The sequence below is a fragment of the Podarcis filfolensis genome, assembly GCF_964270895.1.
Source record: "Podarcis filfolensis genome assembly, chromosome: 8".
Taxonomy (NCBI): Eukaryota; Metazoa; Chordata; class Lepidosauria; order Squamata; family Lacertidae; genus Podarcis; species Podarcis filfolensis.
Genome location: NC_139611.1, coordinates 40,170,629 through 40,225,935, shown reverse-complemented (window position 1 = coordinate 40,225,935; position 55,307 = coordinate 40,170,629). Strand labels below are relative to the sequence as shown.

The 55,307-nt window shown below is 45.3% G+C and overlaps 2 protein-coding genes across 2 annotated transcripts; both read left to right on the top strand.

Annotated features, from left to right (window-relative positions):
- Positions 1-3,593: 3,593 nt before the first annotated feature.
- Positions 3,594-43,952, top strand: SPG7 (SPG7 matrix AAA peptidase subunit, paraplegin). Its single transcript, XM_083626247.1, has 17 exons — positions 3,594-4,518; positions 5,962-6,058; positions 7,552-7,641; positions 20,416-20,657; positions 22,752-22,891; positions 25,447-25,549; positions 26,960-27,085; positions 27,651-27,813; positions 29,104-29,277; positions 33,644-33,768; positions 36,245-36,347; positions 38,607-38,717; positions 39,455-39,570; positions 39,707-39,863; positions 40,085-40,248; positions 40,804-40,881; positions 41,888-43,952. The coding sequence occupies exons 1-17, from the start codon at positions 4,366-4,368 to the stop codon at positions 42,095-42,097; spliced, it is 2,352 nt and encodes a 783-aa protein (XP_083482373.1). The 5' UTR covers positions 3,594-4,365; the 3' UTR covers positions 42,098-43,952.
- A 3,593-nt stretch (positions 43,953-47,545) lies between these two features.
- Positions 47,546-54,262, top strand: RPL13 (ribosomal protein L13). Its single transcript, XM_083626385.1, has 6 exons — positions 47,546-47,665; positions 49,515-49,632; positions 50,627-50,768; positions 51,577-51,750; positions 52,623-52,679; positions 54,063-54,262. The coding sequence occupies exons 2-6, from the start codon at positions 49,529-49,531 to the stop codon at positions 54,219-54,221; spliced, it is 636 nt and encodes a 211-aa protein (XP_083482511.1). The 5' UTR covers positions 47,546-47,665; positions 49,515-49,528; the 3' UTR covers positions 54,222-54,262.
- The last annotated feature ends 1,045 nt before the right edge of the window (positions 54,263-55,307 follow it).

Here is a 55,307-nt window from a genome sequence, read left to right as displayed (position 1 = left end):
TTGTGACCCCATGGACCAGAGCACAGAGGAGTATTAATGTATGGGAATTAAGTTCTGCCAAACTGACTTTAGTTTATTTACTAACTAGTGTATATTGATAGTGAACCTGGCTGAGAGTTCGTGAATAGGATTCTGTGGGGAAGTGGGTTCCCCCTTCTGCTTTTAATTGTCCATCTGTTACACTGTAATAATATACAAGTCTCCTCAGTAGTAAGATCTGTTGAGTTCAATGGAACTTGCTCACAGGTAATTGTATAAGATTGCAACCTTTGTCACTTGTAGCTCTAGTTGCACAACGTAAAGCACAATGTAGTTGACTGTGTTATTGATAGAGGCAAACAGGCTCCTGTGGCTAGGTAAGCATCTTGGTGTCTATTTTCTAAGCAGGAGGCATTGATCGTGTGATGGTCTCCTATTTCAATCGCTATTCTTATGCCACCAAATTATGTACCTTGGTTGGTTTGGGTGCAGCAGACTTACAAGTGCTTATTCTGACTTGTCTGCTGTCTATAATCTCGGAGACCCTTACATTGCATGAGTGGCAGTGCCATGGAATTAAACATGAAGTTCAGGCACTGGCATGAGTAAGGGTTACATTTATTGTCAAACAGTAGCTTCCTTTTTGCCTGGTTGCATCTCATCCTATACAATGTGTACCTTTTACAAAGGGGGGAAAAAGCATAATTAGGGACAGCTGTAGAAACTGGCATCTGCCTCACTCTTAATGCCTCAGATTTGAAGCCCATTAACTGTCCATAGTGCCTCTGTCATAAAATATAAGTAGATTAAAGTGGCCCCATAAGAAGACAAGTCTTTAGAATTTAACTTTAATAATCAATCTGTATTCTCTTATATTTACAATATGGCTTATATTTATAGCTTCACCTGTTAAATGGTTCACACAACTGTTGCAGTTAAATTATTCTCATGACCAACTCCTTCCAGCAGCAGTAAAATCACTTTCAAAACAGTGCCCTTTCCCCACCAATATCTTCCAATGATGTCATAGCTGGAGAATATCCCAGTAATGCCAGCCTGGATCAGGCTATATCTGTGTTATCTGAATACTGGATATGTTCCCAAAAGAAACCTTATTACCATTCAAATGGCATTGAATTAAGTCACCTTTTTTCAAGGTTGCATTTCACATGTTCAAATAGTGGATGCTAATGCTTGTAATTATGTAATCCATGTAGTATATCTCCAGCTATATTAATTTGGAACCGTTGCTATTAAGCTTTGTTCTGGAGCCAAAACATAGAATCATAGAATCATAGAATCATAGAGTTGGAAGAGACCACAAGGGCCATCGAGTCCAACCCCCTGCCAAGCAGGAAACACCATCAGAGCACTCCTGACATATGGTTGTCAAGCCTCTAACAGATAGGCCTCTAACATCTCATGAGTACTAAGTCAGGACAAGGTAGAAGGCATTATGAGGAACCTGGGATAATTGTGCCCTGTTTTGCTTAGGGTTTTATCTCAATTGCTTTAGAATGCTTCACATATGCCAATGCTCAATGTTATTTGGGGCTATCTGGACATCCAAAACTTGATTTAAGCACCCCACACAAAAAGTGTTGTGATTGTGAATACTGCAGTTCATTAAAGGTAAAGGGCCCCTGACAATTAAGTCCAGTAGCAAATGACTCTGGGGTTGTGGCGTTCATCTTGTTTTACTGGCCAAGGGAGCCGACATTTGTCCGCAGACAGTTTTTCCGGGCCATGTGGCCAGCATGACTAAGCCGCTTCTGGCGAAACCAGAGCAGCGCACGGAAACGCTGTTTACCTTCCCACCAGAGCGATACCTATTTATCTACTTGCACTTTGACGTGCTTTTGAACTGCTAGGTTGGCAGGAGCTGGGACCGAGCAACGGGAGCTCACCCCATCGTGGGGGTTCAAACCGCCGACCTTCCAATCGGCAAGCCCAAGAGGCTCAGTGGTTTAGACCACTTGTTGACTAACAAAATCATTATTAAAAAAAAATCCTGTTTCTCTAGATAGATGTGTTGTGTATGCAAAAAAGTATTTGTCTGTTGAACTTCATACCTTCTAGTACTAGATATTTGTGGTGGAGGCAGAAGAGTCATATTTTTCAACTCACCTCCAGTCAAGTAACTTGCCATCCACCCCCATTGTTGGACCCCTAGCATTAGTCAATGAAAAGGCACTTCTGTCATACCAGTTATAACTAAAGCATAACATGGAAACTAAAATAATCCTGTAATATTAAGGATGCTCACTTGAAAATAACCTCCAGCAAAATCAGTAAAATTTACTTAGGAAAAAAAAGTGTGAATGCAAAATACACTATATTTTCCATAACTCTTAAAATGTGAGGCAACACTCACCTCCCCTTGTCCCCACCCAATGCACATCCATTCTGTTCCCCAACTTAATGGTTTTATTGTGCTCCCATATTTAATGTCTCACATTTCAGCAAATCACATCCCAATGTAGGGATGCAGATTTTGTCTGGCTACCAGAGTTTAATTGTAGCCACTTGAATTTCATGTCTATTAATGAAGCTGTTGGTCAGTTAAACCAGTAATACTGACTTCTAATATGATACAAAAAGGTTATTTAGTAACAGACTCCTAGTTTGAATTGAAAGTTTACCCAGACACATCCCAGAGGAAGCCAGTTAACATCCTGGGTGTGTCTGTGACAAATATGGTCACTGAGATACTTCAGTGGGAGAAGTGAGAGTTTTGCAACACTATTGTTGTTTGGGATTGTTGCTATGTTATCCCTACAGAAAACAACTTGTTTAGGGAAGAAGAGTCTGACAGCTTTCTGCCAGTGAAATTGTGAAAGCCTCACAGCACTGCAGACCTGTTCTTCAAGCAAATTTAATGGTTTTAAATTTGTACACGGAAGCATACCATTAACTTGAAGGTGACATCAGTGATCTTATAACTCTATCAACAGCCTTGTTCTGTTGCTCAACTCTTAAGAAATGTCTCCTGCTTACCCAGCTTTTTTTTTTTTAATAAAAAAATTGCAAATTTAATCCCTTGCTTTTTCCTCATTTGTTTTGGGGGCCCTGGAGGGATCGAAGGTGTGTGTGTGTGTTTTGTGTGCAGGTTCAATAGGAGCCTCTGAATGAAGCTAACACCCTTTTAATAGCCTACATGTGCCCTACATGCAAATTTAAAACATACTACGCCCAGTGTGGGAACCAGAATTAATATATGTGTTCTATGATGCCGAACCTTCCCACTTCCTGTATTTAAAAAACCACCAATGTACTCTCTTAGTGTTGTTTGTTTTTCTAAAACTATTATAATTTTTCATTTTCTTCATACTTTATGATCCATTATCTGTTGTGCACTTTTGAACTTCTGACAGTGTGTGCATAGAACTATACATGCATGTCAATGTAATTATGATGACAAAGTAAATATGATGCATCATTAAAGCAAAGCTTGTGAATAGCAGTTATTGTGTCCAAGAAAATAAAGCAAGGTTTTGAAATCTGGTTCTCTGCTTGGCCACACACTTTTGATCTGAATGTACAAACCATGGCCTCTAGAAAGCTAGCTTTCAACCTAGTTTCAGGATTAGAAAGCAGTGCCTGGCTGATGGAGTAGTTACTCGCCTTCACATAGCTATCTGTAATGTGTGCAGCAGCAAATTTCTAAAAGGCGGTGATATAGAAGGATATAGTGTGTAGTCAGAAATCTATTTAAATCCAAGTACAGCAGCTTAATCGGTTTGTGTATATTTCATCAGTGCGGTGTCAAGTTCAAGTCGCTGGGGAAATGCTGCTGCTATCCTAGTTCCACAAATAGGCAGCTGAAACCACCTTCCTTTCACAAATATAGCTGAAAAACAACTTCACGCTTATTGAGCTGAAAGCGTTACAGAGTCCTAAACTGTCAAAGATGCAGTAGGGGAACAGCTTGCAGAAATAATGTACGATTTTGTCCCTTCAGTTTTATTCCCATCCTCAGATGACTGGATTTTAATGTTAAGTCTTAAAAAACAGTAATAATGACGAGCGAAACAGCGATGTCCAGATATCTCCCTAGCTCCTCTTCCCCCCCCCCCCCCGGGTCAAAAAGAAGAAATGCAAGTTTTGAAAAGTGTGTCTGAGGGGAGGCGGCCGCACTTAAAGGAGTGCATATTTCTGGGCCGAGCGTGGGCGAGGTCTGGGCCCCGCGTTTCCCTGCAGCCGAATTTCCCATTAGGTGAGAACAGCCAGGCGCGGCCATCTTGAGAGCGGGCTACGCTGAGCGGCTGCCAGCTTTTAAGATGGCGGAAGCCACCTCCTTTCCAGCCTCCGCTCGGCTTTCTCGCCAGGCCCCCGCCTGGATCTCACCGTCCGCACTGGGGAGCTGAACAGCTCGGTGCCTGGACCATGACCGGGGCGGTCTCCTTGCTGTTGCTGCTCCGGAGGAGCTGCCGCCGCGCTCTACGACTGGCGCCGCGGGCTTTCCCGGCGGCCGAGCTCCGGGCTCTGCAGAGCGGCTGGCCCAGGATCTGCACAGAGAGCGGTGGCGACGGCCTTCAGGTAAGGCTGAGGCGGTGAGGCACCGAGGTCTCTTAAAACTGCCTCATCACCCGGGAGGAAAGCCCCCCCCCCGGCCTGAACCCGCCAAACCTGCCAGCTCCTGGTGGTGACAGTCATGAGGGTTTTTTCTATTAATCACCCCCAGTTTCCACAGAACTTTCTGCAGCTGCACAACCAGCAAATGAGAGTGCAATCCTTTGCACATCTGTCCAAGAGAAAGCCTTATCAAGCTCAGTGGGACTTATTCCCAAGTAAGCGTGTATAGGATTGTAACCCCTGCCTTGGTAAAAAGTAGGATGTGGGTTGTACAGTACCGAGAAAGCGGTGTGTGTGGGGGAATCAACGTGATATAGCGGAGAGTGTTCCTTTCGGACTTGGGTTCAAATGGTCTATCAGCCCTGAGTTGCAATGGGTGACGTTAGGCCATTCACTCTCTTGCAGCCTAACCTACTTCACAGGGTTATTGAGATGATAAAACGCTGGGTTTTGTGGGAAGGATGGGCTAGGAAATGATAAGGCTTTATTCATTTACATTTATATCCCACCTACCTTCCGTCATGGAACATAAGGCAGTGCATGTTCATGCACAAAATAAATAATAATACCAAAAAAGTCTCTGCACCCAGAAAATTGGCGTATCAGAGGGAATCATTCTTACGTAAGCTTTTCCCTGACGTGCCAGTTTTGTAGATTGAGGGATTGGCTTCTTGCATCTTTGTTTAGAGCGCTTGTCTCTGACTGTTCAGAAATTAATCTCCTCCAGAATCAATGTTTAACCATTTAAAAAATGCAATCATATAGCATGAAGCAAGAGTGTCAGGAGCAATTAAATAATAATAATAATAACAATAAATAATAATAATAAATAAATAAATAATGTATATGAAACATAATATCTCTACGGGCATGAGCAATTAAAAAGATTCCAAAAATCATTGACTCCAAAAAGACAGCAGAGTTGGTGGCAATCAATAGTTTGCAGGTCTCACAATGGAAAAAGCCCTATTGTGCTCACCATCCACCTTCTGGAGGTACATTTTAACTATGCAACTCCTTGCCTGCAGCCATAAGTGATAGCCCTCACTCTGGGTTGCCACCATGTCTACGAACTAGGCTTGAGAGGACAGAGCAAATTCACATGCATTTTGCCACTGATTCTTACAACATCTCTTGTAAATGTAATTAATTATTCCTATACAGGATTGTAAGGTAGCTATTTTGCATTTAGTCTGGTATTGGACATTCTAATATATACACCAGATATTCTCAGGAGGAGGAATTGATAAACCATGCTTTTGTGCTAATCACTCCTAGTGTGGCCTCCTGGCCTGTCAAAAAGTCCATCAAACTCCACCCTAGAAAGCCCCTGACTCCACCCATGACTTCATTCCCCGGTATCTATCCATGATTCCCTGTAACCCTTGCACTGTTCTGTTTCCTCAGAGCCTTCTGTCTCAAGTGCTTTCCCCCACACCTGGAAGACTTTTTCAGTCGGTAGCAAAAAGCCAGTTTATCCCCTTCCGACTCTGGAAATTTCTGGGTGAGTAAAGAAAGCTTGACAACAATAGTGCCTTTACTGGAACTTATTCCTGCCATGGCAGTGACCAACATGTTGGCCATTGTTCTATTTCTTCCCCACCCCCAATTTTCTTGCAGTCTTAAGTGTATCGCTTCCTGAATTACTCAAAGCTGGGTGCACAAACAGAAGCCAAGTCTGAAGCCATTGAAATGCAAATGTTGAGCTCTGAATATATTGGACAAATGAATCGCTTTTCCCAAAGTGTGAGGGTTACATGGGAAATCACACTAGGCAGCTAAGGGATGGGCTTTTCTTGGGTCCCACCCAGGTGTGACCAGACTCACCCCAAAGAGTTGTGCCTCAGGCTAGGCTCAGACATTGTTCCCCCCACCAGGCTTTCCTGATATTCCCTTTTAAAAAAAAAATATTTCCAAAATAAAAAAAAAACAAACATTTTGAAATTGCTAACAAGGCAATGTATATAACACATTTCCCCTCTTTATATGTAGGTGAACATAAATGTAAGATCTGTTTGCAACTTGGAGCTTTTTCTATGCTTCATCATAATATTACAGTTTATACTTTTCCATAATCTGAGGAAAAGCTTAGGATAAGTGTTGCTGAATTTGTATAGGAGATAAAATCATGCCACACTATATAAAAATAAAATATTTTGAGCTTTGCCTTAGCTAATTTAAGTTGCTAAATCAGTTTTTCTGCCATGGCTCTTTGCCACAGCTTAATGTGCCAAGTATTCGATGTCAACAGTACAGCAGTTTTCCAATTTTTGGTTGTTGCCCTGTGATCAGCAATCAATAAATTTTATTAGTTCCTTAGATATCACTTTCTTGTCCATGCTGCTGGTTTACGTTTTGAGAAGAACCGGCCTACAAGATGTACACTTTCCCTTGGTTGCTGTATCCTGCCATTACTTTCTTTTTCTCTTTTTCCCCCTAGCTGCTGCATGTCACAAGTTCAATCCCACCCATGAAAGATTTATTGTGCTATGTCCACAGAAGCCTTGATTATTTATTAGAAGTATTTCACCCCACACTTTAGCTGAAAAAGCTTCTAAACCAGCTTTATATAAGATCAATAAAAACAGGACAGTCTGTCTGAAAACTGATAATCTGAAAGACACAACATGAAAGGAAGAGGGGATGGGAGGGAAAGAGGAAAATAACCAAACAGGCAGAAAACACAGAATTACATGATAGTTCTAATAATGGTGAGCTGGAATGGAAACAGCTGAGGGAGAGAAAGAGCCTCAGGGAGAGACCCTTCTTCCCATCTCTCTTTGTGCTTCAGCCTGTCTGAAGGAATGTATGCTTCCAGGTGAAGCAGGGAGAAGTTCCGTGAAGCTGGGCTCTTAGCAGAGTTGACAATTAACAAATGACTTTGAGATCTAATTCAACAGACATTATCAACAAATTGTATAGGAAAGTTTGAGAAATTTAAACCTTGTTTATTACAAGCTGAGATGCTCAGAACTCTGACTGTAAATCTGTTGACAGGTGGCACTGACTATTTTTCTACCTCTGATTCTCATCGCAATGGCAGCGGTGGTGAAGGATCCAAAGGGAAATCTCCAGAAGAAGATGAGGGTAAGTACAAATAGCAGTTTTGCTCTGAAGCTTCCAGTCAGAAGTGACTACAACAGAGGTGGAACACTTTTTTGGCTCCATGGGCTGGGCCTTTATCAGCATTGGTCTTACAGACCAAATTTGTCAGGTGATCTGACGGGGGGCAGGATACCCATCTGTCGATCACAGGACATCATTATGCTCTCACATGAATGCCAAGTGGGCGTATTAGCCCAGCTGTCAAAATTCCTCATGAGGCTTTGTGAGTCTTTCCCCTCCCCCTGTGAAACTGGAGATTTAAAAGGGGAGCACAGGGAGACTTGCAAAGGCTTTAAGACTCTGTCCACACTCCCATCTCAGCCTCCAGAACTTGATTGCAGTTCTTTTGAATATATACAGCTTCATGTATTTCAGGTATTAAAGCTATTTAGAAGCTAATATTAAATGGATGCCTTATTTTGGAGCAGAAACCCTTCTACTGAGGCATGTGTTATTGATCCAGCTAAAGTTTTTCAGAGTCTACACAGGCAATATTCTCAACCAATTTGCTTTTGCACAGATGTAACATTTTTGGAGTGACTTTCAGCTTGATGCCTCAGTGGTTTTAGCATCGCTCCTGCTTTGGGTATCAAGTAACCATGCAAATATAATGAAGAAGGGGAAGCCTTCATCAGGGTGGAGAGAGCCATGCTGCTGGCAGGGAGGCAGTTAATATATTTTAACATTTAGCAGATGTTGGCTGTGTTAGAGGAGAGGGGAATACAGTGTTCATTGAAGAAGAAAGTTTTTTATTTTAATTAGAAAATGTTCTTGAAATATGCAGATGGGAAGGGATAGTCTTGCTAAATTATTTTTCTAAGGGGTACAAACATGTTTGTGTTTATCAGCTGCTTATTATTTACGTGCCTTTACCCTAAGGATCCAAGGTGGGTTGGAACAATTTAAAAAAGTAAATTAAAACAGTTTAAAACAGCTTCCTAAAAATATACATCTCAGGGGTCAAGTCAGGGTAAAGATTGTTTTCCAAAAGCTGTATAATGAATATGTCAGACTCGCCTCCATGGGGATGCACCCATTATTTTACTAGGACATTTAAAACCTTTAAAATTTCAGGGAAACTGTTATGAGGATGAAGAATATTGGCTCTGGTGATATTATATGTGGCACAATGAGGTGGTGAAGTGGACTGCACCACTTTAAAGTGCAAAGGAGTTCTTCCATTTTTGAATGCTCCTTTACATTAAAAATATTATGTCAATAAAGGCCAGCACTGCAGGCAAAGGGATGGGATTATTGATGTATTGCAGTGTAATCTAGCTATGTCTACTCAGAAGTAAGACTTATTGAATTCAACAGGGCTTACTCATAGGTAAGTAGGGTTAGGATTGTAGCCCAAGTCTTCTGTTTTGCATAGAACTTTTACATGTGTGGGTTTTCAAAAACCATATCCCCTATCTGTGGGAAATATAGCAGCCCTATTCAGGTTTTATTGCTCCCCATGATTCACATTGTACAAGGAGACAGCAGGGGCCCATTCGCTGACCCCACTGCATATCTGCAAAGAGGAAGCCTGCCAAATACCCGTAGGCTCTCATTTTGAGTAATCACACAACGAGAATAACACCTAAACAAGTTGAGCATTGCAGTCCACTCCACCACCGGATTCTATTGCATCCCTAGATCTAGCCATGTGCACCTGAGTATTTAACCTTTGTTTCCCTTCTAGGGAGAGGACATTGGCACTTGCCAGGGAAAAGCATTCTGAAGATTGGCAAGGCATTTGAGCAGAGTCTGTGTCAGGATTTGGGGGCCAGCGGGAGTATGCATGTGCCTCTTGCAGTGATAGTCTTGTCCCGCCACCCCCATCCCTCTGAAAATATTGCAGAGAGCTCCTTTAAAATTTCCTCTGCTGAGCTATAAAAAGATCACAAGGGCCTCCCACAGATGCTTAGCTTCAGAATAGCTTGCCCTCCCCCCCTTTCACACAACCTGCATTTTGAGGCTGAGCTGACCTGACAGTGCCCCCAAGTTTAACATCCCTCCCTTGGAGCTTTCAGCAGATTTCATAGATGAAGCTAAACAGCCGCAGTGGTGGCTGTATTCTGCCCCTCCTCTTTTTTCCTCCTTGATGTAATTTGACTCTGCATTTTAAAAAGGGGAAAGACATATCCTCCATAGAACAAGTGTGCATGTGTGCGTATCCCAGTGCTGAGAGACCAGAAGGGCTTCTGGGCAGGGAGCAGGCTTGCACTTTGGCTGCCTTGTGGCTGCAAACTCCTAGTGCTGCTCTCTTGGATAAAGGTGCTGGAAATGAGATGCTTCCTGCTCTTTCATGTGAGCCTGCAGTGCTGGTAAAAAGGCAAGAGGAAGCATCTCCTCCCATTGTTCCTTTGCTTTGAACACTAGCCCTTCCTTCTGCACTGTGTGCAAAGTGCAACAGTAGATGAGTGTCTCTTGTGGTCCAGAACGGGGATAAACAAGCAGCTTGTTGCCACTGGACCCAGGTGGTTTCAAGCTAATTTCTTCTCCAGTAAACCCATACTCTGTATTCGAGGCTAATGATCTGCCATGTCAGATCTTAGTTTTTAGTTTCTGCCCCTAACTATGCCACTTCACTGTATGCATTGTGTATTAAAAAGTGCTTAGACCTTTACAGTTCTTGCTGTGCTTGCTAAAACAAAAGCCCTCTGAGGCGGTTGTTGCCATTCCCATTTTACAGATAGGTAACTGAGACAGTGTGTGTATGGGAGAGAAAGGAGGAGGGAGAGAGGCCAGGGCAGTAGTGGAACATGAATCTGAATCTGCAAAATCCAGGGCTAGGGCTGCATCCAGTGAGCCAAACTGCAGGACTCAGATGGAACAGGCAGTGTCAGGTTAGCAAGGAGATATCTAGATGCTGTAATGTGCATGCTGAGTGCAAGAGGTGCTGGCTGTCACAATGCAGTCCCAGTTCACACCAGTCAGCAGTTACTTCAGAGCAGGAATAGGGTCTGTTTTCATCATGACCCCTCTCCCAACCTCTGAGGAGAAAAGACACCTTCCTTATACTATAGATTGAGCTATTTACTAGGGAGAGTCTTACATTTGTTGCAAGGTCTTTTCAGGAGCTCCTACTATGAGTATGTTATGTTATGAGTATGTCCTCAAAATAATATGCAGCAGTCATCTTGGCCAGGAGGTGTGTTTTTTTTTTGGCTTGATGTGTGTACACCATGACCTACTGAGCGCTACAGCCTTTCCCCGCTTGTAATGGATGGATAAGTTGACTTTGCGAGGTGGAATCCTCCTCTGTGTCTTTGGGGGAGAGATCATCCCAGCAGTAATTATTTACAAAGAGTCCTGTGGCCTGTCACTGCAGCCCCTGCAAGCTTTTAATCATGGAGTTCAGGTTTGGGGTTAATGGCAAATCATTTCTTCATGAAGGCTTTCTGAGGCTGGAATGGGTCCCACAGCTGCTGACAAGAAGTGTCTCTTCCAGCTAGTATATGACTTATTTATGGAATGATTAGTGTGACCACTCTGCAGCGTTGGGAGGTGAATGTGTGTGCTGTTTTGCTAAAAGTGGGGTCCCTTTGCTGGTAGCCTGGCAGAGCTGGGTGGCAGAGGCTCTGAGCAACTGGAAAGGATGGATGGCAGAGGGGGGCAAAATGCAGAGCAGTGCAGGCAGATCTCTTCATCTGTTCCTCCTGCCGTTTTCTGGTGTACTTGCAGACAAGAGCCATTCTACGGCCAGCCGGCATCTCTCTGAATTTTTCCACAGCAGCCTCTGATTTCTACCTCCACCTTATGAGAGAGGCCCAAGTGATGGGGGAAAGCCCTTTACAACTCTGATCAAAGAACGCAGAGGGCACATCTGTTTGGATTGCCTCTGAAACTTAGGAGAGTGGGGGAGGCAGGGAAGATGGCGACGGAGATAGCAGCACAGTCAGGTTCGCCTGCTTTCAATTAAGATTTTAAGTAGTTTTTTATCCTTCCTGGACTCTAATTTTATAGTTTTAATGATTTATTGGCTGCCTTATCACCTCACCACTGCCTCTGTTTTTCTTAGTTAACGTTTCATGCCTTGTTATCTTGATGTCCGGAGGGTTTGCTCCCCGCGCTGCTACGCTCCTCAAGTCTGACCGACAATAAGGAAAACGGGTGACGGCTGATCTATTGCCAACTTCGTGTTATGCCCTGAACTACAAGCTATCAAATTACAAATTATAAACAGCTATCCCAAATCTTGTCTCAATTTGGACCTTAGCCTATAGCTGGGTGGAGCTTCCGACTTCCTAAGAGACATAGTTTTTGAAATAGGAAGAATAACCCTGATTGGTAACAAAGATTTACAAATGGTACTTACTAGAAAGAAATGTAGGGACCTGGGGATAGTGACAAGCCCATTGTTCCAGGAGTGTTATGAGAAACAGAGTAAAATCACGCAATACTTTTTACATACAAGGGACAATGAGAATGGAAATGGAAATGGGCAAAAGATGGCTGAGATGGTTGAGTCGAAGCAGGATGAGGCTCTTCTTTTTCCCTCTGCTGCTCAAGATCACTCAACCTCCTCTAGAGGAATACAGGACACGGAGAATAACAACCAAAATAGAAACACAATGAGCCTGGCCCATGAAATAGTCTTGGCTGAGATATTATCTTCAGAACTACAGGAAGAATCCCGAAACTCCCAGAAATCTCAGACTTCATCTATGGGCTCCCAGACGGAAAACAATGACTGCTATCCTCAGGACTGGCTGCTCTCTATAAATCTGGATCTGGCAGCTATGAAAAAATACTTAACAATAACAAATGGGCTGCTCCTGACATTAGTGGAAAATTATCCCCTTCAAGCTAAAGGCTCAGAATTTCATGGTGCCGATCCACCAACCACCCTTCAAGAGCCAGAATATACAAAGCAACCAGCAACCAGCAAGTGCACACAAGGATCAGCAGCGGAAAATCATTTACACCAAGGAAAGGACATAGGGTTGTATGTACCTGTCCCTAAAACTGAATTTCCTATCGAAGTAAATCAAAAGAAGCGAGGCACCAGTAAGAGATCCCATAAGAAGAAAGCTGAAACTAAAAAGAAAAGTAAGAACATAAAAATTGCAAGGAAATCTGTTATAAACCGACGTGCATGTAAAGTATGCTGGAAAAGACTATATAAGCTGATCCCAACAAAATCAAAAACAAACTCTAACAAACCTGCTATACATGGTAGCAGAGAGAACAATAGTGTGGATTCAGGAAAAAAGATCCAGCTGAAGTCTTTGAAAGAAACATCATCGCTGCCTAACAAAACAAGTGAGGAAACGGAATCACAACCCGGGTGCTCTATGCTGAAACCCCAAGGATCCACAAATATTAAAGAAGACTCACCCCATACCATTGATTATGGCAGATCTCAAGTTGAGCCAGTAGCAGGGCAAGACTTGCCCCAGGATAAAGGATGGAAACTGATGTTGGCAGATAGGAAGTTAGCATTTCTTAACTACCCGAAGCCAAAGGGCTTCCTTACACAGGAAGAACGCTCGGTGCATTTTGTGAATACTTTAGATGACATGCTGCCAGGGAAAATAAAATTAAAGGACATTACCTCAGTAGATTTTATATTCTACAATGGATACTCTCTGCGAGTGATTGCCTCCTTCAAAGATCAAAACTTGGCTAAATATATATATAGATCAAGACATCTGCTGTTAAAGAAAAGGATAACGGTAACAAGATTCTTTGAAAACAGCACATGTTTGAAATTGTTTCCTGATGAGTTTACGACAGCTGAGATAAGATTTTCTTGTAAACCAAAGGTGGAGAGAGGACACTCAAAAGACAAACTGGAACATACTGAGCAAGGGTCCTTGAAACTAAGACAGGAGATGAGACTGCCTAATGAGGGGACGGATAACTTCTATCCAGAAGAAAAGGCATTAATAAATCAGTTTGGATTGTTGCCTTTCCCTGCCCAATCTGAGATCTTGAGAAGATTGGAGACCCTTAGAAACAAGCTAACAGAGATGAATGCTCAGGAAAAAGTAAGAGAGAAAGAACCGGCAACGGATCAATTAAAGAAAGAGAACCTCTCTGAAAAAGCCAAGACAGACCCCATGAAAGATTACTCTTATAATACCTCTGCATCTGCAGAGATAAACCTGTTAACAACAGATCTAACACAGTGCGCAAGGGACAAACTACCATCTAAGAAGGAAACCATCCTTATGGCAACCATGAAAGACTACCTTTATAATACCTCTGCAGCTGCAGAGATAAACCTGACAGCAACAGATCTAACACAGTGCGTAAGGGACAGCAACAATCTACCATCTAAGAAGGAAACCATCCCTATGACAACCACAACGCGCTCCTGGACCAGCATGAGATACCTGGATGAGGATGAACTTGGTACCAGTCAAATAGAACACCTCAAGGTAGATTCGCCAAAAAAAGGAGTACTGATCACTAATGTTAGCACGCTGCACCCTTCAATTGATTCCATTGAGTACCTGGGCGACAATACATCTATGGACACTGCCAAAATGAATGAAATCCAACTAACAGATAAAAAGATAGGCCCAAAAAATCTTTTAAAGGCAAATTGACTAAGATCAATGTTTGGCAAGACAGCGTGCAACCTTGCCTTGCTAACTTGGAATATTGCAGGTTGGCAAAAGAGGGTTTCTGACCAATCCTTTGCTAAATATACCCAGAGACATGACATTGTGTTCCTCCAGGAGACCTGGAGCACAAGTGAAGTGGAGCTAAATGGTTTTTCTGCGTTCTCCCTCCCAGGTCTTTTAAGTACTAGAGGGGGGCGAGTTAAAGGTGGGTTAGTTACCCTAATTTCAACAAGGCTAAGGGCCATATTTAAAGAACTAGACCCACTAGACCATCTGGCCACAGCTGTGCATGTACAGTGGAGAACCCACAGCTTGCTGCTGATTAACGTATACCTACCCCCACAAAGAGAGAAAAGATTGATAAGAAACACTTGGGCTCAGTTGGAACAGTATCTTGACAAACTATCAAATCAATTTCCTGATGCCTCTGTAGTGGTGGCAGGCGACCTAAATGCCAGAACTGGACAATCTGATGAGGCTTTGTATGCCCATTTCCGCGAAACAGTCCCCATTATAGAGGAAACCCACCCAATACCAGCTAGAGTCTCAAAGGATAAAGGCTGCAATTATGCCGGCTTATGCCTACTACACTTGGTCAACAAGTTGGACTTGGTTATATTAAATGGCCGTACAGAGGGGGAGAAGGTCGGAGAATTCACATTTATATCTAACAATGGCGCCTCCACAATTGACTATATAATCGTGTCGTATGATTTTCAAAACAGAGTTCTGGAATGTAAAGTGGAGGAGCGCTTAGACAGTGACCATCTGCCATTAAGTGCACTCGTAGCTGCGGGAAAGGATTTATCCTGCGCTGAGAAAATCGAGCATTCGAGCCCTACAGCTCTGGAGCTCAGATATTCGCGTATCAGATGGACAGATGAACTGCATAAGGAAATTTCAAGTAGGCTATGCTCAAAGGAATTCCTCACTAAGAGAGAAAACCTTATAACTTCCTCTAGCCATGAACTAAAGATAAATTTATTTCAGGAGTTAATTTCACTCCTTCAAGATTCCCTGAAGGAAAAAAGGAACAGGCCAAGTAGGCAATCTTCAGCATATAAAAACTCCAAACCCTGGTTTGATCAAGAATGTCAGGACATGAAGCTAAACTTACTGAAAAAATACAAGAATTATAGATCTGCCAATTTACCCCAACTCCCCACGGGCTGGTTTGAAGATAAACGAAACTATAAAATTTTGATCAAAAACAAAAAACTCCTGGCACAGAAAAGAGAATGGAAATGCCTAATAGATGCATCCAGAGAGAGAGATTCGGCCACCTTCTGGAGACTGGTAGCAAATGGAGTGCGATCTACTTCCTCAGAAGTGGAGTATACTATACCTGCAGGGACTTGGGAGGCATTTTTTCAATCTTTATATTCAGCTCTGCCTTTGACACAGCCACTAATACAGTGTGCGGCAGGTGATGAGTGGCCTCCGGTGTCGGTTGTGGAGATTAGGAGGCTTATTCAGGCACTCAAACATAGAAAAGCCCCGGGAGCAGATAATATCTCTCCTGAGCTTCTCAAAGCCAATATTGACTGGTGGGCCCCAGTCCTTGCCACCCTTTTCACCAGCATAGATCAAACAGCAATAATACCAGAGGACTGGGGACTGGCAATCATCGTTCCCATATTCAAGAAAGGCTGTAAACTTGATCCAGCCAATTACAGACCAATCAGTCTCTTAAGCATCATTAGCAAACTTTATGCAACTCACTTACGTGAAAAGTTTGCGGACTGGCTGGAACAGGAGCACATCCTAAAGGAAGCCCAGGCTGGTTTCAGGGCACATAGATCAACTCTAGACCAAGGACTGGTATTGCAACACCTAGTGGAGAAATACACCTCAAAGAAAGGAGGCTCTCTCTATGTAGCCTTTATAGATTTCAAATCAGCTTTCGATTCGATACCCCGGCATAGACTTTGGGAAAAATTAAATGCCACAAACATCGATAGACGTCTTTTGCTTCTTATCCGTAGACTACATGAAAATACTCGGATCCGTGTTAGATGCGACCGCTATGGGAACCTATCAAAGGAAATCCAAAGTTTCCATGGTGTCAAGCAAGGCTGTGTTCTTGCCCCTATTCTATTCAACTTCTATATAAACTCCTTAGTCGGAAAGATGGAGGAAGCAAGTACTCATTCCCCAAACCTAAACAATATACCAATCCCAGTCCTTTTGTACGCAGATGATGCGGCACTTATTTCCTTCTCCTGTGTGGGTCTAAGAAAACTTTTACGAGCTCTTACAGAGTATTGCGAAGCTGAACACCTAATAATAAATTACACTAAATCAAAAATTATGGTGTTCTCCAAGAGAAAACTCCGACATAAATGGAAAATTAATAACCAATCTATTGAGCAAGTAACATCTTTTAGATATCTTGGAATAATTTTTGATGAGAAAGGATCTTGGTGCCATCAGATTAAGAATTCCATTGCAAATGCGCAAAGATCTTTTAGAGCTATCATAAGATTCTTTTACAGAAAAGGAGGTCAATATGTTCCTGCTGCCTCCCAGGTCTTTGTTGCAAAAATACTTCCACAACTGATGTATGGCACCCAGATATTTAACTGCCAAAAACTCAAGTCCCTGGAATCTGTACAAACTAAATTTTACCGCTCCCTACTAGGGTTACCTACCTGTGTCTCCAACACTGCCATTAGGCTGGAGGTAGGTCAACTCCCTATTAATGCCAGGATATGGATCCTGAAGATTCACTTCTGGCTAAAACTTATATTTTTCCCAGTGGGAGTGGCTCCATTGACCTTATTAGACCCGTTTCAGTCTAAATGGAGATTGTCGCTTTATGAAAAATTGAAGGGCCTGGGGCTTTCCCTACAAGAACTTATAGCCGCAGGTTTTGAAAAGGCTAAAATGATGGTGAGCCAGCGAATAGGAGATGTAGAGCTTCAGGACCATATGAGCAAGATAGATAAATACCCAGCTATCCAAGATTATGGGAAAGGGTTTAATTTAACCCCATATTTGCTGGATCTACAAATCGCAAAATATAGGCGGGCGTTTACCCTTACCAGATTTGATGTACTGCCATCTGCCTTACTAAAGGGCAGATACGAGGGCACACCCTATGCCGAACGAGTTTGCCCATGTGGTCTGAAGGAGGTGGAAACGGCTTCACATGTGTTGTTACACTGCGACCTCTACGGGGATATCAGGTCACTGTTTATCTCTCCTATCGTTCAGAAATTTCCAGGTCGATCTGAATCTCAGCGGCTGAAAATCCTACTAGGAGATAAAAACCCAGAAGTAACACTGAAAGTGGCCAAGTTTTCTGCGGCCGCGATCAAGCGGAGGGCATTAGTTGTAAAAAAGTAAAAGATCTGACCCTTGGACAAGCCCCCCCCCCCTTTTTTTTTTTTTCTTTTAGTCTACACATATATTGTAGTGCATATATGAGTATATATGTGCGTGTGTGTGGGTGTGAGTGCATATGTGTATTGTTTTGTAAACTACTGTTGTTTTTATGTTTTTTTTCTTCTGGTCTATGACCGTAATAAACTTATTCATTCATTCATTCATTCATTCATTCATTCATTCATTCATTCAACTTAGGAGAGAGCAGTACTTTATTAGGATTTCCTCTGTCAGTGAAAAGAGGTCATTGCTTGCAAAAAGAAGTTGATTAGACCAAGACGCTTTGCTGGTATGGGTCCTAAAAATTGTAGAGCTCTGAACCCCATGCCTGACAGTGCTGGGGGCTCTCAAGCCAGAAAATACAACTGCAATAGCTTTCCAGTTGTCTCCTAAGCCTATGGGGAGGTTAATGAACTTAGAGCTTTATATGTAGGGTATAATTTGTGGTAATCAAGATAAATGACATTAGTGTGTTGATGCTTTTTATGGACTTGACTTGGTAGGTTAAAGTTGGTGCAAGCTTTCATGATTCGCAGAACACCTCATCAGACAAAATATGTCTTTGGATCCTGGAAGCTCTTAGATGTCATTTTGGTTTTCTGAAAAAAACTAGTAAGCTTGGGTGCTAAGTACCGGTAGAGTTCCTCTTGGTCAAATGTGGGTGGATTTTTGTGTGTATATGCAGAAGTTCAGAAAAGCAGGTATTAAAGTTGTCCATACCTGTGATCAATAGAATCCCTTTTCCTTTTCCTTTTCCCTTTCCCTTTTCTTCTTTGATAAGTTGTTTAATGCATCCTTAGTATACACCTGGAACCCAGAAAGTAATCTCAACCCATACTCTGTATGTTGTGGGAATCCTTCCCCCGAGTTAAGTTTCTGTGGGTTGTTGGGCTTTATTTTTATTTTTTACCATGTTGCTTTTTAAAAATTCTTTATCGGGCACTTGCTTGCAACTCCTGTGATAGATTTTCTCATTCTGCTGTAGCTGGGCCTTTCTGATATAACAAAGGACTGTGAGATGGTAGGAGAAGACAAAAGAGGTGTGGGCAGGGCATAGTTACTAAGATACTGGTGTTTGGTGAATGATGGCTTTATCTGAGAAACACTACTTTCCTCTAAGGGTGGGGGTCATTGGATAGTGAGGACAGAACAAGCCATGAGTGAAATATGGTGCTGGATGTCTGATCAGGCAGCTCCAGCTTGAAATTGTGGATGAGGCTGGATCTCTGTACAGTGGGGTTTTTCTTTTTCTTTTTGCGTCTGCTTAAACTGGTGGTGGTTGCTGATAAATGCCTTTGTTAACATAAATCTAATCTTGGCTACAGCAGATAGATTTTCCAACAAAACAGCCATGATTTATTTGGGAGGCTTCCTTAATGGCTCCGATGGATGATATGCCATTGGCAGAGATGGGCAGCAGTTAGGCCATTCAGGTTGGATCAAAGAGCAAGGCAGGATGAAATGAGACTTAGAATCCAAAATAAGAAGAGCCTGCAGGATCAGGCCAGTGACCTGCAGATGCAGCCACCAAGATGGTTTTCTGCAATTTTAGGAATGCCCCTAGCTCTAGGACAGCAATGGAAAAACTTTTACGTGTGGGCCTATTCAGGCCTGCTATGTCTTCTCCATTTGGCCCACAAGGCCATATTGGGGAAGCCACAGACACTTTCCTTACACCTGACATCATATATGTTGGCAGGTAAAGACAAGGCCAGGCCGGGAGAGGTTTGCACCTGCAAAGCCTTGTGTGCAGCACTTTACAAGCACCAGCAGGCAGCAGATCACTGAGCCTTCCGTGCACAGTGCTATGCAAAAATGGGTCAAACGTGGCCTGTGTTGGGTGTAGGGAGATAAGTTCCCTATCCCTGCTCTAGGAGTACAGTTGTCCTGGCTGAGGCTGATGGAATGTGGGAGTCCAAAGTCTCTGGAAGGCACTAGGTTGGAGAATCCTGCCTTAGAAGGGGCTTAGAATGCTGGAGAGATGGCCCATACTTTCTAGTGTTGGCAGAAGTTGCAAGCTTTTGAGTGCTGCTACTGTGCAGTTTGCCTCCATTCATTTCAAAGGGTAGGAGCCCAATTCAGATCCCACATCCGTTTGAACCAAGTGCAAGTTATGCAGAGCAGTAGGACCGGGTGAAGGCTGAAGAGCTTTCTCCGCATGATTCAAATGGGTTTTGCAAATTGTTCAATTGGTGCAAAACTGCATCATTCATTCTGTATTTGTGGTAGTGGTGTGACAGAAGGCATCTTGCCCTTGTCTAGCCTAGCATTATCTGGTTGAGCATTTAGGACCCTTTCTGAGAAAAAAATGGATCTCCTTGTTTTTCCTCTTGTAGAATGTGAGCTGATTTGTACACGCTGTCTGAACTGGCTCATGAGAGAGAACTGCTGAAACAGGCTAAATGTGGAAAGCTGGAGCTGGGTAGAGCAAATATTTGCTGGCTAATCGAATGCAAACTTCCCCTTTCCCTATGTGTGTTAATGTTGGAACTCCAGGTAGGCAGCTCCGTAAACATGCTCTGCTCCTGAGCTGTTGGCCTAGTTTGAAGCAGGCATTTTACATGCAGCTTTGCTGTGTGACCTTGCTCTTGGTCTCTCCTCATTCAGTCCCTGGAAAAAGGGGCTGTAATGTGATAGCACACTGCAAACCAGATGCTGCCTCTCCTAGCTCAGCTTAGCTTTCCTAGGAAAATGAAATGTGGAACAAAAAACAGACTGTGTGGGGGTCTGTGGCTTGGGGCATAATCAATCTGCTCTCCAGCTCGTAATGCTAATCTTGATGTGTTCTTATGTTTCCTCTCTCAAGAGGAAAAGAGACGCCGGGAGAGGGAGGACCAGATGTACCGGGAGCGCTTGAGGACCCTCTTTCTCATTGCCATCATCATGAGCCTGCTAAACTCCTTGAGCACCAGTGGAGGCAACATATCCTGGAACGACTTTGTAAATGAGATGCTGGCGAAAGGGGAAGTGCAGCGAGTTCAAGTGGTGCCAGAGAGCGACATTGTGGAAATCTACTTACATCCAGGGGCAGTTGTGTTTGGACGGCCTGTGAGTGTCTTTTTCAGCAAGATCAGTCCTTAAAGTATTGCAAAGTGGGTTAAGCAAAGACTTTTCCGTTTGGCCAACTTTGATTGATATAGGAATGTAGGCTTCAGGATTGGTAGTAGAAATTCCGCACACATTTAAGTTTCACAGATTTCTCCTGGTGTTGTGCCTGCCAAACAGTTGTGTGAACCTCCAAATGCTTCCATAGTTCTTCACCAGCCCCTAAAATTGGCCTGTTGTCTTGGTCAACTCAGAGGTGGTTCTTTGAAAAATAATCTTGTTTTTTCCTAATCTGCTTTTTCTCCTCATAAGCAGAAAGCTGTCAAACTTCTGTGAAGTTTTCCTATATGGATATCAACATTAAGAATGCTTTTCTGATTGTTTTCATTTATCTGTTCATCTCCTTGCTCAGACAAGGAAGATAACATAATATCTATGCTGAATTTTTAGGTAATTCAAGTTAAGGGAGGGAAGACTTCAGACTTGCAGGATCTACTCTTGTTTTGTTACTAGAACCTTGAGGTCCCCCAAATGAGCTTTGGGTGGAAGGATGATGCACACTTAGAATTCAGACCATGGTACCTCTGAGCACTTGTCTAGCCTCAGAACTTGTTATTTGTACTAGAATTGAACTTGCAGGAGTTTCACACACAAATCAATTATGGTTTTCCAATATGTGCTTTGTTTCAGCAGCTTCATTTTAGTTGAGAGTTAGGGTTTTTGGTTTTGTTATTTTTATTTTTATTTTTAAAATTGGAATAAGAAATCTTTGCTGATCAGTTTAAGGTCACCCAGAGTTCACCCAGTAGATCCTGAAACATCTTCTGCCCATCCCTGCATTAAATGATTTGAGGAACAGAGAAATCTCTCACTAACTTTAATGGAGACCTTTAAGGGAAAGCAGCTGAAGTTGCCTATGTAGAATCTAAATGAAACTATCACAGTGAATTTCATTGTCTTGGTTTTAAATGCAGAGTTCAAGCATAAGTCATCCTGATGACTTTCATAAACTGTTTCTTGGAAAACTCCACATATTTATAATACAGTATTAGAATTTTGTGAGCAGTTTTTTGCTTTTTCTGGAACAATTTGCATACTATCCTGAACATGCTTGATCTTGGCTGATCCCAGAAGCTAAGCAGGGTCAGGCCTGGTTAGTACTTGGATGGGACACTGCCTGGGAATACTGGGTTTTGATTCCTGCACTGAAGAGGGTTGGACTAGATGGCCCTCGGGGTCCCTTCCAGCTCTACGATTCTATGATTTCTTCTGACCAGAGTACTCTCAAAGTGGCTAACAATAAAGAAATATCCAATAATAAATGCAATTCAAAACCAAAAGACACAAATAGCATGACAGATAATGAAAACATCCAACTTTAATATGCAGCCCTGTTTAGGGAAGTTTTTAATGACTGATGTTTTAATGTATTTTTAATCTTTTGTTGGAAGCTGCCCAGCCAGATAGGTGGGGTATTATTATTATTATTATTATTAATAATAATAATAGGCTTGCACGAGAAAAACTGCCTTCTCCTGATGGAGGAGGTTTAAAAGAGAGCATTCCAAACCTTCCTCCAGAATCTGGGTACAGCCACAGGAAAAATCCTCTTGTGAGTCCTGACTAACTTAGCACCTGCCCCATGTGAGCCTGCAGTGGGTGGCCCTTCCATTAGATCTAAAATAACTTATTATAATACAATAAAATAATTCTGTACTGATTACTGGTACCCATAACAATAGCAGTTGCCACAAACAGTGAAATTTGCATGGCCTTGTGAGTTTTCCAGGTTGAGAGAGAAGGCAGCTAATAAGAATGGGTTGCCTGTTGATTACTTAAGCCTCTCCTCTGACTCGTAGCAAAGTGCACCTTTGTCTGTGCTTAAGCCAACCTGAGATTTTGGCAAGCTTAAGAGGTCACGTAGCTTTTAATTCCTTGCCCAGCAGCCACTTTTCATCCCCCTTGGAATTCCCCCACCTACTCACACATGACAGGTTGTGGCCCTGAGCAGTTTTTTTTCCACCTGTGCAATTCCCAGTTGATCAGTGTCCTGAATCTGGCCTCGGCGTTGCTAACATTGCTTTTGTGTGTCTCCAGAGGCTTGCCCTGATGTACAGAATGCAGGTAGCAAACATTGACAAGTTTGAGGAGAAGCTGCGGGCAGCTGAGGAAGAGCTGAGCATTGACCTGAAGGACAGGATCCCCGTTTCCTACAAGCGCACTGGCTTCTTTGGAAAGTATGACACATTTAGAAGAAAGCTCCTCCACCATTGCAAGGCACTGTCTGCCCCACCCTCCATTTCTTGCCTTCCTCTCTCCACCCCACCATGCCCTCTGTGCTTCTTCCTCTTGCTTGCCTTGGCTGTGTGTACAGTGTCTCCAAGCAGCCTTCCCTGACCTGACACTTTTCAGATGCTTTGGACTACAACTGCCATTAGGCTCAGCTAACAGAACTGGGCTGGCTTGGGCTGGCAGGAGTTGTAGTCCAAATTATCAGGAGGGTGCCAGCTTGGCAAAGCATGTCCTAAAAAGACTTGGTGGCCTAGATTGGGACACCAGCAGCCACCACAAACCACAAATGTGTGAAACGCATGACACACACCACTTCCTGCGGTTAGCCAGCTAGGAGGTGACTTTGCCTGCTTCAGAACTTAATTGTATGACTTAGCTCTGTGAGTTTTTCCATGGGAACAGCAAGGGAAGGGGCTGTGGTTTGGGGCAACCAGAACCTAGCCTAAGCACCATAGACTTGCAAAAGTATTTTCTTGTGAAAAGTGTGCCAATCTATTTTCCCCATGAATACTGCAGGGTGGCTTGGCGAACATGGCAATGATCATAGTGTGGGGGATCCAATGGAGATAATGCCTTAACAGCCTGAGTGAGCCTCCCACACGGTATTATCTTTGGCTTATAAAAATAAACTCCCGAGCGTTTGCCCATTAAGACAACAGCCGACTGTACCTTTGGCCCCATGCTGAGCAGAAATGTTTTGCTAATCAAACCCCAAATGTCAATGTGAAGCAAGTGCTCCCATTAAACGTATGGACTTTGTTATGCAGAACCCCACATCCTTTGTCACGAGGATTTTGCAAAGGCTAAAGCTGTTAATACTGATGTAAAGTCAGAATGGGAATTGATGCTGAGAACAGGAGGAGGGCAGAAGCTTCTAAAGATGCAGGAATGCTGGCTTGGAACGTTTGTTTCTCCTTAATGATGGCAAGAGCCAGCTCTTCTTGTGGTCTTCTTTCTGCTGCTGCAGCAGCTTTTATCCACAAAAAAATGATTTATGGAATCTTGTCATCTCTGGCTGACGAGATTCTCTTGTAATAAGAATGGAAGGAGGCCTATAAACCATTCTGTTCCAGGGCCAGGCTTGGCTTTCTGAGGAGACTATGAAAAGAGTTTCATGGGCAAAACATTTCTGGGTTTGTGGGGAGGGAGGAAGGTTTTTTATTCACTCTCCCCATTGTGCTTTACTTTCAGAGCCTGACAGGCAAACTAAATTATTGACTGACTTACATAGGAAGCTGCCTTAAACTGAGTCACACCATCGGTCTGACTGGCAGCGTCTCTCCAGGGTTTTCGGCAGGGGTCTTTCCCAGCCCTACCTATAGTTGTCAGGAATTGAAACCTGGTACCTTCTGCATACAAAACAGATGCTCAGCCACTGAACAATGACACTTCCAGGAGCCAGGATGAAGAACGTCCGAAGTCCTCTCCATGGATCCCTTCAACATGAGCTACTGGCTACAGATCAATTGATGCTTTCTTCCGCCATTACCTTATTTTCCATTTGGAATGTAAACTTTGTAGAAGCTACCCTTGTGCTGCTTTCACTGTTGAATCTGTGCCTTAACCACCACATGTAATTATTTTTGGTGGGCATTTAAAAAAAATAACTTTTGCTTTTATCACTTGGCAATCTTGCATTGTGAAAGGTTGGTTATTTACCTGAAAGTTGCAGTCATTGAGAGTTGTGACTTGAATGAGGATGGTATTAAATCCTTTGGCCACCTCTAGCACTCCCAGCAGCCCACCACTTTCCCCACCTATGCCCACTGAATCTCAGACACCTGAGGACATTGCCCCACATGCTGGATGAGGCCTGCTTTCCACGACAGTCGCTCAGAGGAGCTGGTCTGAAGCACTTCACTGACTTGGGGAAGGGCCTTAGCTCATTGGTAGAGCAACTGCTTTGCATATGGAAAATTGTAGGTTCAGTCCCCACTGGTGTTTCCAGGTAGGGCTGGAAATGACCCTGCCTGAAATGCTGGAGAGATGTTCCCAGTCAGTGGAGACAATTGAGCTAGATGGGCCAGTGGACTCTGAGTAAGGCAGCTTCCTAGGTTTCCCTATGTTTCAATGGAGCAATCTGCCCACAGTCAGAGACAACACACATTCTCTGTTAGCGACATTTGTTTAGAACTTCCCCCAAGCTTTATTGGAATTAATGCCAGCTGCACATTAATGCTTGAGTGAGAGCACAGAAGATGCCCCTTTACACTGCCCCCAAAGCTCATTGGGCTCTTAACCTGTTCTTTGATTTAGACAGGCTCCCCCCCCAAAAAAAGCTGTACTCCAGATGTTGTAAGACTCCAGCTCCCATCATCCCTAACCTTTGGTCATGCTGGCTGATGGGAATTGCAGCTGAAGCGCCACAGGTTTCCTGTCCCTGCATCTTGAAATGTTGCCATAGCTGTCCCACAAATACAGTACTGGCTATGTTTTTGTCCGTTCATAACTGATACAGCAGTTGCTTAGGTCTGACCCTGGTTTGCTGTTGTCTTTGCAGTGTCCTCTATGCCCTGGGGATGGCTGCTGTGGGTGTTGGCATCCTGTGGTACATCTTTCGCCTGGCCGGGATGGCAGGAAGGGAAGGAGGCTTCAGTGCCTTTGTAAGTAGTTCTCCCTCCTGCTTTGTTTTGGGTGGGCCTGGCTTCTTCTTCCCTCCCCCAGCAAAGTCAACAGCGGATGAGAATTAAGCTGTGCCAAAGGCTGGGCGGCCCTGTGCTATGTCTTGCTGCTTTTCCTATCAGCTGACGGAACTTTACAGTATTTGGCCTCATGGGTGGGGTGGTGGAGGGGGGGCGTCCTCTGTCCCTCTAGGCTGGGAAGACTGAGCTCAGGGAATCTGCAGGGCAGTTCTCTGCTGTTTTCAGGGCTCACTAATGACTTGCAGCTGGGAATGGCATTTCTTTTGCTTTTGTCTTGCCAGCAAATCTCGCATGCAGCAGCGAACACAAATCCCTTGCTTTTAGCAAAATAACTTTTTTCAGTCTTTAAAGCTGCCTAAGCTTTTTGGACTGTGCTGTGAGCTGGCCTTCATACCTCCTGTCACATGCCTCCCTCCCAGCATCAGCCAAACCCCTGCCGCTCGGTCAGCTGAGGGGAAGGATGGTGATTTCTGTCTGTCTGCCTGCCTGCCTGCTTGGGAGGGGCTGGGGGAGGTGGAAATGGGCTGAAAAAATTGTTCTGCAGTTCAGTAGCCCAGTCAGCTCTGCCCTACTCCCTTTACTTCATAGCTGTGGAAGTTCCCAAGGCTCCCTCTTTACTTCCTTTAGGTGGGTGACACCCCTGGCACTTTTATTGATGCACTTCCAAGCTTGTGGCCTACCGTAAGCTTAGTTGAAAAGCCAACATTAGTAGCTGTTTTCAGCAAAGGATAATGAGCAGTTATGCAGAGGCTGTTTAGCTAAATTGTTGTTTTGTCTGTCGCTGCGGTTTAATGGAGGCTAGAATGCAGTTGCCTGTTGCTTTTGAGGTCCCTGTTGTTCTGTTCGCCTTCTTCTCCCCCTGCCACCATAAAAAAGTGCCCCACCACCAAATCTCTTGCATAAGCAGCATTCTGAAAGCCAGGGAATTGAGTGGATCATGCTGCCATTTTGGTGGAGTGGTCGCCAGCCCGGCTAGCAAAACTAAAATTACAAGAGAGGAGTTCTAGAGAGCTCCTTCCATCTGATTTCTCTGTCTGTAGATTCTTGGCTGGAGGGTGGCAGCAGCAATTGTTTGAGGCATCCCTCCAGCTTGCTACTAACATTAAAACCTAGATCAAGATAGCAGCTGAGTGAGTGGAACCACAGCCCTACTTACCTAAAGCAGAAAATAGAACAGAAAGGCAAATAAATGGTCTGCCCTGTGAAGGATGGCACATGGGCCCTGCCAAATGCAGTGTGAGCACTTCATTGCTCAGTGAACTGCTCTTCCTCCAAGCTCATAAGAATCAGGGCTTTGTATAACCCCTGCTTTTCTTTATTTGGCCATATCTTTCTCTCTCTCTCCCCTCCACCCTGCCCACTCCTCAACAGAGTCAGCTGAAGATGGCCCGCTTCACTATTGTGCATGGGAAATCTGGGAAAGGGATCAGCTTCAAGGATGTAGCAGGAATGCATGAGGCCAAAATGGAGGTCAAGGAATTTGTGGATTATCTGAAGGTAAGACAAGTGCTGGCAAGTGCAGCTGGGAAGTTGGGAATGGGAGGGATTGAGTGGGCAATGCTTTGAATCCAGTAATGCAAGTGTGGGGAACCTTTGGCCCTCCAGGTGTTGCGGCACTACAACTCCCATAATCTCTTGGCTATGCTTGCTTGATTTACCCTGTGCAGGAATGTTGTGGGACCTTTTATTTGTAGTGTATTTGTTTTTTGGGTCACACTTGCCCCAGGATTCTTGGGGATAGGGGTATCCTTTTTCAAATAGCACTCTTTTCATTATGCCTTTTCCATCACACTATTAGCTATAGGCCTCATGGGTAGTAGTGGGCCTGATTCTTTGTGGTGTAGGGGCAGAGGGCCTGTCTCTGAGCAAGGGGTGTGGTGTGGCTGAATGGGCGACCATCTTGTCTGCCCAGCCACAAAGGGACATGAGGGGGTGTTTCTTTTTGCATGCTGTCATACACGTGGGAAAGAACATCAGTGGAAGTTTGTGATTTGCTTCCTCCAGGAGAAGATGCAGAATGAGTATGCAGCTTAAAGAAAGTTTTTTCTCCTCCCACTCCTAGAGCCCAGATCGTTACCTACAGCTTGGTGCTAAAGTTCCCAAAGGTGCCCTGTTGCTTGGACCACCAGGCTGTGGCAAGACCTTGTTGGCAAAAGCTGTTGCTACTGAGGCCCAGGTGCCGTTCCTGGCGATAGCTGGCTCTGAGTTTGTGGAGGTGATAGGAGGTAAGTCCTGGGGCGGGGAGGCTGGATTCACTTAGAGGTGGTGTGTGTATTTTAATTTTTTTAAATCTTTGCTTCTTCGGCAGTCAGCTTTGATTTATTTAACAGAGCCAGCTAGGTGTGAGGCATTGTACAGAAGGAATGTGGTCCTTGCAATCTGTTTCTGTGGAGCAGAACTTGACTCGGGGCTCTCAACCCCCAGGAAGGCGGCCTGAGCAAGATTCCAGGCATCCACTCAAGGGGAAATGCAGTAGCTGAATAGGGATGGTGTATATCTGGGTAGATGTAAACACCTTCCCTCCCTAGCCCACTACAGTTTCCTTTCCACAGTTGATCAAAAGGCAGAGGGGTCTCTCTCCTTGGTGAGAGCTGGAAGGAGGACTCTGTGGGAGCCTGCTCAGCTTTCCCCTGAAACAAGCAAGCAAACAAAAAGTGTGTTCCTGTGGGCTTAATGAAAATGTGGCTTACCAGGAAGAAAGCTTTGTTCTCAGTTAGTTTATTTGTAGGAAACTTTGAAGCCCTCTCACAGAGACTGCTGCTTGTGTCCTGGGGCAGTACGGCATTTTCACTGACTGATGTCATACATACATACATATACATACATACATACAAATACACACACACACACACAGAGAGAGAGAGAGAGAGAGAGAGAGAGAGAGAGAGAGAGAGTGTTCCCCTCTTGACACCAATTCTGCTGCTCTTCATTTCTTCCACTCTGCTCAACTTCTGACCCTGGAACTTTCTAACTGAGACACCCAGTTCTGAATGGAGAGCAGCAGAAAATCCTTTTGGAGGAGCCAACCTAGTTCAGGCAAAGGCACCCTGCAAAAAAAGTTGGGGGCTTCTTGTTTCATGGTCTGCTGTTAGGCAGCAAATATCCTCCTAGTTCAATTTGGTTTCTTGTTGCTGCTGCCATCTCTGCTGGCACCTGAAACCAGGCAGCCCTCTGATAACCTACAACATAATAGCATATTTGAGCCCTGCTGGATCAGGCCAGTGGCTCATCTAGTTCCGTATCCTGTTCTCACAGTGACCAACTACGTGCCTATAGGAAGCCTGCAAGTGGGATTCAAGCACCGGAGCACCTATGATTTCCAGCTACTTTTATTAGCAACAAGGGCACTGTAGGCCTGTTGGACAAAGCACAACCAGCAGCCTTGGGACACATTTGAGATTCACCCTGGCGGAAGCTTGCGAGGGCCTAGATTCAGGAAGCAGAGCATGAGGCTATTTATTAGAATGGATTTGTTCTCTCTTCTCCTTCCCCCCTCCCCCTCCTCCCTTCTGTAGGACTTGGGGCTGCTCGCGTGCGGAGCCTCTTCAAAGAAGCCCGAGCCCGTGCACCCTGCATCGTCTACATTGATGAAATTGATGCTGTGGGGAAGAAACGCTCCACAAACATGTCTGGCTTCTCCAACACAGAGGAAGAGCAAACCTTAAACCAGCTGCTAGTAGAAATGGATGGTCAGTAGCTCAGGCACATTCTCCAGTCTTGCTTCTTTCCTTGGCTTGTGGTCAGAAATATTTCCCCTTTCTCCACTCCAGGAGGAAAACTCTCCTCCTACTGTTGCCATGGTATTACTCACAGAAGATGGCAGCTCAAGCATGCCCCCACCCGCTCCCTGCCTTTCTCCCCCTTTTTTCCTTCATTGCTAAGCTTCTCTCTGTTGCCCAAGTACTCCCAGATTCTCCAAAGAGTTCCAAAGTCTCCTTATCACACTTGATGTTGCCACCTACCCTCACTCTCCAGTTTGACTTCGACCTGCATCCAGAAAGGGAGGGTCACAGTTGTAGGTTACAGGCAGGCCATTCCAATTAAGATTAGTTAGATGTGGTAACCAATGATATACCGTATTTTTTGCTCCATAGGACGCACCGGCCCATAGGACGCATCAAGTTTTTTGGGGGGGAAATAAAGGGAAAAAAAATTATTTCCCCCCCAGGCGCTTGTGGTGCCGGCAGCGGGAAGAAGCGCTCTTCTCCCCGCAGCCCGCCTTCAGACCAGGTCCGGGGACAGCGGGCAGACGCGCTGCGCCTCCCAGCTGTCCCCGGAGCTTGCGGGGCAGGCAGCGGTGAGAAGTGCTCTTCTCCCTGCCGCCCGCCCTCAGACCAGGTCCGGGGACAGCGGGAAGACGCGCTGCGCCTCCCCACTGTCCCCGGAGCTTGCAGGGCAGGCAGCGGAGAGAAGCGCTCTTCTCCCCCCCCCCCGCCCGCCTTCAGATCAGGTGCTCGGACAGCGGGAAGACGCGCTGCGCCTCCCCGCTGTCCCCGGAGCTTGCGGGGCAGGCAGCGGGGAGAAGCGCTCTTCTCCCCGCCACCCGCCTTGAGATCAGGTCCGGGGACAGCGGGAAGACGCGCTGCGCCTCCCAGCTGTCCCCGGAGCTTGCGAGGCAGGCAGCGGGGAGAAGCGCTCTTCTCCCCGCGGCCCGCCTTCAGACCAGGTCCGGGGACAGCGGGGAGATGCGCTGCGCCTCCCAGCTGTCCCTAGAGCTTGCGGGCAGGCAGCGGGGAGAAGCGCTCTTCTCCCCCCCGCCCGCCTTCAGATCAGGTCCGGGGACAGCGGAGAGACGCGCTGCGCCTCCCCACTGTCCCCGGAGCTTGCGGGGCTGGCGTGGGGGTCTCCCCTCTCACTCTGCAGGCTTCAGCGAAAGCCTGCATTCACCCTATAGGACGCACACACATTTCCCCTTCATTTTTGGAGGGGAAAAAGTGCGTCCTATAGAGCGAAAAATACGGTAACTCTAATAAATGCATAAACATTTTCCCAAGATGGGTAAGTTTAAAGCCTGTTTACTTGGAAAAGAAAGATTGGATGCAGAGGGGCAGAAGCAGATACAGTTAGTTCCTTCTGCTCTTGTCTAACTTTCTGCCTTCAGTCCTTCAGCCAGTGCAATCCCACCCCCACCCCCCGGTAAGGAAGAGCAAAACTTTGGCCACTCCCACTGCTCTCCTCTCCCAGCTCTGCCTACTGTCTTTCGGACCTGGCAGCAAGAAGCAAGAGAGATTCTTGTTTGGTTGCTAGGTTTCTTTTGGTTGCTTATTGCATGCCTTGTGTGTTACTGCTATCACTGGGTCTCTTGATAGGACTCAAGGTATTGAGACTGGACCTATTGATGGGTTCTTAAAACTCTCTGAAATGTACCACCTGGCTGGTTTTCCACTTGTGTGCACAAGTGTGTGCACGTATGTGTCTGTAGCTCTATAATTTCCTGTTCCCTAAGCTCTCTTGGGGAAAATATTTTCAGGTACTCCCTAGGGCAGGGATAGGGAGGGAACCTGTGGCCCTCCAGATTATGTTGTACACTAACTGCCATCAGTCCTAGCCAGCAATGGACAGACATGATATCCAGCAACACCTGGAGCTCCACAGGATCCCCAACCCTGCCTGAAATAAGTACAACATTTAGGGGGAGGCCGATGCTAAGAAGCACCAAGTGGTTCTGGAAAGGTGGCCCAAGACTTCAAGCCTTAGCTAGCCTTTTGCTTCAGCTGGTGTCTGTCTGGGAGAAGGCCTCTTCAGAAGTGCCTTGGCTGGGAGCCAGCCGAAGCTTCATCTGGCCCGAGCATAGCAGTCTGCGGTGTGCTTGACAGACCCAGCCAGCGTCTTGCTTTGCCTCTAATATTGATGCAGCCACTCTGTACTGCTAGTGTAGCTGAAATTAGATGAGTGAGGTTGAAATGATGTGCTTTTAAAAGAGTCTCTGCTAAAGCACGAAAGCACCCTCTTTTGCTTCATGCTGGCTGATCAGAATGAACCGAGCTGAACTAAGGAGTATGAGGAAAGCAGCTCCTGTGAGGAACAGTTGAAAGAGCCAAGTATGTTCAGCTTGGGGAAGGGAAGGTTGGGGGAAGACATGATCGCAGTCTTAAAATATAGGAAGGGCTGTCATTCAGGAGAGCATGGAGCAGATTTGCTCTCTTTTCCTCCAAGGGTGAGCAGGTCTAGAATGAATGGGCGAAAAGTACAGAGATGCAGATTTTAGCTGAACTTTAGGAGAAAGTTCTGAATGGCAAGAGCTGTTTGACAACAGATCAGACTCTGCCTTGGGAGGTGGCAGACTGTTCTTCTCTGGGCATATTGAATTACAGCCTGGGTGGTCACCTGTCAGGGATGTTGTGCTTGCATTCTGCATTGCAGGTCCAGGATTGAGCCAGGGGGGACTAGTTGACCTCTAAGGTCCCTTCCATCAGAAAGATTATATGAAGAGTGTGTGTATGTGCGCGCATGCTCACATTCAGTGTTAACTCTACCATACAGCTTTGAGCATGATTGGTCCATTCTCCATGCACATACTGATCTTGGGCTCTACTAAAACTTGGATTTGAGCCTTGCTTTTTCCAAAAATTTAATAATCTTCCACCAGATGGTCAGAAGCCTCCCTGCTCTCAGCTAAAGTGTGCAAGCAGTCGACCACTCTTCATCCCTGAATAGAAGGTTGCTTGCTTTGTTAAATTTGCCATACTTTGGTTGGAAACAGAAGTGTATGCATATCCCAGTAGGTTGAGAGAGCCTGGGTGGTTGTGTAACAGGAAGAGCACCTGTTAGATCCCGAATTGCTTCCTTTCATTCTGCCCTTTGTGCCCTGGGAGTGGGGGAGGCAGCTCCTCTCCAGGAGTCTTGTTGCCTTAATCACACTCCGTTGCCAGTTCAGTCATGTTGAAGCTAGGGGTGTTGATTTGGGGGAGGGTGGAGAATAGATTGACAAGGGGTCACAGGATTATAAAAGGCTCAGTCTGGAGCCTTGCACTCCCAGGCCTTGTTCTGATGGTGTGTCTTTGGCAAGCACTGGAAAGCTTGTTGTGTTTGGTGATGGATCTGCTGGTTGTCTGATCTATTTTGGGAGCACTTCTTCCCAGGAGCAAAGCAGCTAATGTTCTGCTTGCACTAATCTTGCCATAGGAATGAAGCTGCTTAGCCCACGTGACTGACTCCCAGAGCCTCTATTTCCTTCCTTCTTGCCTTGCAAAATACCCTGACAGACTGATGCACAGTTGTGCTTTGTTGTCTTCTGGAATTTGCCTCCACAGCATCCCGCAAGGAGGCAGAATTGAGGCTCATTAGGTAGCAGCATGCAGTAGGAGAGTGGACCTCTGGGTTATCTGGAGGATAAATCCCTTGGGTGAGCTATTGTGCTCATCTCTTGGGCAGCGTGGGAGAATATGCCCCTGCTGCCCCCACTCTAAGGCAGCAGTGTGTGCTTCTGCAGTTCAAGCAAGGAAGAAGCCTAGCTATATCTGCCTCATGCCAAGAGCTTCCTGTGTAGCTTTGTATTTGGCTGGCTGCATTGCCCCACAGCTGTGGTCATGCCATTTAAAGATGGCAGTTCTGCCAAATGCACGCTGCCGCTAAAATGTTATCTTCAGTATACTGACAACTGCTAGAATGCAAACTGTTAACATAATTGTGAGAGAAGTTGCATCAATGGATTAACAAATAAGTTGTATGAATGCTGGTCACATTTGAGTCTAGCGGGCTTCAGTGTCTTCTGCAATTCAGGGATTGGAATTGTAAGGACAGGACAATTAAAAATATATATTTCTGTGTGTTCTTAGTTGTATAAAATGTGCAATAAACCATTTAAAGGAGGAAATTGTGTCCAGATCTCTAGCGTTCTGGCATTTATATAATCCACGTGAGTCAATTTTCGCTAGATAGGTCCATTAGCACCTGCTTGATTGCAGCCTCTTCTTTCCCCGCCCATGACCTTGCATATTAAAGCATGTTTGTGTACATTTGACCTCTCATGCAGGGAAATGTTTCTCTCTGGAGCTTCTTGCACAGGTGGCACATTCCATTCACTTCTGCTCTTCACATTTTTCTCTGTTGCAGGCATGGGGACCACCGATCATGTCATAGTGCTAGCATCCACCAACCGGGCAGATATCTTGGACAATGCTCTCATGAGACCTGGGAGGCTTGACCGCCACATTTTTATTGATCTGCCTACTCTGCAGGTATTATTTGGACCCACCTCTGCTGTGACTCTTGGATTCTGTGGTTAAGGTATTGGGCAGTGGCAGAGGCTAGGGAGTGGATTGTTTTCTTTAGTATTTGACTCAAAAGTGGTGCACTCATTCCCAGGAACTGGATTCACTCCATTGTTGGTTTTCTGCTATAAGAGTGTTTCTGTTGCTTCCTGTTGGAGCTCTAGCAGAATCTCGGCTTTGCGAATGGTGTGTTCAAATTGCAGGCCTATATGAGCTCAGTAAACCTATAAAACCATTTCTGCTGGGTTTATGTTGACCCACAATTGGAAGAGCACGAACCATAAAGTTCAGTAGTCAGTGTCAATCGGACAGTCAGGAACTATGAGGATTTCCACACAAGGTTGCTTAAAACAACAACAACAACAACAACAACAACAACAACAACAACAACAACAACAACAACAACTTTTGTGCTAAGGAAAGGAACTGGTTATGCGAGAGGCACCTTTTGGGAGTACTCCAGTAAGAGTTCTCAGAACATGACCCTTGTGCCTTTGCTGTAGTGCTTTTAAGCAAAGGACCAAATGCTCTCAATCAGATTTGTGTGTGTAGATGGATGCAGAATCACACAGTATGAATTTGTGCATTTAGAACTCTTAAGGCAGGCTTGGCCTGACTTCAGTCTTGCGTGGTCTGCTTTTTAAAAACACACACACAACTGAAATCTCTGTGGTTCAAGCATGTGTTTTTTTAAAAAAAACCCCACAGAACTTAAAATAGCTCCCTGCTTGCATCCCTAGGTATTTGACTGCTAGCCAGGTAGAAAAGAGTCTTGCGTGTTTCCAGAAGACATTTGGGGCTTCTTGTGATCTCAGTAGGCAGAGTTAAGTGCACGCAGTGGGAAGCATAGAAAACGGCCCAAAGAAAAGGAACCTCCTTGTCCTCCTCCTCCTCCTCTCCCCTCCATTAATCCTATGTAAGGTTTCCTTCTCTCCCCACTGCCCTCCCCGGAACAGCTCATAAATGGCTGCATCCGCTTGGGCGGTAAGCAGGACCTGAATTGAGATGAGGGTTTTCCTTTTTAAACAGCACCAGCATCCCCTCCTCCCATCTGGGGCTTCACTATCCTCCTGCTCCTCCAGGTTTTCACTTAAAATACCTCAAATGCCTGATACGATCTGGCACCGGAAAAGTGAGCTGTGCAGCTGCCTTGAAGGAGGAAGGAGAAGGAAATCCTGGCAGCTGAGCCCACTGCTTTAATCAGGACCGCCTGGACCAGCTGAATGAGTCACTTGCTGGCCTGTAGCCAGCTAGATCTGGCCCCCTCACCCCAATTGCAAATTGCCTCTCTTCATTCAAGGAGAGGGGAGCATCTGCAAAGCCCCAATTCTCTCTCCCTCTCCCTCTGTCTGTCTCCCCCCACCCCACCCCCCGCCCGCTCAGCCATGCAAGTGCTATGATGATAGAAACATTAAGGAATAAATCAAAATTAATAGGAGGGGGGGTATAGCGAGAGGAATGACCTTTGGAGGGAAGAGCCAATGACTTCTTGCAATGACTTCTTTACATCTGTCCTGCATTTGAAAGAAGCCGTGGAAATATCCAGAGCCTGGAAAGATAGGCAAGCAAGAGAGACTCTGCCCCCTGGTGGTTTTGCCTTGTAATAATCATGGCTTTGCCAAGCCTGGCATCTTCCGTTGAGTAGAGATTCCTTCTTTCAGAAATCCTGCTTCTGAAGCAGCAGCAACCCCAATTGCATGGTGAGCCTTGCTGGGGTGGCAATCTACTCCAGCTCCTCTTCAGGCCTCTCCCAAAAGGCATATTGATTTGAGCCTACAACAGGGGTTTCAGCCCTGCCTCATATTGCTGGTCTGCAACTTGCATCATGACCATTGGCTGTGCTGGCTGAGGCTGGCAGGAACATCTGGAGGGCACTCTGTTCACTACCACTTGCCTACAGTCTGTATTTTCAATAGAAACTACTCAGGTTCTGTGGGGCAGCGTGCATTTTTCTACGTACACTGGCACACAGGCTTTAAAAAATGCTTTAAAAAATCTAATATTTTTAGACTATGTTGTGGACTCCTGTCCTTTTGCCTTGACACTTCTCTCTCCTTTCAGTTGCTTTATCCCAAGCTAAGGAGGATGCACAGTGTTCTCAAGCCAAAGCCCACGTCCTAGTGAGACTACCCACTGGCTCCAATAGTTTTTGGATGGTTTATGCATGTTTTGACATAGGGATGATAGCAATCTTCTGTAAAGTCTAGAGAAGCAGTTGCAGGGGTGGATGAAGGTCTACCTAGTCCATCATTCTTTGCAAGAATAAGTAATAAACAAATAAGTATAAATAAGCAGGAAGGCTGTGAACCTGGGACTCCCTTCTACCCACCCTTCTGCTTTTAGAGGACAAGGTGATATCAGCATCTTCCTTTCTTCTGATGCCCATTTGTGCCCTTCAGCATCCTCTGCGCCATGCAAAACTGCTCTGTCTTGTTCCTTGCAGGAGAGGCGGGAGATCTTTGAGCAGCACCTGAAGGGCCTGAAGCTGTCTCAGGCTGGCACTTTTTATTCCCAGCGCTTGGCTGAGCTCACTCCGGGGTTCAGTGGTATGTAAGAGCAGCTGTTTGTCTGGTTTTCCTTTGTTTTGTTGTTGTTGCTGTTTGCATCCAGCCACATGTTAGCAATCTCTGTAGCGCACTTTAGTCATGTATGGCTTGGCTACCTTCCACCCGGCTGCTTCCTTCCAATGCTGCTGTGTGTGATGTGAAAGAAAAGAGGGCCAAAGCCCCCCCCCCCCAGTGCTGTAGTTATGGTGGATGGAAATTGACACACAGACTAGTACCTAGCCTGGTTGTGCTAAATCCATGAATCGGCCAGTTTTCCAGCATTTTTGTTAGTTTTTCTTCCAATAGAGGTAGTAAAAAACAATTCGTGCTTGGCGTGTGTGACCCAGATTTTTGTGGGGTTGGAGCTGCTGCTTCTGGTTGTGCCTGCTGGAAACTTAGTAGCTGGAAAATCAGTGCAATTATCTGGGGAAATGTTTCTGCAGTCTAAAATATTTTAACTGAGCAGTTCAGCATTGGATTAGCTTGAGAGAAACGGGTAGGACATTCCTGCTTTCCTGAGCCTCTAGTCCATCTCTGAGCTCAGAACAAAGCTGTGAATTTCCTGTTTGTGGAGTATCCTCTGTGAGTTCCCCGCTGGTGGCCCCCGCTCTGCCTCTTCCGTGATTCCTTTGAGCAGCCCCCACACCACCCACATGCTCAAAACTCAGAACAGATGTGCCTTCTCCTCCCTGGAGAAACTTGTGTGATTGTGGTCAGAAGAGCCCCAGCGGGCAATGCCAAGCCCAGACCACCCTCTCCTAAGCCCAGCTTGAGACGGCGCTTGATTAACTCATTGCTGTGCACCATGAAGCCTCTCCTTGAGGGTCACCTTCTGGTTTTAAATTTAGCATACAGAGCACAACAGCGAGAGGCTTGCAAGATCCTGCTTCTTTCTGCTTTGCATAACAGCCCCTTCCCCCCTCACTTCCTGATTCTCCCTCCTTTGTACTCTGCTTTTTAAAAATTCTTATTTGCAGAACAACTTTTTTTATCACAGTAAAATGTGACAAAGGGAAGCTGATTGAAAAGAAATTCATAGAAAGCACTAATGGTTGCCAGTAGTACCCCTAAAAAGATGTGGCAACATTATTGACAACAGGAAGTCCAATTCAGGGAAAATAACAAATCAGAGTTAGAGATCAAGCATGTTACGTAGCCAGAGTGATAAAAAAGGGATATATTCTGCCAACAACTACATAATAAATACACTGTTAAACATTTCAAGCCTGGAATGTCGGCTCTGCCTCTCATTACCTTGACTAAAACAAAACAATCTCGTTTTTTAAAATATGTCATAGAAGCAGCTTAAAGAAGCAGCTCTGTCAGATACTAGAAATGCCCACACCTTATCAAGCAATGCTACTAAGGTTTGATGCTGTTCTGTGATTTAGGGGGGGGGGGAGTTGCCACTGTAAACAGGTGGGCTACAAGAGTCGAAGCAGGTACACATAGCTTCTTTACATAACCTAACAATGCCACAGGGATGTAATGGGGCATTGCATGTAATGGATTTGAAAAGTTGCAGAATCTTAACCCCAAACGAGCAGCATTTTAGGGCATCACATTCAGGTATTGAAGAGGAATCTCTTGATGCAAGTGGAGAGCAGTTAACATTCAGGTAGCATCGGACATCAGGCAAGGTGGTGCCAGCACCTCGAAGGCTGCACTGCTTCATCTTCTTTTCTTGCAACCTAAGAAAAACTGGTGGCTAAAGACAGGAGGACATTGTTGTTGTTATTATTGTTATTAAAATTGTATACCAGCCTCCCTGAGGAGCCTAGGTTGCCAGACACACAAACAAAACATTAAAAAAATGCTCCAATATAGACAGGGAAAAGCCTCCACTTAAAAGGCTTGTTGGAAGAGGAAGGTCTTCAGTTGGGTAGAACTGGTCCCAACCTGGGGTTTGGGAGGATGGTACATCATTCTCAGGGTCCAACTGGTCATATTTTGAGGTGTTGGGAAGGAAATTTCATCCCCTCCTCATAATGGCAAGTGGTGACTTGGGCAATTTCTTCCCCTACTCCTTCCATGTTGGTGTTACAGGTTGGCTTGTTTGCTTGATTCCCCTGGAGTCATTACCTACCCTTCAGGTGCATTCTTGGGTGCAGAGTGCTGTACTATTTTTATACACCCTCTTTGAGTTGTTCCATGGAGGATCATTGCTTGGGAGAGCATGTTGGGCTTGATAGTTACCTGCTCTGTTCCCGCTCTCTGATCCCAAGAAAACCCAATGAGTGCGTGTTGCTCTGTCTACAGGAGCAGACATAGCCAACATCTGTAATGAGGCCGCTCTCCACGCAGCAAGGGAGGGGCATAAGTCCATCGACACATTCAATTTTGAGTACGCCGTGGAGAGAGTCATTGCAGGTAAGGTTTCTTTTTGGGTGACATGTTGGTCAGTTTTCTTCAGTCTACGGTAAAGTGTCACATGATAAAGGGTTTTGGCATCATCGCCAGTTTAACACAGCCAAGCTGCCAGTGGACAGCTGCAGGGTGGAGGAGCATAAATGGAGTGGTGTGAATCAGGTCTGCTTAATTACAGACCACGAAGAAGCCTCTCTGTTTCGGTGTATATGTTTTACCTCGGCTTTGCTGGCCTTAATGGGGGCTTTCTATGTATTGCTAGGATCTTGCTTTGTGCATAGCCACAATCTCTGAAGACTGCCTGGTGAGTGGCAGGAGATTTTTGTGTGTTGATTTTTATCAAGGGATACATTGCTGGAATCCAACCTGTGCATATATATTTCAGCAGTTGTCTTCTCCAGGGAGAAATCTTAAGGGCTTGCCCTATCCTACATGGACCATTTATTTGGATACACTCCCGTAGGGCCAGAGTTTAATAGGCTGTTTAAAAGTGGTATCAGGGTCTGAAGGGTGAATTGACAGACCTATGTTATTGCAACTATCAATGCAATAAAGAATTGTTGCTGGCTCTCTTAGGCCTTGGGTCATGATAGCGGAGAGTTCTCTGACTTACAGCTGAGTGATAGTGCATAAGGGGCAGAGAAAGCCTTTTCCTTTCTCAGCCTTGCAGATTAAAATAGTGGTGCACCTTAGTAGCATATCCTGGGAAATGGAATTTATGTTCTCCATCTGCCCCACAGGGACCGCTAAAAAGAGCAAAATCCTGTCGCCGGAGGAGCGGAGAGTTGTGGCATTTCATGAGTCAGGTCACACACTTGTAGGCTGGCTGTTGGAGCACACAGAGGCAGCGATGAAGGTAGATTTGCTCTCTGCCCTGAGCTTGGGACATGGGACATGGTAATCAAGAGCAGCTGATGCCTCTTGAACTCATTCTCTGCAATACAAGTTGGGCCTCTCCTTTTTTCTTTTCTTCCCTTCCCACTATCTCACAGGTTTCCATCGCTCCTCGCACCAATGCTGCCTTGGGCTTCACCCAGATCCTGCCAAAGGACCAATACCTCCTTACCAAGGACCAGCTCTTTGAGCGGATGTGCATGGCCCTGGGAGGGAGAGTTTCAGAAGCCATCACCTTTAATAAAGTCACTACAGGTGAGGAAGCCAAATATGTGCTTCATCTTGTTGACCTCCTGTCTTTCAGTGGTGCTGCAGGCTTCTCTTTGTTAAATGTCCTTCCACTGTGCTTGAGCAATGAAGCCAATGAGCTTGCATAGACATTCTCCCCCCCCCCCAGAATAGGAGGGGGTATCTTGACACTTCTGATGCATGTAGCACCACCCCTTAAGTTCTTTTTTATCCATTGCTTACTCCAGGGGCACAAGATGACCTGAGGAAGGTCACCAAGATAGCCTATTCAATGGTGAAGCAATATGGGATGGTGCCCAATGTTGGATACTTGTCCTTCCCAGAAAAGGAAAGTACCCCAGGGATAGGACGGCGTCCCTTCAGCCACGGACTCCAGCAAATTATGGACCATGTAAGTTCTCTTCATGGATATAAAGCTCCAACAAAAATGCTTGCCTGTTCACAGGTTTTAAAGGGCCCTGAAGCAGAGCCATTTTGTTATGTTGCAGTTTCCCAGGGAGAATAAGGCTAATCATCTGAGACTGTAACCACTAGCCCAGAGGAATTCGCAGTGTGAATGCCACTTTTCGAAGGAGAGGGCTTTGTTGCCCAAGTTGGCTTGCCTTGACCCTTGTAAACAGGATGCAAACAAGATTAGCTTGGCACTGCAAAGTGTGTGTGGTTATGGAGTAGGAAGGAGGCAAACCACCAATCCTGAAGTCTAGCTGAACACCATCCCATGTCTTCCCATACATTTTTGTTGCTGCTAGCAGCATCTTTGCTGTGCTTTTCAGTTGCACACTCTGCACCCAACTAAGCTGTTCTTTACCCATGAGCTGTTCTTCATTAGGATCTCTGGGGCTCTGTGTCTTTGCTGAAGGGGTATGAACTGCAGCTCAGAATCTTCATCTCTCTTGGTTCAGCCTTGTTGCTATAACTCCTCCTCTGGTTTTTGTTTCCCTTCTAGGAAGCAAAGATGCTGGTGGCCCAAGCCTACAGGCGCACAGAGAAACTGCTGTTAGAGAATCGGGACAAACTGAAAGCAGTAAGGCTTGCAGAACTCCAGAGGGATTCAGATTGAATTGGGCGTGGGGGTGACTGGGAAGCGGGGGTGATCCAGAACCCTGCTCTGCTGTTGAAAGTTCAGTGGCTGGCCATGGGCAAGTTGCTTCTCTTTAGCCTAGCTACAGGGTAGCTTGTGAGGCTTCAAAAAGTGCTTTGAGCAGCTTGGCAGGGGAGGACTGGTTTTTTAAAAACAAGGTAGCAGCTCCTCTGCTGAGAGCCAACTAAGAGAGCAAAACTAAGATGATTCCTCTGCAGAGTCTTAGATACTGTTTTGGTTGCCACTTGCATTGGGAAGCACGGCAGCCCTTTTCCTTGGCTGATAGTGGCAAGAAGCAGTGGGTTGTGGCGCATTTCAGCTCCTTGTGATGCCAGGAATGTGAAGGGAGGAACTCTTAGAGCTGCAGGGTAGGAGGCCTGATGTAACATTCCTCAAATGGCCCCACATGTGCATCCTTGTCCCTTTCTTTGTACATTCACACCACTGCCATACTTTTTTCTTTCATAGCTACATACACAATACTTCTCTTAATGGTTATCTTTGCTCTATGCAATGGCACCTGGCATGGGAGAAGAGAGGTGTGTGTAGAATGCAAGTTCTTTCCTGCATGTGATAAACTGTTCTCAAACTGTTGCTTCCTTTTAAGATCAAGGGGGGAGGGAAGGAAAAAAAGAATCCATGGAATGTAGTGTCCTAAAGCAGGTGCAGGAAACCTGTGGTGCTCCAAATGTTGTTGGATTACAACACCCATCATCCCTGACCTTTGGCCATGCTGGCTTCAGGGACTGATGGGATTTGGAGTCCAGCAACGTCTGAAAGGTCTTAGGTTTCCATCCCTGTCCTTGAGAGTGCTTTCCTTGAGGTGAGTTGGTCCTTGCTTCAGCCAGTGGATGGCTGAGCCCCAGTGTATCCTATTTCCATGCTTAGGTTTCTCTGGCCTGTGTGTGCATGCAAATGCTTACCATCTGTCACCTTTTCTTGTGTCTAGCTGGCCGATGCCCTGCTGGAGAAAGAAGTCATCAACTACGATGACATAGAAGCCTTGATTGGGCCTCCTCCACATGGGCCCAAGAAAATGATTAGCCCTCAGAGCTGGATTGAGGCTGAGAGGGACAAACAAGATATGGGAGATGAAGAGGCACCTCAGTCACCCCAGAGCCGAGAGGAGGAGGAAGAGTTTGACCAGAGACCAGTTTGAAAATGGCCAAGTGAGAGAAGGGACTGAGCAGCTTCCTTTCTGAACTAGAGGCGCAAAGAGAGTTATTTCATGCCTGTGTGTAGGCTGCTCTGCTCATATTTTGTGATGGGCTGCGAGCAGCGTCCAGCTTCCCCTGCTCTAAAAATGATCAAGCTGTGGTTGATGTATGTGTATGGGCTCATCAAGGCTCATTGGGAAGGGTCCCAGTGCCTCTGGGTCACCAGGTTACAGTTATGGGAATGTGTGTGGTCAGTCTGGGCAGAACCAGCCATTGTGTCATAGTCCTCCCACAAAAGCAGCTGCTGTGCTCTGCTTCATCTTCTTCTTTTTTCTGGTGCCACACACTGCAACCCTCCTTTGACATGACAGCAATAGCTGCATCACTAGCACCCAGAGTTTAATGTTTCTCCCTAGAACCAACAACACAAATATTTCCCTGTTTTTTACGCATGTCTCTTGAGGTGTAGAAAGTCTGATATGGACAATGGAGATGTAGATTTCCTTTGACCTATGTCACCATGCCACAAAGATATAGGTCCTTTGACCTATGTAACTCTGGCCACAAAGATAGGGGCAGGCACAACCTCTGAATGCTGGTGGGGCTCCCTGGAGTGACTTGGAAGGGAGAGAGAATCCTCTGGCTGGCTGGTAGCTTCTGGTTCTTACACACAGGCCTTTAGACTGAATGTGTCTCTAAAGCAGCTTGTAACAGGAGTTGGGTGGGGGGAGGGATAGTCAGTTTCCTGCTGTACAATAACAGCTGAAGGGAGGTGGAGTGGAGAGAGAAAAGGGCTAGCTGCATTTTCAAACACACTCCATAGATTATTTCCATGAGGACTATTGTCTGTATCCTTATACAACCCTTGTCCAGATTTTCCTCCACTCCTGCCAATATTTAATTGGCAGTTCTCAAAACTGCCTCTTTTCTGAGACTACCCTCGTGCATAGATGGGATGAGCGTGCACACATTTGCACTCTGAATTGCCTCAACGTGAAGAGAGTTTGCCATTTAGAACTGCGGCTATCAAAATCCCTGGAGATATGATCCTACTGAATATGTATTTCAACATGTGATATTGCACTACGACATAAAAGAAAACCAAGCATTTCAGCATTGGTCTGTAAGCAGTCCCTTTCTCCATCTCCCCCAGTGGGCCTTGAAAGAAAAGTCATTGGTGATCTGTGTGTACCACCTAGTGGTCTATTGACAAATTTGTACCAAATTGCTGTATATCTGTGACAATATCTGTGGGGCAATATGCTAAGTTTCTGAATCACAGTGGCAGTAATTTAGCCCATTTCCCTCCAAGAGGGAGCCAGACTCGCCAGACTCACTGGCAGTAGCTAAGCTTTAGCACAAGGGTGGTTAATGCTTTGGCTCATGGAATTGCAGAGATTAAAGGGATCCCAAGGGCCATCTAGTCCAGCCCCCTGCAATGCGGGAATGTTAGCTAAATCATACATGACAGATGGCCATCTCGCATCTGCTTAAAAACCTCCATCTATAGTGGCATCATATTGAAAGAAATTCTGGAGCAAGAAAGTCATGTTAAATTTAACTGCGCTGGGTCTTGGCATCTGAAATGGTTGGTATGTCTCTCCAGTTGGGTATTTCTCAGGAAAATGAAATTTGAAAATTGTTCAATTGAAGAAGTTGTCACTGGGGGAGGGATGGTAAGAGAGCCACAAGTGTTCCCCACCTTGATTTTTCCACTTTTCTTATCTTTCCAAGAGTTCCTGCTCAATGTATTTATAAACCATGACCTAGCACAAACTGTAATAAATCTCTATCATCTCAGCTGCTTGTATCTTTGCCATCTATTGAAAAATGAAATAAACTTTTACAGAACTCAAATACCGCTCACTAGTCATTTATCGTCATTCTCAATGGGCATGAGTCATCATTTAAACTGTTCTATTACTGCAAATACAATATATGACATTAATATGTGCCATTTTCAGTATATGCAACTCACTGTAGTCTGTTCAATGAAGTGCACTGTGTTCCCTTGCTTAAAATGCCGCTAGTGGGGAGTCTGCTATAAAGGTAAAGGTACCCCTGCCCGTACGGGCCAGTCGTGTCCCACTCTAGGGTTATGCGCCCCTCTCTCTTAAAAGGCCGGGGGCCAGCGCTGTCCGGAGACACTTCCGGGTCATGTGGCCAGCATGACTAAGCCGCTTCTGGCGAACCAGAGCAGCACACGGAAACGCCGTTTACCTTCCCACTATAAAGCGGTACCTATTTATATACTTGCACTTAGGGGTGCTTTCGAACTGCTAGGTTGGCAGGAGCTGGGACCAAAAGACAGGAGCTCACCTCGCCGCGGGGATTCGAACTGCCGACCATACGACCGGCAAGTCCTAGGCACTGAGGTTTTACCCATAGTGCCACCCGCGTCCCTAGTCTGCTATACCACATGCGATAAAAAATTCTCATTGGCCAAGCTATGCCAGTGCTCAATAGTGCCTGGCTGTTGGGGAGCAGGATGCTGAAGTACCTTTATCAGATCCTACAGAGCTTTTTTCAAGTGTGTCACAGTGTTATTCGGGCTACAATGTTATGCATGCAATATTGCTTGTTAGCCCTTTTAAGCTCAGTAAGACTTTAGATATGCGTGCATCAGTTCAGGCTACTGTAGGCTCAGGTTACTGCAGATGCTATCCATGACATTAATATGTGCCATTTTCAACATGTACAATTCACTGCTGTCTGTTCCCTTTAGTGGCAATAGGGGAGAATCTCCTAGATTTGGCCCAACGGAGAATCTTATTGGCCACAGTTAAGGCAGTGCTCATGGTGCCTGGCCACTGGGGAGCAAGGTATTGAACTCTGATTTATCAGATCCTGCAGAACTTTTATTAAGTTTGTCACATATTATTTATTTATTTATTTATTTATTTACGGCTATTAGCCCATAAAATATGTACAAACATAAAAACACAGGGACATAAAAACAGATATATCCGACAACAGAAGGTGAACACCACGATGCAAGGGTGGGTCGTTGAGCAAAGCCAAGTGATGGCTTGGGGCCAGGAGAGCTCCAAGGGATGGATCACAGAAAAGGAAAACTAAAGACGAACTCCGACATGCACTCTCAACATAACAGTCCAATTAGTTTTGATGTTGTTGTTGTTTTTTGGTGGTTTTTGAGTGTGAGATAACCGCATTCAGAAATCTCGCCACCTGCAGAGTTACAGAAGGATCTGTATCCTGCAAAAGCAGTGCGGCGTGTGACTCAACAGGCCTGCCAACCAAGCGCAGTAAAGCAGGACCCAGGAATTTAGCCCTGGCTATGCTATGTAGGGGACAGTTGAACATTATGTGTGAAAGAGATTCAACAGTTTCCCCGTCACACACGCACAGCGGAGACACCAAACCATTGGAAAATCTGTGGTTCAGCAGGTTTGATGGAAAGACATTGAACCTTGCACGAATAAATGCACGTCGGTGTGGTACTGATGAAGGAGATGACATGTATGATGGAAGGCCAAGTGGTGGGGTTATTCCGTGATACCTGGGGGAGCAGACACCCCCACCCCTGGCGAGGTTGTGTTGATTTTCAATGTCTGCTAATCTTTGCTCAATAAGGCTTTTGGCTGAGCGTAAGTTCATCTTTAAGGAGTCCGCTGGGGAAATTCCGATGCTCAGAAGTTTGGCATGGATTTTTCCTACCCACGGATTGACAAAGACGTCCCGCCAGAGGCACTGAAAAAGGTAATGATCGGGAAGCCTATGCCAGCTGGACAGCCAATAGCCAAAGACTCGCTTCCAGATGACAGTCTCCAATGATGCAATCCTTAACTCCAGACGTATGGCTGCATTGCTCACACATAAGTTTGTCACAGTGCAATTGGGGTTACAATTCTAAGGACATTAGAACAGCATGCTGGATTTTTGTTCAGAATTCTGTATTCTGAGTGGCTAACCAGATGCCAATGGGACACCAGTAAGCAGGACTTGTGCACTATAAAAGTGGGATGTTGGGTTTCCTGTGTAATGAGCACATTTCTTCAGAAATAGAAGGGGACTTGCAAAGCCTGCAGTTCTCTTCACTACTTTCATGGCTGGTCTCAGAGAAAACCTTGCCAGCTTCAGACAACCCTGAAACACAAACAGACATACTGAGGGGGATGGCAGCCATCTGACAGCATCATCCAGCCACCTCCACTGGCTTCTGCCTGGCAACTTCGTCCCTCACTTCAGCCTGCCAACTTCCACCCCTGAATATCCTCTGGTTCATGTATTCACCCTGTGCCAGGAGGGCGGCTTCCAGAACCCCCTGAATGCACCCAGACACACACCATTCACCTCAACCAGTTTACATCCACAAACATCAGCCTGCTCCAGCCTTTCAGCATCCACTGGCTTCTGAATGCATACGTCACCAGCTTCCACCCAGCAAACCTGCCAACTTCCACCAGGTCCATCACCAGACATCAGTCAGCTGCTGCTTTCTCTCTGCCACTTCACCTCCATGTGGAAGGAGGTCACCCAGTGCTGAATGATACAGCTGTTGCTTACCATGCTCTCTTCAGGAAGGTTTATGCCTTGGTTCTCCCCTTGGCCGCTTATATCCAGTCACTGGCTATATGCTTTTGGGACATGGGTGGTGCTGTGATCTAAACTACTGAGCCTCTTGGGTTTCCAATCAGGTCGTCAGTGGTTCAAATCTGAGCAACGGGTGAGCTCCTGTTGCTCTGTCCCAGCTCCTGCCAACCTAGCAGTTCGAAAGCAAGCCAGTGCAAGTAGATAGACAGGTACCACTGTGGTGGGAAGGTAAATGGCATTTCCGTGTACTCTGGCACTCATCATGGTCCTCCATCCGCCAGTAGCTGTTTAGTCATGCTGGTCACACGACACGGAAAGCTGTCTGTGGACAAACGTCAGCTCCCTTGGCCTGAAAAGTGAGATGAGCACCGCAACCCCATAGTTGTCTTTGACTGGACTTAACCACCCAGGGGTCCTTTACATTACCTTTTTCTACCTTTGCTTTTGTGGGTGGTGAGTTCTTGTGCTTTTGAGCCAACCCAGGCAGTAGCTGGTGAGGCATCATCATCACCTCCCCACCCCTCACAATGGTGAGTGCAGTTTCAGCAGTAGTTTGTTCCTTTGCATTACCTATTGCCTCCTGTGCTGATACCAAGGAAAGACACATTATAAACCTGTGGGGAGAGGGGCATTTTTCAGCCCAATGGCTGCATTTCTCTCTGGCCAACCTTCAGGGACTACATCCCGATGGTGGGTGGGGTCAAATGCCAAACGAAAAGGAACAGTAAATGTGACTCTTTGAATAGGAGACTCCCTTCCCACGCCGCTCCATCCATTACGAGCCGGCAGAATTGAACGGCCGCGGTACCTTTAAGATGGGCGCCATCTTTGTTACTGGCAAGACAATGTGTTGGACATAGCGGCTGACGCCAGTGAGGGTAATTCCCTCTCCCTGATTGGCCGCGGACGGAGCGTTTCGCATTTCCTGAACCGGGTCACGCACGGCGGTTCAGATATCCCAGAGTTCCTGGCAAGAGTTCTTTCTTTTTCCGGCCGGCCATTTTCTCTCCCGGGAGGTGAGTTCTCGTGCTGGGGGAGGCTTGGTTGGCTATCCGCCTTCATCCGTCGCCTGCGCGGGGATGGGGGACTCCGGGGGCGGACTCCCGGGTTCTAGAGGGTCTTGTGGACGTTACGGAAAGGTTATGGGGTCCCGGTGGGGAGACTGATGGGCTCTTGCCTGGTTGTAAGAGGCGATCCTTTGCGCTCCATTGAGCTTCTGGATCTGCCTCGTTATTTAGAAAGGCCCAGCCAGAGCACAGAAGTGGAGGACACAGGCTTTGCAGGCAGGCGGGCCCAGCCTCTGGCGCCTCGGTTAAGACGGCTAGCGGCCCTCGAGGAGAGCATCCAGTGGTGGGTAAGTGAAGCCAGCGTCCCAGGGGCACCCGTAGCTCATTCATGTATCGTGGTACTAGGTTCTGTCTCTGGACAAGAATTATTGCACCAATCAATAGGATTTGTAGCCCGGATTTGTCAAGCCACAGCTACAGTATTTCGGAGTGATATTGGCTAGTGAAGAACGACCTATTACAAGTCATTAACTGTAGTAGTTTTGGCTAAAATGTAATGTCCTGAAGAAGTGCGGGGCATTTGTTTTGCTGGGTGCTTTCGTGTTCATTGAGGATTTTATTGTTGACTCTGCAGAAATGGTTTCCCCTTTATGGGATTTAGTCAAGTGTCGCTCCCTCGGCCTGTAAAGCTAGCTGAGCGCCGCAACCCCAGAGTCGTCTGTGACTGGACTTAACTGTCAGCGGTCCTTTCCCTTTCCCTTTACCATTGTATCCCTGAATGCTAACGAGCTTTTGAATGTTTAAAGCAAGCAGTTTTAAAGCCACCAGCTTTATCTTATTCATAGTGAAATAAACCATTTTTCTTAAGCTTAACAGGGTTTGAGTCAGCATGAGGTAGGTTCCTGTGTGGGGATGGAGTCTAGTCTAGTGGGTGTATGCAGTAGGCCATAGGTTTAAGCTCTTGGATAGCAGGACGAGGAAGACTTTGAAGAGCCACAGCCAGCCAGATCAGTCAGTACAGTATTGGGCTCAGTGGAGCAATGTGCAGAATCCGAATGAAGGCAGCCTTGTAAGTTTGGCTGGGATGACCCCATATTTTACCATTCTGATAGGGCATTGGCAAGAGGCTCCAAGTTAGATCTTTAGTATCATTAAAAAAAATGAAGTCTGTTTATCCTTCATACAATGTGACAAGTCAGTTACATTCAGAATGAGACATTACTTTTAATAGGCAGTATGGGGTTGAGGGATAAGACAAGAGTGAGGGGAGGAAAGGGGGAGGGGAAAGATATTTAGTATCTTGAATGCCTTGCTAGAGAAGACTCAGTACTAGTCTGAACCAATAGCCTGATCCTATACAGCAGTTTCATATGTAAGGGAGGGCCCCATAGTTCAGCAGGAGTACATGTAGAAGGTTCATTCTCTGGGATCTCCTGTTGAAGGGTTTTGAACCTTGAAGGGCTGCTGCCATTCACCGTAGCCAGGACCAGCCAAAATTAAGCAAGTAGGTAGCTCCTTATGTGATTGTAAGGTCTCTTGCAGAAGAGATGCTGCAGTGATGCATGTTTGATATTGTTAAACAGAGTGTGGGATATTTGATGAATGGATCAAAGCTCTTCCTAATATTACTAGTAAAGGTTTCTTGCATCATAACTGCATTCTGCCTGCAAGTTTCCAACCTTTGGCACAATTAGGAATCCAAATGCTAGGTTTCCATTGGGCTTAGAAGGGCATGACATTATGTGTCTCCAGTATACTTCACAGAACTGTTGCAAGGATAAATAATATTTTGTATGCTGAAAAGAGATGTTAAAATGGAAATCACAAGGAGTCTAATCCATACTGTTTGTATTTTCAGGGACATAAGGAGCCATGGCGCCCAGCCGGAATGGCATGATCTTGAATCCCCATTTTCACAAAGACTGGCAAAGACGAGTGGCCACATGGTTTAATCAGCCTGCTAGGAAGATCCGCAGGTGAGGTCTGCTGAGCCCCTTGCATTTTGTGTTCTTTGTGTCCGGTGCTCGGCTAACATACAGCTGTCTGGATAATGCAAAAGGCAAGCAAGTGTGAGCCTTGCCATTTTTGGCTTTCTGCAAGACACTTGTTCAGTTCTTCAGCCAGATGATGAAAATTCTCCGGAATCGCTGTACCACATTGATGACCCTTTGAACCCATATAAGCTGATGGCTGTAGCATTTTTTATTTCTATCTACTCAGTTAAAGGATTGAAAACGGAACTGTCTATATCTTAATGCCTTTATCTAAATCTCTGGTGTTACCGCAGTTTAAATACTGTCTGTAGTTCTGATTTCCACATCTCAAAAATGATATTGTTCAGCTGGAAAAGGTGCAGAGAAGGGCAACCAAAATGATTAAGGGGTTGGAGCAACTCCTATAAGGAAAAGTTAGATTTGCAACTCGTAGTCTGTGGTGGGAGCGAAGGTGAGTAAGGAGGGGCATAAGAGGCATAAAATTATGCATGATTTGGAAAAAAGTCATTTTTTTCTCACATAATACTAGAATTCCAGGTCTTCCAGTAAAGCATACAAAAGGAGCATAGCTTCACACATCACATTGCTCAAACTATGGAATTCATTTGCACAAGAGTGGTGCTAGGATTTGATGAATTCATAGAAGATAAGGCTATCAGTGGCTCCTAGTGATGGCTAGTTCTGCCTCCACTGTCAGAGGCAATATGCTTCTGAATACCAGCTGCTAGGAATTACATGGAGCAATTGCACTGGGGACCTGCTTGCAGGCTTCCTTTAGGCGTCTGATTGGCCATGTTGTTGGACTAAGTGGGTCTTTGGTCTGATCCAGCAGGACTTCCTTTGTTCTTATGCTTGCCTTATGCCTCCTTCCCTTGCAACCAATCCCAAGTTTATCTGTAAGAGGAGCTCAGTAAGGGTTATATTTGGAGAGACAACAGGTTTAACATAACCCTTCTGTACTTCTTTCTGCACCCAGGAGGAAGACCCGTCAGGCGAAGGCCCGTCGTATTGCTCCACGTCCGGTATCTGGACCAATCAGGCCAATTGTGAGGTGCCCCACTGTACGATACCACACAAAAGTCCGTGCTGGTAGAGGATTCAGCTTGGAGGAGCTGAGAGTAAGTAAAAAAGCATAGGTGTCTCTTAACACATGAGTGCCTGCCTCTGAAATACAGGTTGTTTTGGCTTGTGGCATATGATATATGAGCTAAGATATATCAGAATCTGATGTGTTTTGTACAGTGGTTGGTGGGGCTTCCGTATAACCAAATAACTTCATTGAATCAGATTTCTTGGAGGATTAGTTTTTGTATTTATAGTGGAAGTTCTTGAGTTAAACAGATGGAGAGTTTTATAGCGATAGTATAGCTAATCCCTGTTCCTTTAGAGTGGGTTATACGAGGAACTTTAGGCAGTTAAAAACTGAAACCCACACTCTTCTGTTGTCTGTTTCTAATTGCTTAAAGGACAAGAGTTTAGCCTTACACATTTTTATTCAGTATTTTGGTGGAGATTTCTTTTTAGGTACTGGAGAAAAATTGTTTGGCCAGGTACATTAGCATCCTACCAGAAGGTCTCTCTTTTGTTGCCCTTGCAAGCCACATGCCGTTTCTTTGAGAGCCTTTCAATCAGATGATGGCTCTGTCTCTGGAATCTCAGTACCGTGATTACTTATGTTTTGAAACTTTCCTTCTCTTTGTAAAAAAAATAATTATTAAAGAGTTTCAAAACAAATATTTTGTTAATACATTAACAGGAAAACAATTTTTGAAAACATTGCTATACTATTATATAAAGTATCAATATTGTTAAGTAGACAAGTAAGAAGTTTTCCAGCTGATGACTGTTCTGCCTCCATAGCAGGTACAGGGCTGGCAATGTACAAGTTGATTTTACTTATGGCTTAGGTTAATATGCTTTCCCTAGATGGCTGGCATCAACAAGAAGTTTGCCCAGACAATTGGTATCTCAGTGGACCCCAGGCGTCGGAACAGGTCAACAGAAGCCCTGCAGGCCAATGTGCAGCGGCTGAAGGAATACCGCTCTAAGATCATTCTCTTTCCCCGGAAACCTTCTGCCCCTAAGAAGGGCGACAGTGCAGTAAGTATATAGGGGAGAATTTCAGGGGAAGTAGGTGTTGCAGGAGAAGGGAGCTTTATTTCTAATAAGTCTGGTGGGGCGAAAGCTTTGCTGCAAAAAGCACACTATAAAACTCCCAAGGACACAACTTCCAAGGAGTACTTGATTATGACTGGGGCACAAAAAAGCCAGTATAAGAGGCAGAAACACTACCTACTTTCCATTGCTGGTGGTCATGTGCTACTTCAGCCACAACATCACAAGTCTTCCAATACAGCCACCCAAAGACAAGGCCACCCCCATCCCCTCACCACCAAGGAAATGTAACAAGCAAATAGATAGATAACCCCCACAAGTGTCGCTGACACAAAACCACTAAGTAGAAGCATTACCACCCCACTCACCACCCCCACCCTCCCCCTCTTCCCAACCCAATACTGCATGCAACACTAATGTCTCACAACAAATGAAACTGATCTGTAGAAAATGCAGCTTGAAAAAAGAGAGGATGCACGTATATTTGTAAACTAATAAATCTTTAATAATAATTATTTTTTTAAAAAGTTTGTTCCAGGGCCCTCTTTCTTAGTTGCTATGATTCTCAAAGTGTGCACATACATGTACAGTACATACAGGTAATGCAGTTACCTGTATTGGAGAGAGAGCAGAAGTGTTGAGGAAAAGTGAGATGACAGCAATATAAGGCTAAACTGGAAATTTCGGTATTCTTCGTCTTCAACTCTGCCTAACCTTGCCCCTACAGTAAGATTTTTAGAGGCTCCCGCAGCACTTGTATGACATAATCCAAGCTAGGGTTTTTTTTCTTGCTGTCCAAAAAAGTGAGGTGGAATAAATAGTTAAGTTAATTCCTGAACATTTTCTTCTCTCCACAGGCTGAAGAGCTCAAGATGGCCACACAGCTCTCTGGACCAGTTATGCCCATCAAAAATGTAAGTGACTTCCATAGATCTTTCCTCTGAAATTTGTAGACTTTATAATGAGAAATTTTCTGCTTCCAGCTTCAGTGAAATGATCTCTTGAGAGCGGCTGTGTTTCTTGGGTGTCAAATGATGTTCTGTGACTTAACAGAAAGGAGCAGCTTCAATGTTGAGTTGGCTACTTCTCATTCACTCAAGCATAGTTATGTCCTTGGAATCTTGCAAAACACAAGTTTGCCATCAATATTGAAGGCAATATTGTTTTATTTTATAGAAATAAGGTGACTTCCCTGAAAATCCAGTATATTGAGGGGCAGTATGTAAATGTAAAATAAACTAGTATACAACTATAGCTAGAAGCCATTGACTGTCTCCTACCACATGAATTTGTCTCATCTCCTTTGAAAGCCACCTAAGCCAGTGGCTATTGTCACACCTTGTGGCAGTGGGTTCCACAAGTTAATTAGTCATTGAGTAGAAAAGGACTTCTCCTTGTCTATTCCTCTTGTCTATCTTGAACCTACAGCCAGTCAGTTTAATTGGGTGACCCATGAGCTCTAGAATTATGAAAGAGGGAAGCTATCTACTATGCTTCTCCCCACCCCCGAAAAGCCCTAAATATTTTAGCCTTCCCTCATAAGAGAAGATGCTCCAACCTGTTGGTCATTTTGGTTGCCTTTTCTGACTCTTCCTTTTTGAGACTGACTGACCATAACTGTTCCTATTATTTCAAAAGTGGATATCCTCTATGTTTATATCCAAGGCCTTATGCTGCTGACCATCTTCATTTTCAGTCCTTCTAACTGATCACTAGATTCTGCTAGTGATGCAGAAAATACTTTCTGCCTCATTTTGGCAATGAATTTTTTCTGTGCCTGGACTAGCCATGAGGGTTCCAACTCCGCTGTCAGTATGTCTCTGAACTCCAGTTGCTCAGAATCACAAGTGAGGGAGGGTGCTGTTGTGCTTAGGCTCTCCTTGTAGGCTTCACATTAGGGCATCCAGTTGGCCACTGTGAGAACAAGATGCATGACTAAATGGGACGTTGGCCTGATCCAGCAGGCTCTTCCGGTGTTCTGAGTGCTGCTACAGAAAGGGGCTGGGTCTGCATACATATTACATATTTTGAGCACATTTTGTCCTGAAAAGAATTCTGGGCACTGCAATTTGTTGAGGGTTGCTAGGAATTGTAACTCTCTGGGGGATAAACTACACTGCCCAGAATTCTTTGAAGGAATGAATGAGATTTGGGTGTGCTTTAAAGGTAAATTGTATATACAGCCTGTGACTTAAAAGTGTTAGACTGAGCCGTAGTGTGGGTGAATATTGAATCAGAAATTGGAAGAAAGCAGCAGCTTTTTGGTGTGCGACCTGATTGTCTGGTTCTTTCCTTAGGTCTACAAAAAAGAGAAAGCCCGGGTTATATCGGAGGAAGAGAAGAATTTCAAGGCTTTTGCCAGCCTGCGCATGGCCCGGGCAAATGCTCGGCTCTTTGGCATCCGGGCTAAGCGAGCCAAGGAAGCAGCAGAGCAGGATGTGGAAAAGAAGAAATAAACTCTTTGTTTGGAGCACCTCAATAAAGGATAGATTTGGAACTATGTGGTGCTTGTCTTAGAGATGTGGGGAAGAGCAACATGGGCCGGGAATCCTGGCACTTGAGCATAGCCCCTTTGCCATCTCCATCTCATGCCCACTCATTTTTTGTGGGCACTCCAGTAGTTGGGCAAGGAGGCTGGTACCACTTGGGATTTCAGTATTGAAGCAGCCTGGGGAATGGAAGGCAGTGCTGGTTGGATCCCATTTTATATTATTAACTCCCTGGTTGGGGGATGAAAGGGGCGACCTACCATTCCTTGCTCACTTAGGTTCCCTTTTGACAGATACAGAGCTGGGTAATTTGGGTATTTAGTAGAACAGAAGGTGATAATTGCAAGTTCCTTATATATGTATGGGGAAGAGCCATAGCTCAGTGGTAGAGCATCGGGCTTTGGATGCAGAGGGTCCCAGTTCAAGCCCCTGTAGGGCTGGGAATGTTGCCCATCTGAAACTCCAGAGAGCTGCTGCCTGTCAGTGCAGACATTACCAAGCTAGATGAACCAATTCTCTGACTTGGTACAAGATGGCTTCTTAAATTTTTTACACTGAATCTTGCAAGGGATTCACCGGAGATACTTGATTCTTACCACAGTGCCATTTCGGTGTCAACTCCTTAATGGATTAATGTAGACCAGGCATGGTGTTTTCTGAGAGCAAAAGTGAGCTGAGCTGAAGTGAAGACCAAACAAGCCACCAGAGAATCTGATGCAGTTATTTTCCAGGAATTTACTCTTTACTGTCTGGATGAGCTTCCTTTTCACCTCCGCTGCATCCCACTGAGGAGATGAATGTACTTAGTCGATTAATAGAAGCTGGGCTTGGTTGATCACTCAGCTCTGCTGGAAAAATGGAGTGTGTGCTTAATGTGAAGTGCAGAGGATCCTATTTACAATAACTAGAGGGTATCTATGGGAGTGGATGGGAACCACGTCTGGTTTAGTTTTACTAGCCAAGCCATAAATGCAGCGTTGCCACTTACCTACCCATCCCCATAGGTCATCTGGAGATGAGATTAATTCTCTTGACATGCTACAGATCTGGAGC

Bases quoted from the DNA above. Each gene is read 5' to 3' on its own strand.
- SPG7 (XM_083626247.1), top strand. From the start codon at position 4,366: ATGACCGGGGCGGTCTCCTTGCTGTTGCTGCTCCGGAGGAGCTGCCGC. The intron at 36,348-38,606 runs GTATGTAAGAGC...CTCTGTCTACAG, and splicing joins GCTCACTCCGGGGTTCAGTG to GAGCAGACATAGCCAACATC. The intron at 40,249-40,803 runs GTAAGTTCTCTT...TTTCCCTTCTAG, and splicing joins TCCAGCAAATTATGGACCAT to GAAGCAAAGATGCTGGTGGC.
- RPL13 (XM_083626385.1), top strand. From the start codon at position 49,529: ATGGCGCCCAGCCGGAATGGCATGATCTTGAATCCCCATTTTCACAAA. The intron at 49,633-50,626 runs GTGAGGTCTGCT...TTCTGCACCCAG, and splicing joins CCTGCTAGGAAGATCCGCAG to GAGGAAGACCCGTCAGGCGA. The intron at 50,769-51,576 runs GTAAGTAAAAAA...TGCTTTCCCTAG, and splicing joins TCAGCTTGGAGGAGCTGAGA to ATGGCTGGCATCAACAAGAA.